We start from the raw sequence: 69,335 nt of genomic DNA, 5'->3' as shown, positions 1-69,335 counted from the left end.
TTATGGAAGAGTGGCAAGAAGAAAGCCATTTCTTAAAGATATCCATAAAAAGTGTTGTTTAAAGTTTGCCACAAGCCACCTGGGAGACACACCAAACATGTGGAAGAAGGTGCTCTGGTCAGATGAAACCAAAATTGAACTTTTTGGCAACAATGCAAAACGTTATGTTTGGCGTAAAAGCAACACAGCTCATCACCCTGGACACACCATCCCCACTGTCAAACATGGTGGTGGCAGCATCATGGTTTGGGCCTACTTTTCTTCAGCAGGGACAGGGAAGATGGTTAAAATTGATGGGAAGATGGATGGAGCCAAATACAGGACCATTCTGGAAGAAAACCTGATGGAGTCTGCAAAAGACCTGAGACTGGGACCTAGATTTGTCTTCCAACAAGACAATGATCCAAAACATAAAGCAAAATCTACAATGGAATGGTTCAAAAATAAACATATCCAGGTGTTAGAATGGCCAAGTCAAAGTCCAGACCTGAATCCAATCGAGAATCTGTGGAAAGAACTGAAAACTGCTGTTCACAAATGCTCTCCATCCAACCTCACTGAGCTCGAGCTGTTTTTCAAGGAGGAATGGGAAAAAATGTCAGTCTCTCGATGTGCAAAACTGATAGAGACATACCCCAAGCGACTTACAGCTGTAATCGCAGCAAAAGGTGGCGCTACAAAGTATTAACTTAAGGGGGCTGAATAATTTTGCACGCCCAACTTTTCAGTTTTTGATTTGTTAAAAAGGTTTGAAATATCCAATAAATGTCGTTCCACTTCATGATTGTGTCCCACTTGTTGTTGATTCTTCACACAAAAATACAGTTTTATATCTTTATGTTTGAAGCCTGAAATGTGGCAAAAGGTCGCAAAGTTCAAGGGGGCCGAATACTTTCGCAAGGCACTGTATAGACTGCGTAGTAATTATATGCCCAGTATATACAGCTAGCAAACTTTATTAGTAGATAATGACAACATGACAATAACAGTAGCTTTAGATGATGTAATGAGATGGAGGAGGGGATGGGATTAGTGGGCGGATTGCTGGGCAATCAGACGTCACTAGATGCAGAATTTCGTCTGGAGGGAGAGGAAAGAAAGTTATCCTCGACAGGCAGCCAGTCTCATTCAGGGGTTCAATAACATGGGCTTGGTTTAGTTGAAAGCCCTCTCACCACGTCAAGGTACAGGTCGAGAGGAGAATTTTGTTTTTTCAATTAAGGCCTTTAACCCCCTACTCTATCTTTGTAGTGCTTGACCTGATGGGACTTGGATAGGTGTAGCAATATGGCAATATGACTCAACCCTGCTGTGTAATGGACTCCGGGACACTTCTGCCATATTACATACACAAATCTAGAACCTCTAGATATGCAAACACTAACTAGAAACCAATGTCTAATGCCATACCAACCCTGGCATAAAATTTGATTTGGAATTGGACACAAAATATTCATGGCTACAGATAAGGGGTTAAGGACCAGTAAGTCTAACTGGTCAACTGAACAGTCAATTGAAAATTTTACCTGCAATGAATACATTTAATATGCAAATGTATACATTTACAGCCAATTCAAGCAAGTTTCAAATATTTACCAGCAAACAAATGGAAAATATACAAATATTTACATGCTTGTAAATGTTACTTGGAATACAAGACATATAACTATGCTATATACTTACCAAACAACTTACCAACTTCACAGCCAATGTCTGCAAAAAAAACCACATTTATACAAGTTATTTACAATAACATACAATATACAACAAGACGCAACGTAGTAAAATACCTACCGTCTTGAGGTGGGAAGCTGGCCAAGCAGTGAAAACAAGGACGGGGATAACATCAGACAAAACAGATGACGGACAGACAAATTCACGCACATTGGCAACATGAGACAAACAAGACACATGAAAATGCTTGCCGCATCTCCTGCACCAGGCCACCTCCTTACCTTTTCTCACGTATTTCCAACAGAGGCAGTGGACGATGACCTCTGTTGTGTGGAGCTTGGCAGGCCTGGACCCAGGACGGGGACTGGAATCGGGACTGGGAAATGGTGCCTGAAAACAAGAGAAATATGTTTTCTCATGGATTTCTGATGGTATCGTGCCAAGAGGGTTCCTCATCTCTGCAGAGAGTAAGACAATAGCAAGAAAATCGAACATCAGTAAATAAACTTTTATATCGTTGGTGACGGAATATAGCCTGTAATGTTATTACCTTATTCCAGAGTTCACGACCTCGGTCACTAAAGATGACCTCAGGGAACAACACCGTCTTTGAAGAAGTAGGAAGTAATGATCTCCCGACGAGGGATTGCCTCTCTTGCTGCATTGTTGGACCCCATCCTTGAAACATCCTGCAGAGCAGCAGACTTCTCCTCTGGCACACAGCGGCGATCTACAGATCCCCTCCTGGTCCTCATGTCCATCCTCATGAAGTTATGCAGGACACAGATGGCCCTGGTCACCCAACCTTGCAGTGCCCTACACGGTAACTGTAGGCAGGAATCTCCAGTTAGAAGATAATGTAATTATTAGACTTTTATATCACCAGGTCATTGTGGATTACTAAAGTATTCTATCCCTTATATCAAATCATGATAACATTGGATTGATAGATGCATGTGCACATGCAGGATAATATCAAGGATAGCATCACAAATTAATACATAAATACCACTTGAAGCTTGATGAGTTGAACATTTGAATCAGCTGTGCAGTGCTAATGTAAAAACAAAAATGTGCCCCCTTTGAGTCCCCAGGACCAGGACTGAGAACCACTGCTCTTTATTGTGACCTCTTCCTCTGCAGACAGGCTCTCTGTATATGAGGACAGAAAACCTCATAAGAAACAGACTTCCTTATACACAAATTAGACCACACTGAATAGTATGTTATTATTATCTCTGTCCTCACTGCTAGGGACTGGAAGTACACAAAAGTACCTGCCCTATCCAGAATAGCCTAACGTTACTCTTGTTGGATTCTGTATTTTACATTATAGCCATTAGCATATATATTAAATATGATCTGATGTTGGTTGTGTGAGGTGTCTGCATTTGTGCACTGGAGCATCATTATGAGATTAAACAACTGCTTGCTACTTGCCTGTTTGTGTGTGACAAGAACTGAGTAACATGGTGTGACCTGCATGTTGCAAAACTGTAGATAACAGCCCAGCAGATGCTTTGTCCTTGTGTTTGTATGTAACAATATTGAGCACATGGTGTGACTTGCTGTATCTTACAAAGTTGTGATAGGGAGTGGTGGTCATCACGAGGTTTAACTGAAATGGAAAAATACTGAACAACACAATAGCAGGAACTGAGCAACTGTTATAACTAGGCTGCGATACCAGAACAGTAAGGATCTATACATCGACGGAGGGAGGACTCCAAGAAGCGCCAAGAGGCGGGGACCTGCCTGAGCGCCTGTGATAGGCTGGGCAAGTTTAAACCACGGCCAGCCTCTACTGTGATAGGCCAACAGAAGGGTTGGGACAATGTCTATCACAGTATAAGAACACTGTTTACGTACATCTTGTCAGTTATCTGTTCTGCCCTGCGTGGTATTACAGTGAGCCGTATATACGAAAGTTGCATTTGCCATTTATTACTTAGCTAATAAAAAATACATAGTATACAATCGGTGACTCATTGTTATATTTATCCTGATATCAGATTCAAATTTATGCAATTCTAACACTCTCACTTTGACAGTTGGGGCTGCTATCCTTTCACACTCCTCCATGGCTGTTAGCTAGCTACCTACAAATGCAGGTAGCTAGCGGTGATAAAAACATCAAGATAGCTAACGCTAGCTAATATGAAGTTGGGTTGCTGGTGATATTTAATTCACTTAGCTAGCTATCTATCTATATAGTATGCAAAGTTGGCTAGATAGCTAACTACTGTTAGCAGCTCATTTGAGTTAGTCTGCACTGTGACGTTAGCTAATAAAACAAAGTTTTTTTTATTTTTTATTTTAGAAATGTATTTACTTAAAAAACCTCTTGTAGCTACCCATCCCGGATCCGGGAGAATTGTCATCAACTGACACTAAGTAGCATAAGGCAACGGGAAAAAATCTTACTAGAAAATATTAATATTCATGAAATCACAAGTGAAATATATTCAAACACAGCTTAGCCTTTTGTTAATCACCCTGTCATCTCAGATTTAGAAAATATGCTTTACAGCCAAAGCAAGACAAGCATTTGTGTAAATTTATTGATAGCCTAGCATAGCATTATGCCTTGCTAGCAGCAGGCATTCTGGTCACGAAAATCAGAAAAGCAATCAAATTTCATCAAGTTTGATGAGCTTCGGATGTTTTCACTCACGAGACTCCCAGTTAGATAGCAAACGTTCCTTTTTTCCAGAAAAATTATTTTTGTAGCCAAAAATAGCTGTTAGTTCTTCACGTTTGGCTGAGAAAACTACCGGAAATTGCGGTCACGACAACTCTGAAAAATATTCCAAATTAGCTCCATAATATGGACAGAAACATGGCAAACGTTGTTAATAATCAATCCTCAAGGTGTTTTTCAAATATCTATTCGATAATATATCAACCGGGACATAGCTTTTTTTCAGTAAGACCGGGTTGAAAAATGGCTACCTCTTGTCTTTTGCGCAAGAAATACACAAAGAGCCATCAGCTGGACACTGACTCAATGTTGTCGCTCAGGCTCATTTTTCAAAATAAAAGCCTGCAACTATGTCTTGTGATACTAGACACATTAAGGAAGCCATAGAAAAAGGAATATCGTTGATATCCCATTCACTGCTCAATAGGCAAGCATAGAAACCGCTCCGTTCATGATTGGATTTTTCTCATTCTTTTGCCAGCAAAATCAGTTCTGTTATACTCGCAGACAATATCTTTACAGTTTTGGAAACTTTAGAGTGTTTTCTATCCTAAGCTGTCAATTATATGCATATTCTATTTTCTGGTCCTGAAAATAGCCTGTTTACTTTGGGAACGTTATTTTAAAAAATTTAAAAAAGAATGACCCGTAGATTCAACAGTTACTTGAATAGGTTCTCCCAGCCATGTGGACGATTGGAAACAGGGCAGCAAAAAAATGTGTTAGTCACCAGAGCGTTTTAGAGCATTTTACTGTGTAAATATTTACCCATTTAATAACTAGACCTTCATACAAACTTGCTATGCTGAATTCTTGACGCACAAGTTGCTGCCATATGATGCCAGAAAGCCCAGAAGCGAGTCACTCTGTGTGGTCTAAACGGCACCCGGCTTACTTGTGAGCGAGCGCTTCTGAGGTGAAATAGAACTAGAACTGCCTGTGTCCTCCTTCCTTCCCGACCGCTTCGAGGTAACCAAGCTACCAGCATAGCAACGGACACGTTGGTTCGTGGCCTTGAAAATCCAGTCAGAATGTTGCAAATTCGAGCAACAGCCCTAGCAACAAAAATTAGAACTCATAGAATCCCATTGTGTCTTAGGGGGGGGAATTATTTGGCACGACATCAAAGCTCCACCACCATATTTTACAGTGAGTATGGGGTTATTTTCTGTTTATGCATTTTCATTTCGAAGCCAAACCCACCACTGGTGTGCATGGCCAAAGAGCTTAATTTTCATTTTAATCCAAGAAAGCCTGGAGTTTGCTCAATGGCATTGGCACTTTGAATGGAACTGGTGCTTTGGTCAGATTACATGAAAACCAGTGGCCATGCACACCCAATGTGTTCTCCAACTCATAAAACATCTTAGTAGGTGAGATATTGAAAGGTATTGAAAGCCCCTCCCTTTTTGAGAATTTGTTTTATAACTTGTTTAACAAAAGCTATTGCTCAGAGAAAGATCATTAGTATAAAATAATATGATTTACCAATTATGTAGCATACAATATACAGTGCATTCAGAAAGTATTCAGACCCCTTGACGTTTTCCACATTTTGTTACTTTACAGCCTTATTCTAAAATTGATTAAATACACATTTTCCTCATCAATCTACACACAATACCCCATAATGACTAAGCAAAAACAGGTTTTTAGACATTTTTGCAAATGTATAAAAAATGTGCTATTAGACATGGAATTGAGCTCAGGTGCATCCTGTTTCCATTGATCATCCTTGAGATGTTTCTACAACTTGATTGCAGTCCACCTGTGGTAAATTCAATTGATTGGACATGATTTGGAAAGGCACACACCTGTCTGTATATTGTCCCACATTTGGCAGTGCATGCCAAAGCAAAAACTAAGCCTTGAGGTCGAAGGAATTGTCCTAGAGCTCCAAGACAGGACTGTGTCGAGGCAAAAATCTGGGCAAGGGTACCAAAACAGCTTTGAAATTCCCCAAGAACACAGTGGCCTCCATCATTCTTAAATGGAAGAAGTTTGGAACCACCAAAACTCTTCCTAGAGCTGGCCGCCCGGTCAAACTGAGTAATCGGAGGAGAAGGGCCTTCATCAGGGAGGTCACTCTGACAGAGCTCCAGAGTTCCTCTGTGGAGATGGGACAAACTTCCAGAAAGACAATCATTTCTGCAGCACTCCACCAATCAGGCCTTTACGGTAGAGTGGCCAGACAGAAGCCTCTCCTCAGTAAAAGGCACATGACAGCCTGCTTGGAGGTTGCCAAAAGGCACCTAAAGGACTCCTAGACTATGACAAACAAGATTATCTGGTCTGTACAGAGAGATCCTTGATGAAAACCTGCTCCAGAGTGCTCAGGACCTCAGACTGGGGCGAAGGTTCACCTAAGGGTAAGTTGAGCCAATAGCCATGGGCCACCATACCCCATACAAATTATGTCCATAGTTTTTTTGCAGTGTGTCATGCATATGAACTCAACTGCATTTTTTATGTTACAGAGCAGACATTATCATTCCCTCTGCATACAAAAGTAAAGCAAGCAGGGGTCTAGCCCCCTTGAGGTTTTTGAAAGAGCAGGTAAGGAAGTGAGAAAAGGGAAGAAGTCCATTTGAGGTGCAGCAAGGAATTTAACAATAGACAAAGATAACACTGAAGAGGTGCATTGACAAAAAAAAGAAAACTAACATGTAACTGCGAAAGAGAGGCTATGATGGAGTAGCAGAGGCTCACAACCCAGCTAACCATTCTAGGGAGAGAAAACATTTTTGTAATGTTATCCGGAATGTTCCCCTAATGTTTGAGTGTCCAGTTTTCCCATAGTCAGGGGAACATTCTATCTATGTTAGTAAAAACCTTCTGATAGCCTTTTTTTTAGCATGTTTTGGTGTTGAAGTTACATTCCCTTAATGTCAAACAGAACTTATCTAGAACGTGGTTATAATGTGCAAGTTTAACGTTCTAGACACGTTTCATGGGAACGCTGCAAGAACATTCCTGTCACGAATCCCGTTTCCTGAGTCTGTTTTTGCCTGTGTTCTGTCCTGGAGTGTTTTTTCCGGCGTCCTGGAACGCACCCTGTCTGGTTGCCGGGCAATGTAGCCAGTTGGGAGTTCTGATTACCCGCACCTGTATCCCATCAGCTATCTGCACACCTGGTCCTGATCATCATCTCTCCTCTTCATAAGCCCGGACCTGACATCCATTCCCTGCCGGATCGTTAGCCATGAACAGTATGTTGTGCCATAGTATCAGCCTCAAGTTGGATAGAATTTTTATTTTATTTATTTTTTTACGTATTGCTTGCCTTAAACTTACCTCCGTTTGTTCTGTCTTCAGTTACTCACCCGGATCATTTACCCCATTCCCACCTGGTCGTCGGAAGATTCCGCTTCCCATTGGATCCACCTTTTTACTCCCATCAACTCACCCCCGCTGCCCGCTACGCCACCTGGATATATCTACCCATTCACTTTCACTTGTAAATAAATACTCACCTTCTTCCTACTCTCCTTGTCCTGGTCTGCTTCTGGGTTCGATTTTGAAGAAATGTGACAATTCCTGTGTCCTTTTCTCTGAGGTTTAGGAGAATATTCCATCAACCATCCCAGCAAACATACACAGAACAAAGTTACCATGATCTCAGAATATAAGTTATTCGTGTTCCAGACATGTTTCAAGAACATTTCTGTGTACCAGTTGTCACCTGATGGTTCCAAAGAAAAGTGTTTTTATTACACCCTGTTACTGTTACTCGTCAAGATCCTGATTAGCAAACTTCTAATCCATTTGCAGTGCTTTTTGTCTGTTGGCAAGGTTAGCGATACCCACACATAATGCTTTTAATATAGTGTTTCCAACATACATATTTGACATGCATGATTACATATTCATTTATACAGTAATTATTATTCAATGTCCCCACCTGGGATTTGAACTCATAACATCTTGGTTCACAGAATTCAGAGCTTCCTGCTATGCCATTATGTCAGTATCAGTTACTTTGGCTATTCTCTCATCATTGATTTACTTTACTTATTTCAATCATTTTAGGGCTTTCTGTATAGTCTAATGTTGGTCAGGCATATTAACCTGTTTTACTGATACTCCTGAATCACTATCATCAACAAAAGTTTTTCTTGAGTGTATTTTAAACAGAGCTGAGTGCCTAGGGAGGAGGTGTTAGGGTTTCTTCTGGACAGGGCCTAACTATTCTAGCCTAATAAACGCATGCTCCAGAGATATCCCTTATTGGGCCGGTGGTTAGGCTGTTTGTCATTGATGCTGGTGTCTTTGAGTTCAAGACCTTCTAGGGCAGTTACCCTACACTCACATGTTTGGTAATATACGTTAATGTGTTTATTTGGTAGAATCCTAAATAGCTGTGCATCCTTAAAGAGAACTCTATTATCTTTTTGAAATCTGCACCACATACTGTATACCTTGTGGAACAAACATGTCTCTGATTAGGAATCACATCAGCTCTCTATCTGGAACATTCCTAATGTGTTGCAACACATGGCCAAGATGGTAGTGAAAAGATGCTCGACTATGCATATAATTGACAGCTTTGGAAAGAAAACACTCTGACGTTTCCAAAACTGCAAAGATATTGTCTGTGAGTGCCACAGAACTGATGTTACAGGCGAAACCCAGATAAAAATCCAATCAGGAAGTGCCGCATTTTTTGAAACCGCCTCATGAACAATGACTCCTTATATGGCTGTGAAGGAGCTAGGAGTCAGCTTACGTTTTCCCCAAGGTGTCTACAGCATTGTGACGTATTTGTAGGCATATCATTGGAAGATTGACCATAAGAGACTACATCCAGCAGGTGGTCGCTTGGTGTCCTCCGTTGCAATTATTGCATAATCTCCAGCTGCAGTATTTTCCGTTTGCTTCTGATGAGAAGCCAACTGCCACCACTGATAGATTATCGAATAGATATGTGAAAAACACCTTGAGGATTGATTCTAAACAACGTTTGCCATGTTTCTGTCGATATTATGGAGCTAATTTGGAAAAAAGTTCGGCGTTGTAAGTGACTGCATTTTCCGGTCTTTTTCTTAGCCAAACGTGATGAACAAAACGGAGCTATTTCGTCTACATAAATAATATTTTGGGGAAAAAATAAACATTTGCTATCTAACTAAGAGTCTCGGCATTGAAAACATCCGAAGTTCTTCAAAGGTAAATTATTTTATTTGAATGCTTTTCTTGTTTTTGTGAAAATGTTGCCTGCTGAATGCTAGGCTTAATGCTATGCTAGGCTATTAGTACTCTTACACAAATGCTTGTGTAGCTTTGGTTGAAAAGCATATTTTGAACATCTGAGATGACAATGTTGTTAACAAAAGGCTAAGCTTGTGTTTGAATATATTTATTTCATTTCATTTGCGATTTTCATGAATAGGAAACGTTGCATTATGGTAATGAGCTTGAGGCTATGATTACGCTCCCGGATACGGGATTGCTCGACGCTAGAGGTTAAAGGTAATCCTACAGATTCCCATCTTTCAAACTCATTTGAATTAGAACAGATAAGTGTGTTGTAACTGTCATTAACATATAGTGCTGAGAACGTGATGACTCCCTTAGCAGGTCTCAAGCCCAGGCCAGCAGCATCAATGACAAACACCCTAACCACTGTCCCAATAAGGGTTATCTCTAGGGCATGTACCCTGTCTATAGTCTAGTCGATAGTCTAGTATAGTTAGGTCCTGTCCAGAAGAAACCCTAACCTCTCTTCCCTACGCACTTGTGTAGATCTGAAACAACTTGATAGGTGTAAGTAGTAGGGTGAATGCACTTTCAAACTAAATTCCAGCTCTGTTAAAAGTATTTTATTGATAATAGTGATTCAGGAGTATCAGTAAAACAGGTTTATATGCCCCACCAACATTAGACACCTATACACAAAGCCCTTAAATTGCTGTGAAATAAGTCAATCAAATAAATGATGACACAATCTTCAGATTAATGGCTATCTGACACGGACATGGCCACCATGTCCCTGCCTGATATCCATTAATCTGACTATTGAGAGCAGGAAGATTGGAGTACCGTAGACCAAGAGGTTGTGAGTTCAAATCCCAGGTGAGGACATGTTGAATAAGAGTTAGTGCTTATAACTTACATATTTGACACACATGATTACACTTTGCAAGTTCAATTATTCACTGTGTGTGAGAGTATACCCAACTCTGCCAACAGACAAAGAGCTATCAGTGGTTCACTGATCAGGGCCTTGATTGGCTCAGCAACAGGATGTGTAATGGATTTTTTTTTGACACACTGTTTTTGCAATGTTCCCATGAAACATTACTAGAACATTAATATCTTATGTTCTGAGAACATATCAACCATCTCCTGTATACAGCATGTTTGGACGGGCGGAACATTCTCCTAACCCTTAGGAACCTGTACACATGAATGTTCTTGCAACATTCCCATGAAATGTGTCTAGAACATTAATGTCTCACGCTCTGAGAACATGCACCAGCCCCCACTGTCACAGGACACCATCACCCACTTACCCCAAGGTGGCTCAACTTACCCTGTCCCTATGCTCTTTTTACCCTGTCCCTATGCTCTCCTTACCCTGTCCCTATGCTCTCTTTACCCTGTCCCTATGCTCTCCTTACCCTGTCCCTATGCTCTCCTTACCCTGTCCCTATGCTCTCCTTACCCTGTCCCTATGCTCTCTTTACCCTGTCCCTATGCTCTCCTTACCCTGTCCCTATGCTCTCCTTACCCTGTCCCTATGCTCAATTTACCCTGTCCCTATAATCAACTTACCCTGTCCCTATGCTCTCCTTAACCTGTCCCTATGCTCAACTTACCCTGTCCCTATGCTCTCCTTACCCTGTCCCTATGCTCAACTCACCCTGTCCCTATGCTCAACTTACCCTGTCCCTATGCTCAACTTACCCTGTCCCTATGCTCAACTTACCCTGTCCCTATGCTCTACTTACCCTGTCCCTATGCTCAATGTACCCTGTCCCTATGCTCTCCTTACCCTGTCCCTATGCTCAACTTACCCTGTCCCTATGCTCAACTTACCCTGTCCCTATGCTCAACTTACCCTGTCCCTATGCTCTACTTACCCTGTCCCTGTGCTCAATTTACCCTGTCCCTATGCTCTACTTACCCTGTCCCTATGCTCTACTTACCCTGTCCCTATGCTCTACTTACCCTGTCCCTATGCTCTACTTACCCTGTCTCTATGCTCAACTTATCCCATTCCTGGCGTAAGTTGTGCCAAGATACAGTACCACTAATGTTATGTTTTCAAAACTATTATGTTTACATTAATTCTGATTATGTCCAGGGATAAACAACAACAAATAAATATATGTAGATATCTTTGTTAGAAATAATACTACAGTATATTTCCCTTGATACTGCATGTAAAAAATGCCTCAACATACTCCACTCTCCCCTATATATACTGTATATACGGTATGTATACATTCTTTATGTACGGGTGGTCCTGGGAATCAAACCCACTACCCTGATGTTGCAAGTACCATGCTCTACTAACTGAGCTACAAAGGTCCAAATTGTAAACTGTTCACAATATTAACAAAAGTACGATATGTAATAACATCAAAGCATAAAAGACAATTAAATCTCTTCATTGCCAAGCAGCAAGTACAAATATGCAATTATCGCTCAAGAGAATGTATTTACAGAATAGTAATTGTAGAGTTCATTTCTCAGTATTTTGTCTGTTTTGTCCTTTGCTGTTCCCTTTCCTCATTGGATAAAAAAAAGCAAAGCAGGCCAAATTCCGATCTTCAAGCCGCAAGTTTTAATTTCTACATGACTGACAGTCTCTGAACTGGTTTCACTCTAGTTTCAATAAAGCAAAATGGTTATGCAGGTGTTCAATAGAAATATTTCCATATAGAGCACTAACAAAGATGTCTTGAATGACTCACTATCAAGGTCCTGGTTTTCTTTTTGCTCGTCTGAGAAGTAAGTCTTGCATCTGTTTCTCGGCTAGGAGTTCTTGTATCCTCTTGTTTCGTGTCGTTTCTCGGAATGGAGGCCGTATTCTAGGAACAAAGTGGTTTTGAAAGACCTCGTTGTCTACACCAACGATCCTATACGGCACGTCCACCGAGTTGTTTTCTTGCTTGTCCTCTGTCTGGTGGGGGGCTATGGTGGAGGGCATGAGTGTCACAATGACCCTACGCTGTGTTGGAATGGTTTTCCGTCTCTTGTCTCCTTTAGGTCTGGAAGTGGATGGAGCCAGGGTTGTCCAGGACTCCCTCTCAATAACATCAACCCAAGCTGTGGTGGACTTGGGGACATTTGTAGTTCTGAGAGTTGATGGGTCCTGACTGGTGGGGATTGTGGTGGGTTCAGCGGTAGTGACGGTGATGACGGAGGTTCTGGGAACCGTAGTCTCCTCAGTGGTGGTGGTTGGAGGTTTAGTACTTATGGCAGTAAGCAGGGAGGTGGTTATTCTTCTGGGCTGTCTAGTGGTTAATCCAGGGGTGGTGGTAGGCCTATATGTTTTAGTTGTGCTGCGTTCGTCGGTTTTGGTTGTATACTCCCCATAATCATCACGCTCGACATAAGCAAAGTCAGTGCTATATATCCCAGCGGTGGGTTTGGGTCTGAGGGTTGTTGTCGGGGTCGTTGAATAGGTGCCATTGGTGGGGGTGGGTAGTGTGGTGTACCTCCAGGGCCCAGTGGTGAGGTTCTGGCCCATAGTGGTGAAGTTCCCCTCGGTGCAGGACTTGCAGCACATCTGTCTGTACCCCGTGTTGGTGCAGTACCTGCTCAGCACCTCCATACGACAGAACGCAGACCTATCCCCCTTACACTGCCCTGAAACACAAAGCAACACACATCTCAGAAACAAAACACAACCTCTATAGGCCCAGATGTTATGGTAAACATAATAAACCATAAAACTACCCCAAAGAAAGGAAAAGTGAGAAAGTAACAGAAAAGGCTACTGTGATTAAGCAAGCATAAAGAAAGGGGATGCTTTGTTTGTCAGACTGAATGGATGTAAACGGTAAGATACAATTGCTCTTCATCATATTATTCATCACTCGCGGTGTATAATCTGTGAGACAAAAAGTTGAATCATTTGATGAGTTTATTTGTTGGGTTTGGGCTGTACTGCTAAAACAAACTAGAAACCAAAGTCATATAATACACTCTCCCTGTCAAATATATGAAGCTGTCTATGCAGTTCAGTATGGAGCTGTTTGTCTTGATTGAGTACTGTACATTAAATCAGAAGGTATTGTACACAGTTAATAATTTGGTGAACACGGGTTAAGAACTGCATAACACCAGCAAGCCAAAACAGATGAACAATAACTGATATAAACACTGGGCGTCAAGGGAAACAAGAAATGTGTCCTCCTTTGTGTAAAGGGAACCCATTTAATGTCTCGTGATAAGCATAAAAACTCTTAATCCAGTATCTCTGATAAAAATCATTTTGGACCAATATATAGTAGGGAACACATGCTTTCAGGCCTCACAAGTTGGCTGGTGAAAGCACACAATTCATTGTTGTCACCAAGTTCAGAAACTTGGTCCTTAATACAGGCAACACAATTTGATATACTGTAGATACTCCCAAGTCACAGTTCAAGTCTTGTTGACACAGGGTTTTCACCACGGCGGCCAGAATATAGCTTTCCACAATAATGATACAATGATAGTAAATGACGATATTTGTGTTGTCCATGACGGTGCTGTGAATAGAATCCATTTGGTTGTAAACATCAAGTTCAAGTCATTTTTTCACCCTCAGGAAGCTTCTGCTGTGTCACACAAGAAAAAGCCATGTTTTCATTTCTCTCAACAGCCTAATAAGGCAAAGGTATCCTCGGAGATGTTTATGACAAAATCATTGCACGAGGTCTCTGAGTATCTTTTTTTTGTTGACTAATTCCTTACAATTATACACTAACAAACAAGCATTTAGCGATATAAGGACACATTTTTAGTGTCCTTGGTCTGACGCACAAAATGTGTTTTGAGTCAAATTCACAGTACTTTCTGAAAGTGAGAATGAAACTCTCACCTCCCCATAAACATTCTGGCCTCCTAACTAAATTCCCATACTGTTTAATGCTCATTTAAAGGTTTCACTTAAATATTTTGCTAGAATTGATACAAAAATACATATACGGTATGGTAACAGTCAGTGATGGAGAGGCAAAGTAATCCACACCTTATTTCTGTGGTACTATTTCTGTTGATAATTGTGTATGCATACTGTATAACTATAATGAGCATGAGTCTGCTGCACCTTTTGTGTTGAATAAAATGTCTCTTCTTGTTATCAAATCAAATCCACTGCAAATTCACTTCCATATTCACTTCCATGGAGTGTCCCAGGTTGAAACCCAACAACTCGCAACCAGTGAGCGACTCCATATACAGAGGCCACGACCATAGTCCTGCATCCCGGCGTTGATAGAGCCTTATCAGGATGGGATGGGAACTTCCATTTCTCTCGTCAGTGAGTGTTCCAAGGCCAGCTCTGCAGCCTACAGTACAGTAAGACCCCTGAAGGATAGAGTGTGTGAGAGAAAGAGCCAAAGAGACCACAGTACAGGAAGCCTCCACCCCCCTCAGCCAGACCGAGAAGCCAAAGTCGGGCAGGAGCTTTTCGGAGCCAACCTCCAGTGTAGAGGAGAACAGAAGAACAGAGAGCCACTATCAATGCAGTCTGCCTTGCAGAGAGAGGCAGAGAGAGAAGGGTAGAGCCCAGGTGAGCAGAGGCATGCAGCGGACCCCACACTCCGCGCTATAGAGGGGACGTTTACTTGAGGAGATCTTGGGTACAGGAAATTCTGGGTTGGACCGTGACAGCCACTGGATCAAAACGTTTTTTCCGTCACCTGAGAACAAAACAAACGGGATTGTGCACGGTGTGAAAATCAAACAATATTGTATCAGTAATACATTTTTATGTACTTTTTATGCGTGGACAGTCACCTGTGCAGGGGACTAGCTGGCAGGTCCTTAGTGTAATGGGTTTGGTCTCCATGCAGAGTCCAACTGAGTTATCAGGAGTGCTACACAGAACCTGGCGCTCCTGGCTCCCGTTGCCACACGTCACCGAACACTAAAACACACGCACACACTCCTCTGAGTTAAAGATTTAATGGAAGCAAGTGTTTTCCTGTCTATCTTATATTTCCTGTCGGTAATGGTGGAGAATTATTCACATTTGCCTTTCAACGCCTACGTACCTGGGACCAGGGTCCTACTCTCCACTGGGCAGGGCAGAGCTGGCGGTTGCAGGGTCGTCGTCCCTCTGGCCTGTCATCATTACAGTACTTGCTGTGGATGGAACGTTGGCCACCTCCAGAGAGGGGCTGCTGACAGCGTACAGAGCGGCTCTGGTAGCCAGTCTTCCCACAGGATGAACTGCACTCCTCCCAGTCCCCAGTGATCCAACTGGAGAATAGAGTACACACACACACACACACACACACACACACACACACACACACACACACACACACACACACACACACACACACACACACACACACACACACACACACACACACATGGAGAGAGAGCGAGAGAGATCACACTCTCACTCACTGCACTGTCACCATACAGGTAGAGTGAGAACAGAAATGACTTACTGAGACAACAGGAATAAGCTTATGTACAGACATAGTAATACAATTGTTGCATAGAACATTCACAGCACACATATCAAACAAACACATACATAAATGCATTCACATACACTGGCTGGGAGCACTCTTTCTGGTTACAATCCCTGCTGATAGCTCTGAGATTGTCGATGTTCACACAGTAGGTGCGGTGGACCATCTTCCCATCGGACTTTCTCCTGCAGCCAAACCGTGTGTACTGCTTACCTATCGAGGGTACAGTGTACACAATACCACTCACATCAACAATGTGGGTCAACATCCAAGGTTATTTGACAGGTAAGCCCTTTCCTGCAGTCAATGACCAAAAACGCCCTCTTTGGTTTCATGGGTATGTCATTAATATTTTTTATACTTTATTTTTTAATAATGATTCGAAATACGAAAATACGGTGTTTCTATGTCAGTTTTTTGGGGGTATATTTCAGTCTTCTGTGATGTACAGTATATAAAGTGTAATATTGGGATGCAAACTCAAAATGTACATGGTGCAGGTGTCTTCTTTTTTTAATAAGCCCATAACCATGTGTGTGAGGTCTACACTTTTGTTTCAAAGTAGATTTGTTTAAGACTACCCAGAATGTGTGACCCTGATTCAGCCCACCGCAGTAAAAGGTTTGAATAGCATATTTATTGACCCTTCCAAAGACACGCTTGTTTTACCTACCTCCTCCACAGGGTTTAGAGCACTGAGACCACTTTTTCAGAGCCCATTCAAAATAGGCTGTGTCCTCCTGCACCAGGTTGCTCTCTATGGATGACTGCAGCTTCTCGTGCAGAATGTATTTGTAGGAGAGGGTCACTTTGGAGTCACCGTGGGAACGGACCTGTGGGAGGAAAAGATACAGTACATGCCATAAATGACAAATAGTAAGTTATGGAGCAGCTTGAGACGTGGCAAACACGACAGCGACAATGATACGGTACATTTTCTTTAACTACTGTGCATTTGTTTTAAAGGCCCACACTGTTAGGTTGGAACAATATTGTGAACATGATCCATTTCAGACTGTTTTGGTGGGGTGTAGTTTTGGCCTTCCAGAGACATCACCATGCAGTAAATTAGTTCATTAACCAGTAAGAAACATCTTTGCCAAAACCAGAATGTTTTTCGTTTTCTCCTCCCCACTCAGACCACTCCCAGACAGTCCTAGCAAAATTATTGCCTGAGAAATTGCCCTTTACTAAGAAGCTGCTTTGATTTATTTTGACCATTTTAATTGAAAACAATCACAGTATATAATTGTTACCCAAAAATGATTTGATATTGAGATAAAAACAGCTGCATTGGACCTTTAACTAACTCCACATGAGGCAAACAGATGCAGAGGCTTTTGCCAATGATATGGCTGGATAGTGGATACTCACTGCACAGAGAACATTTCAGGTTCAATTATTTCCTGAAGCTACTACTACTATATCCGTTGGTGAGGTGGTTTTAACTAAAAGTGGATACGGACTAAACAATGATATTAAAAACATTGCTCTGTGGCATGTAGGCTACACATTAACCCAGGTCATCGCAGTCATTTTGATTTTTGTCAGGGACCTGAGTATATTGACTCACCATGACCAGAACAGCATATCCCAGAGGTCCTGTGGTCTGGACGGTCTCCGTGTCGTCATCGTTGTGGTACTCCCACTCCACCCCCTTCTCTATCACCATACGGGACTCCGGGAACTCATCCTCGTTATTCAGAAACAGATGACCCGTAGCCTGGTTCTTCACCGCTGACACCGGGAGAACAATGAGAAAAGGAAATCCTAATGGTTGGTTTCATTTCCGTCTCAGAATGACACTTTTGGTTAAACTTGAATTTTCCTAAACTTGGTTATTCATATGAGGAACAATCCAGAGACATTTGGCAGGATTGTGATGATGAGCATTAGAGCAGTATAAATCAGTATCCTCAGGTGATCTCTTCCCAGTAGTCCAGATCCATTATTGGCAGCCGACTAGAGTTGTCTGTACTCTCAAACCCAACGCAGCCAAGACCTGACTGAAGCAGCAATTAATAACAACCTTCCTTACCCAAGCTAGTCACAGATTACTGATTTATTGAGGCCAATGTCCAGGGATATTAACGACCCACTCTGTTCTTCACAGAACCGCCCATAAATAAACCTACCTAGGATGTGAGGGGTCCCCTTGAACTCCTGGATCAACAGATGCCTGGCCCCTCGGGGGATTTCAAGTATCTTGAGGAAACCTGAAACAAACCGCAAACAAAATAGATGTGTGATGACGAAGAGTCTCGTCTTGGCATAAAATCAGCTTAAGATACCGAGAAGAGCATCCCTAGACTCCCATTAAAAAATAACAAATTGTGAAGTGAGGGTAGAGGAAGTTGAGGAGGGGCTCACCTTGTTTTTTAACGCTTCTAGTGAAGTTTCCCTTGATGATCTTACAGCTGGAGTTGTCTCCACCGCATATCCCACATTTGTCCTCCTGCGTGTCGGAGGCTATCTGGTTATCACAGCCAACGTGCTGTAGAGAGATTAGCTGAGTCAGTGTTTGGGAGTATGGGATCCGGCTGAGGAGTGGGACTGGATGGGTCAATCAGGACAAAGACATTCTTTCCGACAAAATTATTTCTGACAAACCTCCTCCCATTGCACAGTCAACATTTGAGAGTTGTACAGTGCCGTCCAACTCATGACTCATACTACAGTAATAAGGTGGACAGACAGTATAATACATTATATACGGAAAGGGAAAATAAGGGGTAAAGGATTCCATACGAGAGAGAGAGAGAGAGAGAGAGAGAGAGAGAGAGAGAGAGAGAGAGAGAGAGAGAGAGAGAGAGAGAGAGAGAGAGAGAGAGAGAGAGAGAGAGAGAGAGAGAGAGAGAGAGAGAGAGAGAGAGAGAGAGAGAGAGAGAGAGAGAGAGAGAGAGAGAGAGAGAGAGAGAGAGAGAGAGAGAGAGAGAGAGAGAGAGATCTGGAAAGCCCATATGGAAAACGGTCATAACTTCAGTTGCACCAGACCAGCGAAAAATACCCAGTAGCAGGAGGAGATTTATGGGATTGTGTAAGGCGTCGTAATGTTTATGGCCATATTTAATAATGTGCCTTCATGCATGACTTCTGTAGGCCAGAAGACCTGGGCGATGCCTACCTCACAGTCCCCCCGCACACATATACTGTAAGGGTCTTTGTAGGAGCAGCGTGTGCCATCGTGCACCATCCTGTTCATGGCCACCACGTCTCCTGTCTCCTTAGACTTGCAGTAGAGTTGGCATCTCTCATCAGCTACAGTACAGATGAGAGGGGGGGGGAGAACATGATATAGGGTTTAATAAAGAAATTATAGTCATACAGTATTCAGCTTTCTTTGACTGTGCCCATTTTCCTGTCCATATTCCACTGGCACAAATGAAACAATCTGAACAAACAATATTTTGAATTCTATATCATACTATGTCTGCATTATTTTGTTTTAGTCATGAGGATACACATGTATGGCAATAACAACAGGATAATGCAAAAGGACACTGTAAGGGTGTGTAATGAGACCCTTCATTTATAAAGCTAATCAAATAACACAATAACAATCTTTCCACCCCGGTGGAAAGCAGGAGGGAGATTCCTGAGTAATGACATTTCCATGTGTCCTTATTTAAACACTGGCCTGACCGACGTTCCCCTGACATGTGGAGAGGCATGGCCTGTCTGTCTGAGGGCTTCTCGGATTCCCCGGGTAAACCAATCATTCCCCATTGACCCCACTCAGAACAATCATTATAGTCGCCAAGAGACTTGAGCTGCTGGGTCATTAACTGAGCTGATGCTCCTTTTTCTCCTCCTCCTACTTCTCCTGCTCTTCCTACTCCCTTTCCTCCTCCCCCTGCTCTCCACCTAGAGCTCAGCTGTCTGTTTTAGCTATGGGCCACCTTATGTAACTTCAGATTTGTATGATGGTTTGCCATGGAAATTGTCCCTGGCCTCACAACGGAAGAATGAGAGCAGTGATGTAGACATTTTTCCTTTCTCTGTCTCAACAAAGCCTGCAGGTCAACTTCTGATAAAAACATTTTTTTTAAAAGCCATCTGGCCTCTGGACAGTCCATGGTTGGAGAAGGCATGCACAACACAGGAGGTTGGTGGCACCTTAATTGGGGAGGACAGGCTTGTGGTAATGGCTGGAGAGGAATAAGTGGTATGGCATCAAACACACGGCTCCGTTCCAGCCATTATTATGAGCCATCCTCCCCTCAGCAGCCTCCACTGATGCGCAAAATGGAGAAAGTCCAACTTATTATACTCTGCTTCTATTCTAGGTGTAACAAGATGGCAAATAGTTGCATCTTATTCTTAGTGTCCAAAAAGTGGTAGTTATGCTATAACACAGTCCACCTGTTTAAGAATATTGCTAAAGCATGTTAACGTCAGCCCTTCTCTGGCCCTCTCTGTCTTTTTCAAAGCCAGGACTTTTGACTCCCAGGCAGCACTATGGACTTACGGTCAGGATGCTCATAGGGCAGCCAGTGGTGCTTGGTGTTGTCATACTCAAAGTAGGGGTCCCACATCTTGCACTGCTCCTCCCTGAAGTCAGCGAAAGGCTCGGAGCACTCCTCTAGGCTGCACAGCTGGAATTCATAGCTGTTGCCATAGCAGGTGCGTCCTCCATTGGCAGGGCTGAGTTATGGCAAGGGAGAAAGGCAGCGGGAGTCCCTTACATTTTAGACATCTTCCTATTATGAAGAGGGAGTGAATGCACATCTATCTGCGTGTCGTCTTGGGTTGTACTCACGTTGGGTTGTCACACTGACGGGTCCGGAAGCGCACACCACCCCCACAGGTGCGAGAGCAGGAGCCAAAGTTACTCCACGTGCCCCAACCACCATCCTGCCTTAGAATGTCTGGAGTCAACTTGATGCAGTAACCTTTGAAGCAGTGCTGAAAGAGAGGGAGAGGGATGGGACGGGTGATAGAGAGAGAGAGAGAGAGAGAAGCAGGGTGAGAGGAAGAGAGTTGCCACTGCTTATGTTTACACAAACATTGTAGCAAAGCGTTCACGTGTAAAGAGGAATCGTTCTCACCATCCCCGGTGAACACTTAGTGCCGTCGATGGGCGGACCCTTCTTGGTTTTGCAGAAGAAGGGGTTGTCTGGGTGACTGCACCAGAGCTGCTTGCAGGGGTCATAGGTGCTGTACTAAAAGAAACAGATTCATGCTCTCTCTCACACATGCAGCTGAAGAAAGCTTCCCACAGCCTAACACTGTCATTAAGGACGTCTATGTTAATACTTACATTTTGTGAAGTACATATGTTACCAAGGCCCTTAAACAAGACATTGAACTTGGTCAAATCTGATTCACCAAGACAAAAACAATGATTGAATTACATACAGTACATAGAACCACACATACTATGAATCTATTGCGGTCCCTCACAGCACAGCACCCTCAGATACATTTGCAGGAGGATGTTTCATGCCTTAACTCAAGTAGTTTAGACTGTAGGTTAAAAATCACCCCATCTTTGCTTACTCCATCACCATCAAACAAACGAACAGGCTGCATGCGAACGTACAGTACATGTAACCTGGCCTGAACTACATGGAACAAATCATGGAGTCAGGTGTGCGTGTGTCTGTGTGTGTGTGTGTGTGTGTGTGTGTGTGTGTGTGTGTGTGTGTGTGTGTGTGTGTGTGTACACGAGGTCTGTAAAACCACAGTCCACCAAGCTCATAAAATACCAACCCCGATCGACACAAATGTACATGAATGTCACGAAGGGTAGACAGTGACATGGTTGACCACCCTAACAGGCACCGTAACAGCTACACGGTTTGTGGACAACATTAGTTATGGACACCCTACTTCTCGGGACCTAGGCTTATCTCTTACCTGCTTTGCTGAACGGGCCACCCTTCCCAGCTAAGGAAATAGTTTGACAAGAAAGCGAAGCAAAGTGTCCAATTGGCACTCCCCCCAATTTACTCCAGAATGTGATCCAAAAACCTGCTGTCCCAGCTGTCTTTATTCTCTTCTTTCCACATCAAACAAAAACCATCTCTCCAAATAGTTCAGCCTTCTTGAAACGAAACAATGAAAAACATTTCAATATAACTGACTCTGAAGTGTCGACTCCCTCTTTAGAGGGGCAATTAAATGTACCCGTTATTGTTTTGTAGTTCTTTTCATCCAAAGACTAATGAGGTCATACTGCAGCGACAGATCAAGTCAGCGTGCTTTGAACTCATGAGTTCATAAAAATCTGATTTGTTCCCCTGGATGCTTTAAAAGCTAAGATGGCTCCGGTTTTATGGTCACACCCTGACCTAGACCCAGACAAGGAGGTCATGGAGGAAGTCAAGGACGATGGTCATTAGAGAGACCCTGGAGTGAAGCTTAAGCTCTATTGGATGTTTCCAGCCCCAGATGGCAGCCTTTCTAAGGGATGGAAATTCAATTAAATTGGTAACTCCACTAGATGCTGCTGGTGTGGCGACTAGTCAGCTTGTTGGGCATACGGGTGCATACGGGTGAGGAGTTGATGAAGGACTCACCGCCGTGCACATGATGTAGCCGGCGCCAAAGTCAAATCGACACTGCTCGTCCATGGAGTAGTGGATCCCTGGTAACTGTGGCAACGCCGGCCAGTCATGGTCAAAGGGGTCGTCACGGAGACAGTCATAGGAGCTGAGGGAGAAAAACGTTCATTGGAATTGAAGACGTTGGTCTCGATCTAACAGTTGAATAACTATTTCAAAATCTCACCCTAACCCTTCACTGTAATCACATAAGGAATGAGCCACATGACTGCAAGACAGAAGAGAGCAAGACAGAGAAACCTCCATAACTGACCTGATCTAATGTGTATAAGACCATTAGACAACATACAGTGCATTCGGAAAGTATTCAGACCCTTTGACTTTTTCCACATTTTGTTACGATAAAGCAAAAACAGGTTTTTAGAAATTTTAACAAATGTATAAAAAAAGAATAATAATTAAATATCACATTTACATAAGTATTCAGACCCTTTACTCAGTACTTTGTTGAAGCACCTTCGGCAGTGAATACAGCCTCGAGTCTTCTTGGGTTTGACGCTACAAGCTTGGCACACCTGTATTTGGGGAGTTTCTCCCATTCTTCTCTACAGATCCTCTCAAGCTCTGTCAGGGTGGTTGGGGAGCGTCGCTGCACAGCTATTTTCAGGTTTCTCCAGAGATGTTCGACCGGATTCAAGTCCTGGCTCTGGCTGGGCCACTCAAGGACATTGAGAGACTTGTTCCGAAGTCACTCCTGCATTGTCTTGGCTGTTGGCTTAGGGTTGTTATCCTGTTGGAAGGTGAACCTTTGCCCCAGTCTGAGGTCCTGAGCGCACTGGAGCAGGTTATCATCAAAGATCTCTCTGTACTTTGCTCTGTTTATCTTTCCCTCGATCCTGACGAGACTCCCAGTCCCGCCATTCAAAAACATATCTACAGCATGATGCTACCACCACGTTGCTTCAACGTAGGGATGGTGCCAGGTTTCCTCCAGACGTGATGCTTGGCATTCAGGCCAGAGAGTTCAATCTTGTTTTTTATCAGACCAGAACAAGACCGAGAGTATTTAGGTGCCTTCTGGCAAACTCCAAGCGGGCTGTCATGTGCCTTTTACTGAGTAGTGGCTTCCGTCTGGTCACTTTACCATAAAGGCCTGATTGGTGGAGTGCTGCAGAGATGGATGTCCTTCTGGAAGGTTCTCCCATCTCCACAGAGGAACACAAGCTAGTGACCATCGGGTTCTTGGTTACCTCCCTGACCAAGGCCCTTCTCCCCCGATTGCTCAGTTTGGCTGGGTGGCCAGCTCTATTTAAGAATGATGGAGGCCACTGTGTTCTTGGGAACCTTCAATGCTGCAGACATTTTTTGGTACCCTTCCCAAGATATGTGCCTTGACACAATCTTGTCTCTGAGCTCCACGGACAATTCCTTCAACCTCATGGCTTGGTTTTTGCTCTGACATGCACTGTCAACTGTGGGACCTTATAGACAGGTGTATGCCTTTCCAAGTCATGTCCAATCAAATGAATTTACCACAGGTAGACGCCAATGAAGTTGTAGAAACATCTCAAGGATGATCAGAAAGTCATGCTGTCTGAATGCACTGAAAGCCATGTTCTATGGGGGATTGAGATGTGTCGGTCCTGACTGTGGGAACAGAGAGAGGTCAGAGGTCAGTGTTGCCCTGGACTCACTTCAGGTACTTGCTGAGCTCCGCCTGGCTGCATCGGGACCAGTGGAAGCGATGGAAGGCAGCCTGCACCAGAGGGGCCATGATGCTGCCCATGGGCACCTCGTCGCCACATTCATTACCAGGGGGGCCATCATGCTCCATACCCAGCCTGCCAGGGGAAGACAGGATGGCGTCAAATATACAGCAGGTACTAATACATCTGTGAGTATGCATGCATGTGTCCTGTGTATTCATTATTTTTATAGAGTTTCTTGTTATCCTACGAAATGTAAATGCATAGTAGTAACTGTTGTCATGCATACAATATTACTGTTGTAATACATACAATAGTACAATATTTGTGCATACTGTGTGTTGAACGGTGTGTATAAGTGTGTCTCACACATGTCCAGTCTCATGTGCCACGACGAAGGCAGAGGAGAAGCCATCCTCGTGGTTGAGAGTGCAGCTCCGCACTGGGTGGCACATACCCGTTACAGGAGCGTAACCTAAGCAACGAGAAAGAGAACAAAAGAGAGAGAAAAGAAGGAATATGTATACTGTGTGAACACACATTATGTGTATATTGTATGAGAGCACATTAAGTATCTCCAGTACCTTGCATGCCGGAGGGACCAAACTCCTGTCGGGTGAGGAAGATGGCATGGTCATGGTACTCTGGATCACTCCTGTCTTCCTTCTGCTGCAGGAAGGCCCAGCGACAGATGTTCTCTAGACTCTGAGACGGGTTGCCCAGCTCTATCAGACTCATAGACTGGAGACAATACAGGAAAGGACAAACTATGACTACATTACCTCAGTCCATTCTTACAACATAGTTATGCTAAAAAACTTGATCGGTTATTGATGAGGGTGACTCATCAAGAAGATGTCGACAACTTATTTTCATATATTTCCCTGTTTGTCTGCAATGCATTGAAAAGGCTTTTTTTCAAAGTATTTCTGGCATATCATTCTAGCCAGTAGGTGGTACTCTTGAAGTGACAAATTCATACCGGTGCCATGACAGCAAATGAGGAATTATCTCATACAAACTGACAGTCACATCCAATCCATAATACAATTGATGTAACTCCGCACACAACAAAATGCTTTTGCAGACTAGAGATAATAGGGTTTTACTATTACATTTACTTAACCAAAGTAAATGCAGTAAAGGACTATTCTTTTTTGATCAAGGTTTTTTTATTTGGCATTTTAAAGATTATACAGACTAACGGGTAGAGGGCAAAACAAACAGATCCCTTATCGCATCAACCCCACATGCTCCAACAGAGCCCCACAGCAGTACCAGAGTATAGGAGTATTCTGACATGGGGATCAGTCTATCTCCTACAGGTTACATCTGCTGACCATGTGAGTGAATGACTGAGGCCTATTGTGTCTTACCTTGGCAGGACACAGCATGATGATACGGACCAGAACCACGTTGATGTGAGCACCCAGGGTACGATCCTGGTAAATCTCATTCACCTGCAGAGATAGACAGACAGACAAACTGACAGAAGCACGTGGCTTGCGACTACAGTACAGGATCATAATGCATATCACTTGGCTGAAGTATCTGAGAGAGGTTGGATATTGTGCAGGAGGGAGAGAGCAGTTAACAGGACCTGGTGTGTTTCCATCTGACATTGATATATTGGAATTTTATTAATGCATCATGTGCACCTCTTCCCTAGAAATGCACCTCTTGCTAGGAACGCTCTTCTCTCTCTAAGGGGAGCTCTAATTAAAAAGTATCCACACGTATTTTATGTCCTCCGTCACTATTCCAGTCCCAACTGTCAAAGATTAGTAGGAGAGGCAGGGGTGTCCTCAGCCTGAGTGTGCATCTCCCAGAGAGGGATGGCCTCCTCTGGCCTCGTCTGTCTGTCACACTTTACTCATTTACACACCTCACCTTTCCTGGCATAGGGGAGGAGGCCCACGACAGTGCAGTGAGTGAGAGTGTGATCTCTCTCGCTCTCTCTCCATGTGTGTGTGTGTGTGTGTGTGTATGTGTGTGTGTGTGTGTATGTGTGTGTATGTGTGTGTGTGTGTGTGTGTGTGTGTGTGTGTGTGTGTGTGTGTGTGTGTGTGTGTGTGTGTGTGTGTGTGTGTGTGTGTGTGTGCGAACGCAGAGGAATAGAAGGAGGACAGTCCCCTGTAAGATAAACTGAGCTAATGAGGCCAGGGGAGGAGAATAGAGACCTGACAAGAGAGCAGAACAGACACGCACACTGACAGACTGACTGACATGGGATAATGTAAAAGGTAACTCTGATTGAAAATCTTTAGCTGTATTATCATATCAGATTTAATCTAATACGCATGGCAGCCATTTCACTACAATGGACCATTACAGGGATTCTTGAAAAAGGCTAAAAGTAAAAAATTATTGAATGTGCGTTGGAGTCTAGATACCTGATACACCGAATCCTTTATGTATTATGCAATTGAATGCAGTTTAATTGGCACCAATGCACAAGAATCCAAACGAGCCTATTAGAGCTAAACAGGCCCTTTAAGGACAAGTCCCCAGTACCTAGTCCCCAGTCAGGAGAACACTGCCTGTCTCCCTCGTGCTCTCTCTCTCTCTCTCTCTCTCTCCTCTTCTTCTGCATAAGAGTTGCTAAGCAACCTTCAGAAGATGTCCTTGGTAGAAACCCCCTGGGGCCTGTGTCTGTCTGGGCCCCTTCCTCTTGATAGGCTGGGCCAGCTGCACCTGAGCCCTGAGAACGCCTGGCCATGTCTGTCTGTCTGTCTGTCTGCCTTCCTTCCTTCCTTCCTGCCTGACTTTCTGCCCGCCTGTCTCATCATCTTTCTGTAGACCTGTCTGTCTGCCCGCCTGGCCTATGTTTGTCTAGATGTCTGTCTTTCTACCTGTCTGCCTGTCTGCCCGCCTGTCTCATCATCTTTCTGTAGACCTGTCTGTCTGTCCGCCTGGCCTATGTTTGTCTAGATGTGTGTCTTTCTGCCTGTCTGCCACTCTGGCCACCTGTCTCATCTTTCTGTTAACCTGTCTGTCTTTCTGTCTACCCACCTGGCCTCTGTATGTCTGGCATTCGGCCGGTCTGTCTGCCTGCCTGGCCTCTGTCTATCTGCTTGCCTGCCTGACTACCTGCCAGTCTCATCTTTCTGTTGACCTGTCTGTCTGTCTGTCTGTCTGCCTGTGAGAATTGATTTACTTGGATTCATCCTCTTGCTCTGCTTCAGTGGATCAAATGTAAAATGGCTAAATGACTCCCCTTACTGAGGAATAACAGGACTGTGCCACAGTGTATTTCTGGGTAGTGCATTCGATCTTGTTTTTCTTATATTTCTAGAAAATGAGCCGTCATGAAGCTTTCAAATTCATGCAAAATGAACAGTACTGGATCATTCTAACAAATGAAATAGTGAAGGAAGGCCCGCTGGTACAGTGAACAGTACTCTACTGGATCATTCTAACAAATGAAATAGTGAAGGAAGGCCCGCTAGTACAGTGAACAGTACACTACTGGATCATGCTAACAAGTGAAATAGCGACTCCCAACGCAACGCACCCTTCTCTAGCCATTCCTCACACACACACTCTTTTGCCCTCATCCTTATATGTATCTACCGTCCCCTGTTTAATTCCTCCCCTCTCTCTCTCTCTCTATATATATATATATATATATATATATATATATATATATCTCTTCCTGGTCCTACCCCATGCCCCTGCCCCCCCCCCCCCCATCCCTAACCCTGTGTTAATAACCCTGGCAGCAGGACCCTCATTAGCACTGGCCCCTGTCCTGACCCACCGGAGGGCATGAGCTGGATTCTATTTCACTGGCCAGGTAGCTGACTAATTGTAGCCAGAGTGCCAGAAAATCATTAGAATCAAATTAATAATTCTGCAAGGTCTCAAACAGGGGAGATGGGTGGGCGGAAGAGGCAGATATGAAAAAGGGGAAAACAAACACATTGAAAGCACATAGAACACATAGAACAGGTTACAGAGTTTTGTTGTAGAAAATCACCTCAGAGGTGGAAATTGCATATGTGTAAAAGGTTTAGTCTAGTGTCGTGTAGCGCTGCGTAAAAAAAAATATATATCTAAAAAAGAAGAAAAAAAGAGTGTAGCGTAGCGTAGCGTAGTATATGGCACTAACTATGTTCATGAGGGTGAGGAGGTACTTCTGGATGTGCTCTCTGCCATGGAAGTGGACCACCGAGGAGTCCACCCCGAGTAGGACCTCGATGTTGAACAGCTCGTGTTCCTCGTTGGCCTGGCGACGGGCTCGAGCCTGCCTGGTCCTGTTCCAGATCCGGTTGTGATGCTGATGCTGCACTCCTCTGGACAGGGCCTGCAGGTCCATCAGATCGCCTATAACTGACCCTGAACCACACAGACAGACGGATACAGTATGTGTGGATGAAGGCCTTAGAGAGGAGTCACAGTAGCTAACGGCATTGTACAGAAATATTATTTAAGCTGGATGATATTAGCCAACAAAAAAAAACATTAAACAAAGTGTTGACTCAAGTAGTATTCTTCTCCAAAAATGTTTTTGTGTGTCACGTGTACTCCCTCTCTGGCATATAGGTCATCAGGCTGCTGATTATCCTGCACACCTGCCACCATCGTCTCGCGCACCAGCGCCTCATGACCCTCAACTGGACTCCATCACCTCCTTCATTATCTTCCCTTGGTTCTCACCTCAGGTGTTATTGACTCTGTTTTCATGTCGGTGCGTTGTTTGTGTTTCGTGGTCATTGTATTTATTAAAACACTCACTCCCTGAACTTGCTTCCCGACTCTCAGTGTACTCGTTACATGGTGCTGTATCCTTGGAAGTAATCCAGCACGGTCATGGTGATAAAAATGTGTTTTTACCATTTAATGTTCTATATTAGTCAATAGCCATTTTTGGAACGTACAGACAAATCAAATGTGTCTAGTTCACAGCAGGGTTGGACTAAATTCAGAATTTAATTGAGAATTCAATGAAACTGAAATGCCTCTTCTATATTACATGAAGGTGTGTTTTATGCAAATATACATGTTGTACGTGAAACATCAAACATGTCGTTGTATAAACTCAGCAACAACGACAAAAAAACGTCCCATTTTCCAGGACCCTGCCTTTCAAAGATAATTCCTAAATATCCAAATAACTTCACAGAGCTTCATTGTGTAAACACGGTTTCCCATGCTTGTTCACTGAACCATAAACAATTCATGAACATGCACCTGTGGAACGGTCGTTAAGACACTAACAGCTTACAGATCATAGTCAATTAGGGTCACAGTTACGAAAACTTAGGACACTACAGAGGACTTTCTACTGACTCTGAAAAACACCAAAAGAAAGATGCCCAGAGTCCCTGCTCATCTGCGTGAACGTGCCTAAGGCATGCTGCAAGGAGGCATGAGGACTGCAGATGTGGCCAGGGCAATAAATTGCAATGTCCGTACTGTGAGACGCCTAAGACAGCGCTACAGGGAGACAGGATGGACAGCTGATCATCCTCGCAGTGGCAGACCACGTGTAACAGCACCTGCACAGGATTGGTACATACAAACATCACACCTGCGGGACAGGTACAGGATGGAAACAACAACTGCCCGAGTTACACCAGGAAAGGACAATCCCTCCATCAGTGCTCAGACTGTCCGCAATAGGCTGAGAGAGGCTGGACTGAGGGCTTGTAGGCCTGTTGTAAGGCAGGTCCTCACCAGACATCATCGGCAACATCGTCGCCTATGGTCACAAACCCACCGTCGCTGGACCAGGCAGGACTGGCAAAAAGTGCTCTTCACTGACGAGTCACGTTTTTTTCTCACCAGGGTGATGGTTGGATTCGTGTTTATCGTCGAAGGAATGTGCATTATACCGAGGCCTGTACTCGATTTGGAGGTGGAGGGTCCGTCATGGTCCGTGTGGTCTGGGGGCAGTGTGTCACAGCATCAACAGACTGAGCTTGTTGTCATTGTAGGAAATCTCAACGCAGTGCGTTACAGGGAAGACATCCTCCTCCCTCATGTGGTACCCTTGCTGCAGGCTCATCCTGACATGACCCTCCAGCATGACAATGCCACCAGCCATACTGCTCGTTCTGTGCGTGATTTCCTGCAATACAGGAATGTCAGTGTTCTACCATGGTCAGCGAAGAGCTCGGATCTCAATCCCATTGAGCACGTCTGGGACCTGTTGGATCGGAGGGTGAGGGCTAGGGCCATTCCCCCCAGAAATGTTCGGGATCTTGCAGGTGCCTTGGTGGAAGAGTGGGGTAACATCTCACAGCAAGAACTGGCAAATCTGGTGCAGTCCATGAGGAGGAGATGCACTGCAGTACTTAATGCAGCTGGTGACCACACCAGATACTGACTGTTACTTTGATTTGGACCCCCTTTTTGTTCAGGAACATATTATTCAATTTATAGTAGTCACATGTCTGTGAAACTTGTTCAGTTTTTGTCTCAGTTGTTGAATCTTGTTATGTTCATACAAATATTCACACATTAAGTTTGCTGAAAAGAAACGCAGTCGACAGTGAGAGGACGTTTCTTTTTTTTTACCAAATTTACATATACCTGTATAGGACATATTGTTGAAACAATTGATTTGAAAATGAATGATCGTGGAAAACAAAACCTATATGCAAAAATGCTAAGTTATTATATTTCATTAATCACAAAAATGTTCTTCAGTGTGGGAAAATGCTAAATTGCCCAGAATGCATTAGTTTAACCCTCACTTTGACCCTGAGGCCTTCAAAAAGAAGCCAAACAAATTCAACGGTTGGTGGAAATATAATAGGCTATTCTAAGCACTATGGTTAAAAGAGTACAGTATATGAACATTGTTTCCTGAGAAAAGTGATGTATTCTTTCATATCTGAAAGTGTGACCTGTCAGATCCAATGAAACTCTCATGTTCTATTGCTGGCTTCATATGCTCGTGGGAAATGGAAAACTGGAAAGAGGGAAGTCATAAATCCAACATGATTGTGTTCAAGTGCTTTTGAAGTCAGAAACTATTCTTCATCCAATAAGATTTTAGCTAGCTCAATAAAGTTAGCTAATTTGCCTATATTGTCAAACTAGCTACATTCTCCATATTGATAAGGTTGTAGTTGTCCAAAACAGATTTGTTGTCATCTTTTGTTTGAAAAGGTACAAGGTCAAGGGTGAAATGTCACAACTTTGCAACTCGTTCAAGTGAAACATCCCAGTCGTAACTAGGAATGTCAGATAATTACAATAGCATGTGAATGCATGCAGCATATGACTGAGTGGAATTTCTTTGAATTGTACTGAATTGTACTTCCTGTCAGTCAAACTCAAATTCTACATCCTGTGGGGTGTGGCCAATTCAATTTGAATTTAAACTCATGAGCTGATTCACAGTGCATAACCTTTTCTATGCCATTTCAAAGTCTTGTGGTAAGATAGATTGATCTGACAGCTTGTTAAAAAGTATAATCCTCTCGACTGTTTACACACACATCTCCGTCCTGCCAGAGAACAGGTTTGAAAGAGAGAGATTCGTTAAGACAATTGTAAAATCTTGGGTTTGCTCCTTAGAATAACTTCTCTCTATCCATTGGTGAAATGAAAAGCAAAGGTTGACCTTCCAACAGGACAAAGACCCTAAGCACACAGCCAAGACAACACAGGAGTGGCTTCGAGACAAGTCTCTGAATGTCCTTGAGTGGCCAAGCCAGAGCCCGGACTTGAACACAATACAACATCTCTCTAGAGACTTGAAAATAGCTGTGCAGCATCCAACCATCCAAGAGCTTGGGAGGATCTGCAGAGAGGAATTCAATCTTGGTTAAATCAGACCAGAGACTTTTGTTTCTCATGGTCTGAGAGCCTTTAGATGCCTTTTGGCAAACTCCAAGCGGGCTGTCATGTGCCTTTTACTGCGGAGTTTTCACTTTGTCATTATGGGCTATTGTGTGTAGAATGATGAGGAAACATTTTTATTTAATCAATTTTATAACAAGGCTGTAACGTAAAAAAATGTGGAAATGGTAAAAGAGTCTGAATACTTTCCGAATGCACTGTATATCTTCATAATAGTGTTAGCACAATGACATGCTAGCTGTTCTCATAGACTTTCATCAACTGCTATCCATTTAAAAGCACATCCCAGCGTTGTACGAGATCTTCAGTTTCCAGGTAATTGCTAGCATGGAATAGCCTTCATTTCTCAGAACAAGAATAGACTGACGAGTTTCAAAAAAAAGTTATTTGTTTCTGGCCATTTGGAGACTGTAATCGAACCCACAAATGCTGATGCTCCAGATACTCAACTAGTCTAAAGAAGGCCAGTTTTATTGCTTATTTAATCACCACAACAGTTTTCAGCTGTGCTAACATAATTGCAAAATGGTTTTCCAATGATCAATTAGCCTTTTAAATGATAAACTTGGATTAGCTAACACAACGTGTCAATTGGAACACAGGAGGTGATGGTTGCTGATAACGGGCCTCTGTACGTCTATGTAGATATTCCATAAAAAATCTGCTATTTCCAGCTACAATAGTCATTTACAACATTAACAATGTCTACACTGTATTTCTTATCAATTGCATATTGTTATTTTAATGGACAAAAAATTTGATTTTCTTTCAAAACAAGGACATTTCTAAGTGACCCCAAACCTTTGAACAGTAGTGCATAGGAAACCTCACAGGAGAGGCATTTGAACGTAAACATTCTGGAACATATGAATTTTCATGTGCCTTAATAACAAACTTGTATGCCATCTGTAAAAATTAATACAGTTGTTAAATTATGAACCTAATTGGTTTAGCCACAGAAAAAGCCAGGAATCTTCCCGCCATCGCTAGCCATGATTGGCTGAGATAATGGATGGGACATGCCGATAATGGACATGCTGAGAGATGAGTTCGGATTGGTCTGTCATTTATTACGCTTCTGTCTATAACATAAAGTATGTTTGGGTAATTCTTTGTATCGCAGTTTTTTTTTAAAGATATCACGAAGAGGACCGAGTTTTGAAATCAGTGGAATGCCCGGTGTAAGCAGAGAATGATGGCTAAGGAGATGGAGAAAATTGAGGCGTTTGATTGCAAATGTGGACGGAGTCGAAAAGAGAACAACAGAAGGCTGTTGTATAAAACACCCGTCTTCAGAATACGTCTTCAAACTAAGGGCAACCATGGCATCCGTGGCAGAGAGGGAGAAGCGTTCATCCATGTATACGAGCAAGAGAGTCTAGCTAGCTACATTTTCACTTATTATACGTTTCTAATTCTGTCAGAAAGTTGTTTTCATTAAAAGTTAAAGGCTGGTTCGCTAGCTAATGTTACGAATATGATCTTTGTATTAATACTGTTGTTTTCATTGATAGTTATAGCCTAATGTTAGCTAGTTAGCTAACATTAAACCTAGTTGGTGGTTAGCTTTAGCTACCTGTAGATTTATGCAGGGTAGTAACGTTAGGAGTTGGATTTATAGTTCATTGTGTAGCTAGCTAGCTTCATGTCTAAACAAAAGACTACACTATGCAAGTAACCATTTCACTGTACTGTTTACACCTTCTGTATCCTGTTCATGTGACAAACTTAGATTTTATTTGATATAGCTTTTGTTTACTAGAGACGGTAATTGTGAAGAACAACATGACCTGCACCAAAGTCAAATTAGGATGTAACATTAGGCCAACAAGACAGTTTCCCCTGTTCTAAAATTATCTGGTAGAATGCCCTGCTTTTATTTTGTCACACTCACAACCGTAAGATATTTTCTGTAATTAGCTCGCCATTAACTCGATCTTGTTGTGAGTTTATTTTCCTATAATAATAAATACAAATTAGCTTAAGTTAAGACATTGTCAGCTATATGATTTGGTCATTATTTGAACTGGCTAGTCAGCTAACTTAACTTGAACTAGTTAGCTAACAAGCTAGAAACAAACCAAAACATTATTTAGAAAGTTGCTTTTAGTTGCCTGGTTCGCTAGATTGACATATACTAAATATATTTTTTAACAGATTAGTTTATTCTTTTTTTAAATACACCAGTTATGCTATTGTGGACCACCAGGCTGCTGATGTCATGGAGCCTGTCGTTTTTGTGTTTATAGCTACTTTTTCATTACGACAAGTTTGATGGTGAACGACTATAGAATGTTCATGATGTCACTGCGACAGCTGTATACAGTCGTGTCGATAGACGCAGTATAAACCAGCCTTTAGTCTTGAAATATTTGGTTGTTTAGTACAACATTTGTTTGTTTAGTACACTCACTACCATACTCACTGTTTAGCACGTGGCCTCACATTTGAATCCTGGGTCTAGGCTTAATAGGGTGATGACATCATCGTTTTTTACAGCGGTGGCAACAATAGGGGAGACAATGATGCTCTACTGCACTGCAGTTGCCAATACAATTTCAATTGAGAAAAAAGCATGTCTAAATCCATCAGATTTAAATAGAGCCTGGATGATGACAGGGGTGCTCTTGAATTATGACAAATTGGCTCAGAAAAGACATAGAAAGCTCAGACTAATAACAAGCTAAAAGTGTTCACATAAGGCCAGTCATATTTTTTTTAGAAAGCTCCCCTTTCAAGTTTTAAACATATTTATTTGATCATTAATGATGTGTTCTTCTCAATAAACAATCTCCTCAGGTTCATTACAGGAGCAGATTTATGGCTGATTCATAGAAAGACAGGGTGGTTAGAGGACAGAGAGCTGGAACAGCCGTACTGCTGCCTGGCCACCAACAAGACCTCATATGCTATAGGCAGGGAATCTCGTGAAAAAATGGGAGAACTTCTAATAGGGAAACTGGAGGAGACACATTAGATCACTGTAATCATTTTTAAATCATTTTTAAATCTCTGGCCAAACATATGTAGAAAATGTATCTAGATTTATAAAATATGAAAGATAATATTAAGGGTGAAGAAAAAGGTAATACATTCCACGCTAAAAATTCATTTCGTATTTCTCTTTAAAATGATATCATTGCTCCTCGATATTACAATAGTGCACCTTAAAGCATTGTGTCTTTGTGTACGCACTTCCAGGGCTTTCCTACCGTAAAACAATGGCATGAGTTCTGTCTTCATGGACTCTTTTGCAGGTGAACTCTTGATCGAAGCATTGGAATAGATGGAGCAAACCTGGCAATCCAAGCAGCTTGGGAAGTGAAGCATGGGAACAGGGGACGAAACCACCCGTTGCTCAGGTTACCTTCAGCTCACACCCGGGCCCCGTTTCCATTCCAGCCCATCAAAACATAACTCAGCACGTTCCAACACAGGCACCCTGAGCTAAAAAACAAAGTCATCATATTTCAAGGGTAAAGCCTTCGAAGAACAAAAATGTTCTCTGCCAATGACTATAAATAGATTGATACAGAGGCGGGTGGGTCACGTGCTTTGGGTTTCTATACTGACTGTGGACATTGATTCCTCATTAGTGTTGATAGATACTGTGTGTCGATGCTGGTGAGCTTTAATACTGGGCTTCCCAGTAGCAATCCTCAAGGACCCCTCATATTACACACTGATGAGAAAGTGTGAATTGAGACATGACAGCGCTTTCAAATTATAAAATGGTTGAATAGAAAGGAATCAACCACAGGTGTTTTTTATTGGAGTCTAGGCTACTTCATTTTAAGTCATTTAGCAGATGCTCTTATCACTCGCGATTATTAAGTGCAGTGCATATATTTGTAGATTTGTTCATACTGGTCCCTTGTGGGAATTGTACCCACAACCCTAGCATTGCAAGTGCCATGCTCTACCAACTGAGTCATACGGGACAAGAGTCTATACTTCAAGTATAAATAGCATGGTGGCTGGTGCAGTTCTAATGCTGTTAGCTGTAACCCCAGGTGGGACTGTGAGGTTGTGCACTTGAGGCAGGTACTTAGCCTTAGGGGCCTCTGGGAACATTTCAGTGACAATGCAAAATCTAAATAGTAAACCCACCACAAAAGTCACCCTGGATGAGGGTGGTCTCATGAGGTATGCTGGCTCAGCTGCTTTCAATCCGAATGTGAAGAGAAAGGATTCGGGTGCAAGGGAAAAGCGTATCGAGATCACATGTCTTCGCAAGATGAAGTGATTCTTGATGTTGTTCTACCTGAGCGGATCTTAAAACACAGCATCCGTCTGAGGTCACACTTTCCTTCCCCTTTCCATTGCTGCCTGCAGCCAAATCCCATCCAGATGTGTTTAGAATCCTAAACCTTCCCTGGGTTACCCAAGGTCCCCGCTCTGTCACTCAACTGATCCGCCGCATCACACCCAGCCTAGCTCCACATTCAGGGGATAACGGCTCCACTCAGATGAGATTGGAACACTGACATCAAAGCCAAATAACAAAAAATGTATGCTGCAGTGAAATAAAGGAAATCTGTTATGTGACGCAGTATACAACACCCAAACGAATAAACAAGATGTAGTCAGAACATTTAAGACAGCACAGCACTTTGTACAGACAGAGAGAACCAGGGACGTCTGTAGCGTCTACGAAATCGCCTGTAAAAAAAAAAAAAACATGTTCACCGTCCAACATTTGTCAAAAAACAAACGGAATGTTTTTATTTTAGGGGATGACTTTCAATGAAAAACATGTGCGGTGGTGAAACACACACACACACACACACACACACACACACACACACACACACACACACACACACACACACACACACACACACACACACACACACACACACACACACACAGACACACACACACACACACACACACACAGACACACACAGACACACAGACACACACACAGACACACACACACACACACACACACAGACACACACATACGTACACGTGCAGGCCAAACCAGGCAAGCATGCACATACACATTGACACACGTGCAAACACAAGTACACATGTGCACTCATAGCTATACACAGAAGTAATGCAAGGTTTCAGCCACCTCTGGTATTAGGCATGACTATGTGTTTATAGGGTAACAGGGTATTAAGGGTGACCAGGATATACAGCAGCACTTCTTTGACCCATTCAAAATCACTCACTGCTGCATGGCTATTACAGGATAACATGACCAAATCCTCAGAAATAGTTCACCTACTCTTGCCATGAATGAGCTAACTCAAGTCATTGTCTTGTATCAGATACAGTTCAAGTCGGAAGTTTACATATACCTTAGCCAAATACGTTCAAACTCAGTTTTTCACAATTCTTGACATTTAAACCGAGTAAAAATTCCCTGTTTTAGGTCAGTTAGGATCATCACATTATTTTAAAGAATGTGAAATGTCAGAATAATAGTAGAGAGAATGATTTATTTACTTTATTTACTTTCATCACATTCCCAGTGGGTCAGAAGTTTACATACACTCAATTAGTATTCGGTAGCATTGCCTTGAATTTGGATAACTTGGGTCACACGTTTCAGGTAGCCTTCCACAAGCTTCCCACAATAAGTCGGGTGAATTTTGGCTTATTCCTCCTTACAGAGCTGGTGTAACTGAGTCAGGTTTGTAGGCCTCCTTGCTCGCACATGCTTTTTCAGTTCTGGCCACACATTTTATATGGGATTGAGGTCAGGGCTTTGTGATGGCCACTCCTATTCTTTGACTTTGTAAGCATGCTTGGGGTCATTGTCCATTTGGAAGACCCATTTGTGACCAAGCTTTAACTTCCTGACGGATGTCTTGAGATGTTGCTTCAATATATCCACATAATTTTCCCTCCTCATGAAGCCATCTATTTTGTGAAGTGCACCAGTCCCTCTTGCAGCAAAGCACCCCCACAACATGATGCTGCCACCCCCGTGCTTCACAGTTGGGATGGTATTCTTTGGCTTGCAAGCCTCCCCCTTTTTCCTCCAAACACAACATTATGTCTGGCTTTTTTATGGCGGGTGTGGAGCAATGGCTTCTTCCTTGCTGAGCGGCCTTTCAGGCTATGTTACTCTGGCTATAGATACTTTTGTACCTGTTTCCTCCAGCATTTTCACAAGGTCCTTTGCTGTTGTTCTGGGATTGATTTGCACTTTTCGCACCAAAGTACGTTCATCTCTAGGAAACAGAACTCGTCTCCTTCCTGAGCGGTATGACGGCTGTGTGGTACCATGGTGATTTTTTATTTATTTATTTATTTTACCCCTTTTTCTCCCCAATTTCGTGGTCTCCAATTGTTTAGTAGCTACTATCTTGTCTCATCGCTACAACTCCCATACGGGCTCGGGAGAGACGAAGGTTGAAAGTCATGCGTCCTCCGATACACAACCCAACCAAGCCGCACTGCTTCTTAACACAGCGTACATCCAACCCGGAAGCCAGCCGCACCAATGTGTCAGAGGAAACACCGTGCACCTGTACAGATAAATGTGGTACCTTCAGGCATTTGGAAATTGCTCCCAAGGATGAAGCAGACTTGTGGAGGTCTTGGCTGATTTCTTTAGAATTTCCCATGATGTCAAGCAAAGAGGCACTGAGTGTGAAGGTAGGCCTTGAAATGCACCTTCAATTGACTCAAATGATGTCAATTAGCCTATAAGAAGCTTCTAAAAACATGGAATTTTCCAAGCTGTTTAAAGGCACAGTCAACTTAGTGTATGTAAACTTCTGACCCACTGGAATTGTGATACAGTGAATTCTAAGTTAAATAATCTGTCTATAAACAATTGTTAAAAATTACTTGTGTCATGCGCAAAGTAGATGTCCTAACCAACTTGCCAAAACTATAGTTTGTTAACAAGAAATTTGTGGAGTGGTTGAAAAATGAGTTTTAATGACTCCAACCTAAGTGTATGTAAACTTCCGACTTCAACTGTAGGAGTGGCGCCACCTGATGTCAGACAATGCACTCAAGTTAGATGGCTTGGATCACCTCAGCAGTCTACAGAGCAATGGTATGCAGAGATATGCAATGATAACCAATTCAGAGATAGTCTATGGAAGGACCACTGCTATATGGAAAGTCAAAGGTGAATTCCTCTGCCGTAAACAGGACCTCTTCCTCAGATCTGATTGAATACTGAGAAATGTTGTCATTGTTTTTGTGAGTGATTATGAAATGATGTTTACAAATGTTTCAGTCTGCCTGAAAATAGATTACATTCATTTGAGGTGATGGAAAAGAATAATTGATTAGTTAGTGAAATCCATGCACATGATGTAAAAGGGAAGGCTTCCCACAAAATGAGAAACACAATCTAATTGTAAAAATCCTTGGACAATGGCTCCTCAAGATAGTTATGTCGCAAAATGTAACACTTCAAATAAAATTTGCCTGTTTCCTTTCATTTATTTTTTATTAGGAACAAACTTTTAGGCCTAAATTCAATAAGCATTAACCTGCGATAGCAGACACCCTTATAGCGGATGCTTGGTGGTGTCGGAGGTGGAACTGCTTTGAAGCTGTCAAATTGGTGAGCATCTGTTCTTGCGATCATTGTCACGAAGCCCGCCTCTCTTGTGTTGGAAGTTCTGAATGAGGAAGTGCAGGCTATATAGAAATAATTATGCTCAAATTGAAAAATCATTCAACTAAATAATGAGGGTTTCTATCATCCTAATGGAGGCGCAGATTCAATCTCATATTCCACTGTTCCAACTTGTAAACAAGGCTGCATGGGATTTCTGTTAATGTGACCCCGTGCAGCCAATGGCAATGTCCACTTTAGGTATAATCATTTGACAGTTCAAACGCAGTTCCACTTCGGACACTGCCAAAATAACCGATATGCAGATGTCGGCTAAAGCTGATCTGATTGAATAGTGCCCTTAATGTTTATTTTTACTCAATGTCCTTATCATTCTCTTGAGCTACAAGGTCCATCTAGAGTCTGCTCTAGGTCAACCATGCTCTCCTGCACTGGAGGACTTAAGTTTACTGTAGGCTAATATCCCATCAGCAATCAGCCCTGCCACATAGGAGTTGGCTGCGACCGAAACGCCTCTGATGGATTTGTGAGACTACATCTGAGCTTTAAATCCGATCCACACATTCCATGACGTCACCAAAGTCCATCGTGAGGGTGTTCTCCTGTATCTCCACCAGTTCCCCCTTTAGAAGTTCATACAATTTTGTTTGTACTGTACGTGTGTGTATTAGTGTTCTTTACGTTTCTATACATTGTGAGAGGATGTGTGCATTTGTGTTATGAGAATTTGTGTATAACAATTCAACCGGAATACCTTTTGTATCGTCTTATAGAGTAGACAGTAGAACTACTCAGACAAAGAAACTACACATTTGAAGTGACTGAGAAGCAAGTCTAGCCTCCCAATATCTCCAGGCTGAGCTCCGTTGTTGGAACTGAAGTGACATGTGAATCCCTTTTAGAACTTTATTACTGTACATTTCCCATCCAGTGAGAATGCTTTGTCACAATTTTGGTAAGTCGAATGGCTGTACACGATAGGGAGAAAATAAAAAAAAGTTGCACATTTGGTTCAATCGAGTTTAGTCGCCTTTGCTTTGACAAACAAGGGCGTTGAACTATCCTCCAGTAAGATTTGCTTAGTAGAGGCATCCCAGAGACTGCACGCGTTTGCATATTTACATGTGGAGTCGTGACAGGTTATGTACACAGTGAACTAAATATTAGATTTATAGAAATCAGGAAACACCAACAAAAAATCGGAATAAACAAATGTGGAATAAGATGCTTTCTCTGCATAGCATCCATAATGTTCATCAGGCTGGACCAGGAGAACTTGGAGGACATGGAGAGGGATACATTTGTTTTCTCTCTGCACAATAAAAGCAAAGTTTACTGCCATTTCAACATCTCCTAAAAGGGATACAAATGGAATGTCTAGGAGACAAGTCTTTCATAACTGTTTCACATTTCAAAATGAAGGACAATAATCTGACAGAGTAGCTTATCTGCATTCAGCACTCTAAAGTCACAAATGACGATGACCTCATGAAGGAATTTTTATCATGTCTCCTGACAGTCAGGAAAATCATATGGAGTCTGTAAAGGTGTATCTGAAGATCCTTTTACCTCGGGGGTGAGAGTCTGCTGTTTGATTGACAGGGGGCCTCTTAATGGCAGAGGAGCGATAAACAATGTGATGTCGTCCGTCTCCTCTCTCCTCCTCCTCTACCATCAGGCCCCCTCCACGCACCAGGGGCTCGATGAAGAACTCCTCCTTCCCCGTACGGATCATTCCTGCCTAAGGGAGAGAGAGATGAGAAGGGGGGGGGGTTGAATTCTACAATCACAATCTTCTAACATGAAAAACTAACTTTTAAAGGTGACCTATGGAGAAAAATCACCATTTCCTGGTTGCAAAAATTCTAATAGTTTGCTTAATTTCAGTTGATGTGATAAAACAAGTAAACATAGTGTAGAGAATCATTGTACCATCTAAACCGCTGTGAAATATATTTTCCATAATCTAAAATATTGTATTATCAGCTGTTTGAAGCTGGTGTACCAATCCAAAAGTAAAATACGCAAAAAAACTAAGCTTAAGAATGGGAAACATAGAAATAGCACACATAGAACATATCTACCACTTTATAGACTTGCTTTCAATGAGAATGACAGATCTATAACTCACATTTCTATGTGAATTTGGTTGGGTCGCCCAAAAAGTTACCTATTGCAGCTTTAAATAACACTTTGAGAATAACTTTGAGAATGGGAAATACACAATAATCAATATCTCAACCACTTTGAAGATCAGCCAGAAGAGAGGACAGCATTGACCACTTTGAAGTAGAACTGACATGAGACTGAAAGGGAAATTAGTTGATCAATATGGGGCCATTAACAGCAAAAAAAAACACAAAAATAGTACTAATGTTTCCATAAATGCAGACAGCCTAAATGTGGCGTGACAACCCAAGCCAAGTGCCCCCCCCAAGCCAAGTCTTCGTGAACGTGAAGACAAGGGGTGTGAACGTGAACTGCTCCTCTCTCTCCCCCCTGACCGCAGAGTTAGAGCGTGGCCGCTGATGCGGACGTTTAGCCACAGCCTCCTGGGAAATTTTACATAAGGAGCTGTCACATCCTCCCGAGGTTTAATTACCAAAGAAAGGTCTGGACGCAGCATAAATCGACACCAGCGGATACACCTCGATTGCCAACTCTCTGAGCCACTGTGAAGTCAAACGTAATCTGCCTTAGGATGCTGCAGGGCTAAACACACAACATCCTCACCTCAGAAAGGCAGTTGCTCACCTTATCTCAGGAAATCTAGAACTCTAACAGCTAATTAAAGTCATGCTAGGGATTAGAGCTAATAGCAAAGATTCTACACTGGGCCGAGGGAAAGAAGCGCACACCTCAATGTTAAGAAGACAGAAGTCTTAAAAGCAATAATTCCCATTCTTCCACGTGTCTCAGGGATGGCTATCTGTTATTGCAGCCACTTGTAAAACGAATAAACTAAGTCTAGTTATTTTTTATTAAACAATGATGCAAGACTGGGGTTTTGCAGACTAATTATTTCTGGCTTCGCTGTGAAAGACATCCAAACTCCCAAATCTGAAATCAAACTCTGTCTTCAACAACAAAGCACATGGCCATTTGGGCTAGAAAATCTCAAACTAACATTTGAAGGATCAACTTCACCTAACAATCACAATGATATCACTCTGTCACCAGCTTTACAGTCTGAAAAAAGTTATACGGTGTCAAGACATTTGGATCAGTGGTCCACAACTCTGTTATTTTCACCACCTGAGTCCAGGGCACAATAGATATGTAGCTGTAAATTGGCATACAAATTGTAAACCTCGACAGGTGCAATGATTGATAAGTCAGCATAAACTATGCTGAAGTGCAGCAGCTTATTGAAGATGTGATGGGATCCAGCTCCAATGTAATTGTGAGACTCTGGCTTTTCTGAGCCTGAGAGACTCCAGAGCACATATGTCAGAGTCAAGGCCCGCGGGCCACATCCGGCCCGCAAGAAGGTTTTTTACGGCCCCTGGGATGATCTTGATTTATTATTAGAACCGGCCCGCAGCAAGCCGGCAGCCCGCAGATCTTTTACACGCACCAATACTACATTTCCCACAATGCAAAGGTGACGCACCGAGCAGTAGGCTGCTTCATTTCAATATTTATTGGCACAGCAGTCGTCAGCATCACAGTAAAATTAACTTTCAGATACCCATCAAAAATGGCAAAACGGAAGGTGGATACTGAGAACCGGGGGTTTCAAACAAGGTGGGAGTCGGAGTATATGTTCACGAAGGTAGCTGGAAAACCTGTGTGTCTTCTGTGTGGAGAAAGTGTGGCGGTACTGAAAGAGTATAATCTGAGACGACATTATGAAACGAAACACGCGGACACACACGCGGACGCAACTGTCAAGGCCAGTTTTATTTTGGCAGAAGAGATCGCTAAATCAGCCCGGCCATTTACGGAGGGGGATTTCATCAAAAACTGCATGATTAAAGTTTGTGACGAAGTTTGCCCAGAAAAAAGGCAACTCTTTTTAAATGTGAGTCTGAGCAGAAACACCATTGCCGAGAGAGTAGACCAGTTGTCCATCAATCTAAAAGAGCAGCTTGTGAAAAAGGGAAAAGATTTTATTGCATATTCCTTGGCTGTGGATGAGAGCACCGACATTTCTGACATTGCCCAGTTGTCAATTTTCATCCGCGGAGTGGACTCCAACCTAAGCGTGACAGAGGAGTTTTTGGCTTTACGTCCTATGCATGGCACAACTACGGGGCATGATTTGTATGAAGAGGTGTCAAGATGTGTAAATGAGATGGAGCTGCCTTGGGAAAAACTCGTGGGTTTGACAACCGACGGAGCACCTGCGATGTGTGGACACAGGAGCGGACTGGTGGCGAAGATACGGGAAAAGATGCAAGAGGAAAACGCGACAGGTGAGCTGACAGCTTATCATTGTATCATACACCAGGAAGCGTTGTGCGGTAAAGCCTTGAAAATGGAGCATGTAATGAGCATCATCACGCGCACAGTTAACTTTATCAGAGCCAAAGGTTTGAATCACCGCCAGTTCAAGGCATTTCTGACGGAGTTAGAAACGGAGCATGGTGATTTGCCTTATCACACAGAGGTGCGATGGCTAAGCCAGGGAAAGGTGCTTCAAAGATGTTTCGAGCTTCGTGAGGAGATTTGTCTGTTCTTGGACAGCAAAGGGAAAGACACAACACAACTCCGAGACGAAATGTTTCTGTGTGAAATGGCTTTTCTGTGTGACATTACGAGTCATCTGAATGCAATAAACTTGCAGCTGCAGGGTCGGGATCATGTCATCTCTGATATGTACAGTACAGTGAAGGCATTTAAAACCAAACTGACTCTGTGGGAGACGCAGATGCGGAAAGAAAATTTGAGCCACTTTCCCAGCTGCCAGACCATGAAAGAGAAGCTCTCTACCAGTGCGTTCCCGAGCACACAGTTGGCTGATAAAATAGGTATGCTTGCCGCTGACTTTCGACGCCGATTTGCTGACTTTGAAGCACAAAAAAGCAGGTTGGAACTGCTCGGTAACCCATTTGCTGTTGACGTGGAAAGCTCACCACCAAACCTCCAAATGGAGTTGATTGACCTCCAATGCAATGATGCACTGAGGGCAAAATATGCGGCAGTGGGTGCTGCGGAGTTCGCCCGTTTCCTCCCCGGCACAATGCCCCAGCTGCGCATCCAGGCTGCTCAAACGTTGTCTATGTTTGGCAGCACATACCTGTGTGAACAACTGTTTTCTTTGATGAACCTGAACAAAACATCACACAGAAGTCGACTTACTGCTGAACACCTCCACTCAATTCTGAGGATTTCTTCAGCTCAGAGCCTTACCCCGAACATTGATGAACTTGTGGAAAAGATGGGACACCACCAAGTATCACCCTCAACCTCAAACAAGTGAACATTACTGTGCAATCACATATTTAGAGTTTTTACTCAGTTCAAGTTTAAAAGTTAAAATGTAATATTTGTTTTCACTGCATGTTACTTCTCCTTAAACAAAGTGTTGTTTTTGATTAATAGATTTTTGCACTTTATTTTTTTGTATTTCAATCCAATTATATTTTAAAAATATTTCAGTTGAGTGGATGATAGAAAATTGCTATTATTGTTTTTTCTTTGAAGTAAATTTAGCCCACTTTTGCTAAAATAGAAAATATAGTCTACTGATGGTGCCTTGAATACCGGTTTCTTTCATTTAATGTTCATGTTATGGGGATATTTATATAAAGGAAATTTGTCTTTTGTGTCTGTTGAAAATTAAAGATTACTGACAGAGCCATAAGAAAATATTGCTTTATTTATCTGATCATATTGTAATATATTTGTTAGGTTTTCAGTAGGTTCAATTAGGTTCACTAGACTATATGCGTCATTTAAAATTTTTTCAATGAACATTCGAACAGTCCGGCCCTCGTCTTGTAGCTGATTTTTTTATTTGGCCCTCCGTCCATTTGACTTTGACACCCCTGCTCCAGAGCATGCCTGGCCTGCCAAGACTGAAATGGGAGAGCAGAGCCTGAGAGAGCCTGAGAAGCCCTGTCACGTCTGGGTTTCCTGCTCAGAGTCAGGCCTGCTGCCTTGTTAAAGTAAAAATCCCAAAACCACTAATTCCTATAATTTACCGTGTTATAGCTGCAATATACATTATAACTTTTTGGGCGACCCAATAAAATTCACAAAGAAATGTGAGTTATAAATCTGTCATTCTCATTGATATCAAGTCTAAGAAGAGGTAGATTTGTTCTGTGTGCACTATTTCAATGCATCCCATTTTAAAGTTTAATTTTTGCATCTTTTACTTTTGGTTTTGTACACCAGCTTCAAAAACAACTGAAAATAAAATATTTTTGGTTATGGAAAATATATTTCACAGACGTTTAGAGGATACAATGATTCTCTACACTATATTTGCTTGTTTTGTCACATAAACTGAAATTAGACGACCTATCAGAATTTTAGCAATCTTGAAATATTAATACCAAAGTCAATATCAGCATGTGAAGTAGCTAGTTAGCTGTAAAATCGACTAAACAAACTACACTATCAATTTAAGAAGTCTACAATCTCACCATGTTGAACCTGTAGATCGATGTGCCTCGCAGAGTGGAGTCTGACATTCGCAACGGCCATGCAACAGCACACTGCAATGCACTCTGGACTGAAGACGCAGACAAATAGGGAAAATTTGGTGGACCCTTTGCTAAATTACACATTTCAGGATGAAACAGTCAGAGGTCACCAAGAGCAACATAGCTTCAGTGTGTAAATCAGCTAGAAAGATGTGTCAGCATCGAGTAATTGTCTCTGGCCCCCTCCCAGTTGGGGGGAGTGATGAGCTCTACAGCACTCACAACTCAATCGCTGGTTGAAAACTGTTTTCTGCCCCTCCCAAAAGATAGAATTTGTAGATAATTGGCCCTCTTTCTGGGACTCACCCACAAACAGGACTAAGCCTGGCCTGCTGTGGAGTGACAGACTCCATCCTAGCTGGAGGGGTGCTTTCATCTTATCTACAAACATAGACAGGGCTCTAACTCCCCTAGCTCCACAATGAGATAGGGTGCAGGCCAGGCAGCATGCTGTTAGCCAACCAGCTTAGTGGTCTGCCACTAACGCAGTCAGTGTAGTCAGCTCAGCTATCCCCATTGAGACCATGTCTGTGCATCAATCTAGGTTGGGCAAAACTAAACATGGCGGTGTTCACCTTAGCAATCTCACTGGAATAAAGACCTCCTCCATTCCTGTCATTATTGAAAGAGATTGTGATATCTCACATCTCAAAATAGGGCTACTTAATGTTAGATCCCTCACTTCCAAGGCAGTTACAGTCAATTAACTAATCACTGATCATAATCTTGATGTGATTGGCCTGACTGAAACTTCCGCAAAGGCGGAAGTGTTGCAAACATTTACGATAGCAAATTTCAATTTCCCCCCAAAAGATGATTGCATTTTCATCTTTTGAGCCTCGATAGTAATGAAATCTCTGCAGCCTACTCAATCACTTTTTATAGCTACTGTTTACAGGCCTCCTGGGCCATATACAGCGTTCCTCACTGAGTTCCTTGAATCCCTATCGGACCTTGTAGTCGTGGCAGATAATATTCACATTTTTGGTGACTTTAATATTCACATGGAAGGGTCCACAGACCCACTCCAAAAGACTTTCGGAATCATCATCGACTCAGTGGGATTTGTCCAACATGTCTCCGGACCTACTGACTGCCACAGTCATACTCTGGACCTAGTTTTGTCCTGTGGAATAAATATTATGGATCTTAATGTTTTTTCACATAATCCTGGACTATCGGACCACCAATTTATTACGTTTGCAATCACAACAAATAATCTGCTTAGACCCCAACCAAGGATCATAAAAATCTGTGCTATAAATTCCCGGACAACTCAAAGATTCCTAGATGCCCTTCCAGACTCCCTCCACCTACCCAAGGACGTCGGAGTACAAAAATTGGTTAACCACCTAACTGAGGAAGTAGATTTAACCTTGCGTAATACCCTAGATGCAGTCTGACCCCTAAAAACAAAAAAACATTTGTCATAAGAAATTAGCTTCCTGGTATACAGAAAATACCTGAGACCTGAAGCAAGCTTCCAGAAAAATTGGAACGGAAATGGCGCTCCACCAAACTGTAAGTCTTCCAACTAGCTTGCAAAGACAGTACCGTACAACATCGATGAGCCCTTACTGCAGCTCAATCCTCCTATTTTTCCAGAACAATCCAAAATGTATTTTTGATATTGTCGCAAAGCTAACTAAAAAGCATTCCCCAAGAGAGGATGGCTTTCACTTCGGCAGTGATAAATTCATGAACTTCTTTGACGAAAAGATCATGATCATTAGAAAGCAAATTACAGACTCCCCTTTTAAATCTGCATATTTTTCCAAAGCTCAGCTGTCCTGAGTCTGCACAACACTGCCAGGACCTAGTATCAAGGGAGACATTCAAGTGTTTTAACCCTATATCTCTTGACACATTCATGAAAAGAGTAATGGCCTCTAAACCTTCAAGCTGCATACTGGACCCTATTCCAACTAAACTACTGAAAGAGCTGCTTCCTGTGCTTGGCCCTCCTATGTTGAACATAATAAATGGCTCCCTATCCACCGGATGTGTACCAAACTTACTAAAAGTGGCAGCAATAAAGCCTCTCTTGAGAAAGCCAAACCTTGACCCAGAGAATATAAAAACTATCGGCCTATATCGAATCGAGATTGGTCGCCCGGGAGACCCGTTGTTCAAAAGGCTCTAATAAGGAAGCCACGGCAACAGCAGCAGTCAGAGGTTAACTCCTGTCTCTGAGGCAGTCCCTCTGCGCATACCATAACTGCAGTGTTCACGGATCACTGTTCAGTGTGTATGTGTGTGTGTTTGACTCTGAGTGCCTGCATGCGTATTTTCAGGGACAGCAATATACCAGGCCATAGAACAGGCCTAAAACAACAAAACATTTCCAATAAGACAACAAACTTATCTTGGGTACAGGGGACTTCACTTTTTGATTCAGTCAATAAATAAAAAATAAATAAACAATTCCAAGTGAAGATGAGAGCTAATTCCATTTAACTGAGAAGGGCAGGTTTGAACTATTTTCAAACTAGAGACAAAAGCTGAGAAGTCAGGAGAGAAGAGGTAGGGAGAGAGAGGGCAGGAAAATGAATTAATACCGAGGTAGTCATGTCTTTAGGGAGAAGGGAGAGGAGAACATAGCCTGCCTGACATGTTCCAAATAAGAGGCAGGCAGAGCAGAGCTCTCACTCAGGCTGACTTTGCCTGCTGCCTTGCCATTCAGAGCCAGCCAGCCAGCCAGCCAGCCAGCCAGCCAGCCAGCCTGTCTGTCTGTCTGAACAGGGGTGGAAGCACCTGAGCACTACCTTAGCTCTCAAAATGGACAGCTTTGTGTGCAATTACAGATACTGTATACTGCAGCTAAGCACATCTCTAAGAGGTAATGGAAGGTTTTATAGGGTTGACAATAGTACTATTATCCAATTGATATGAATGGACGAGCCCTTGTAATAACTACAGCCCTGTAGCCCTTTGCACTCACATCCCTGTCATCCCGTATATGTCTTGAAAATGGCAGATTTGGTCACTGATAAGTGCCTCAATTGGAATGCAGTGGCTGTATAGTAACATACTGTATATGACTCCAGAGGTCATATAAAGTGCTTTCGAAAAGTATTCAAACCCCTTGACTTTTTCCACATTTTGTTACGTTACAGCCTTATTCCAAAATGTATTAAATTGTTATTTTCCCTCATCAATCTACATACAATACCCTATAATGACAAACCAAAAACAGTTTTTTAGAAATGTTTGCAAATTTATAAAACAACAACTTATAAAACAACAACAATTAAAAACTGAAATATTACATTTAAAAAAGTATTCAGTAGTTTTACTCAGTACTTTGTTGAAGCACCGTTGGCAGCGATTACAGCCTCAAGTCTTCTTAGGTATGATGCTACAAGCTTGGCACACCTATATTCGGGGAGTTTCTCCCATTCTTTTCTGCAGATCCATTCAAGCTCTGTCGGGTTAAAGGGGAGAGTCGCAGCACAGCTATTTTCAGGGCTCTCCAGAAATGTTCGATTGGGTTCAAGTCTGGGCTCTGGCTGGGCCACTCAAGGACATTGAGAGAATGTCTTGGCTGAGTGCTTATGGTCGTTGTCCTGTTGGAAGGTAAACCTTCACCACAGTCTGAGGTCCTGAACGCTCCGGAGCAGGTTTTCATTAAGGATCTCTCTGTACTTTGCTCCGTTCATATTTCCCTTGAACCTGACTAGTCTCCCAGTCTCTGCCACTGAAAAACAGCCCCACAGCATTCTGTCACCACCACTCTTCACCGTTGGAATAGTGCCTGGTTTCCTCAAGATGTGACGCTTGGCATTCAGGCTAAAGAGTTCAATCTTGGTTTCATCAGACCAAATAATCTTGTTTCTCATTGTCTGAGAGTCCTTTAGGTGGCTTTAGGCAAACTCCAAGCGGGATGTCATGTGCCTTTTACTGAGGAGTGGCTTCCATCAGCCTGATTGGTGGAGTGCTGCAGAGATGGTTGTCCTTCTGGAAGGTTCTGCCATCTTCACAGAGGAACTCTGGAGCTCTGTCAGAGTGACCATCATGTTTTTGGTCACCTCCCTGACCAAGGCCCCTCTCCCCCACAATTGCTCAGTTTGGCAGGGCGGCCAGCTCTAGGAAAAGTCGTGGTGGTTCAAATCATCTCCCATTTAAAATGGTGGACGCCTCTGCATTCTTGGGGACCTTAAATGCTGCAGTAATGTTTTGGTACACTTCCTCAGATCTGTGCCTCGACACAATCCTGTCTCAGAGCTCTGCGGTCAATTCCTTCGACCTCATGGCTTGGTTTTTGCTCTGACATGCACTGTCAACTGTGGGATCTTATATAGACAGGTGTGTGCCTTTCCAAATCATGTCCAATCAATTGAATTTACCACAGCTGGACTCCAATCAAGTTGTAGAAACATCTCAAGGATGACCAATGGAAACAGGATGCACCCGAGCTCAATTTTGAGTCTCATAGCAAAGGGTCTGAATACGTATGTAAATAAGGTATTTCTGTTTCAATTTTGAATACATTTGCAAAAATAATAAAACACCTGTTTTCACTTATTATGGGGTATTGTGTGTAGATTGATAGGGGGATTTAAAAACATTTTTTTTTTAGAATAAGGCTGTAACGTAACAAAATATGGAAAAAGTACACCTTTTTTGAACGACTGCCTCATCTGTGTACCTCACACATACAATTATCTGTAAGGTCCCTCAGTCGAGAAGTGAATTTCAAACACAGATTCAACCACAAAGACCTGGGAGGTTTTCCATTGCCTCGCAAAGAAGGGCAACTATTGGAAGATGGGTAAAAAAAAAAGAAGCTAACACTGAATTTCCCTTAGAGCATGGTAAAGTTATTAATTACACTTTGGATGATGTATCAGAGACAGAAAAACAGCTTCATTCTCAAGACCATCAGACTGTTAAATAGTCATCACTAGCTGGCCTCCGCCAAGTACCCTGCCCTGAACTGTCACTAGCCGGCTACCACCTGGTTACTCAACCCTGCACCTTAGATGCTGCTGCCTATGTACATAGACATGGAACACTGGTCACTGGAACACTGGTCATTTTAATAACGTTTACATACTGTTTTACCCACTTCATATGCATATACTGTATTCTAGTCAAGTCATAGCCCATTCAACTACTGCTATACATATACTATTCTATCCTACGTATTCTTCAGATATACTACATATTCTATCCATATACTGTCCATAATGTCTATCCATAATGTCTATACATCCCATCATATATAACAGTGGAGAACAGCGTCAAACACATGGACACCATGTCTGTGGTGTATTTGATATCATTCCACTTATTACGCTCCAGCCATTACCACAAACCTGTCCTCCGTATTTAAGGTGTCACCAACCTCCTGTGATGTTGTACAGCTGTACAGTCGAAGTCAGAAGTTTACATACACTTAGGTTGGAGTCATTAAAACTAGTTTTTCAACCACTCCACAAATTTTTTGTTAACAAACTATAGTTTTGGCAAGTCGGTTAGGATATCTACTTTGTGCATGACACAAGTAATTTTTCCAACAATTGTTTACAGACAGATTATTTCATTTAGAATTCACTGTATCACAATTCCAGTGGGTCAGAGGTTTACTTGCATTAAGTTGACTGTGCCTTTAAACAGCTTGGAAAACTCCATAAAATAATGTCATGGCTTTAGAAATTTCTGATAGGCTAATTGACATCATTTGAGTCAATTGGAGGTGTAGCTGTGGATGTATTTCAAGGCCTACCTTCAAACTCACTGCTTCTTTGCTTGACATCATGGTTCATTCAGAAGAAATCAGCCAATACCTTAAAAAACTATTTGTAGACCTCCACAAGTCTGGTTCATCCTTGGGAGCAATTTCCAAATGCCTGAAGGTACCACGTTCATCTGCACAAACAATCGTATGCAAGAATAAACACCATGGGACCACGCAGCCGTTATACCGCTCAGGAAAGAGATGAGTTCTGTCTCCTAGAGATGAATGTACTTGGGTGTGAAAAGTGTAAATCAATCCCAGAACAACAGCAAAGGACCTTGTGAAGATGCTGGAGGAAACAGGTACAAAAGTATCTATATCCACAGTAAAACGAGTCCTGCATCAACATAACCTGAAAGGCCACTCAGCAAGGAAGAAGTCACTGCTCCAAAACAGCCATTAAAAAAGGCAGACTACGGTTTGCAACTGCACATGGGGACAAAGGTCGTACCTTTTGGAGAAATGTACTCTGGTCTGATGAAACAAAAATATAACTGTTTGGTCATAATGACCATTGTTATGTTTGGAGGAAAAAGGAGGAGGCTTGCAAGCCGAAGAACACCATCTCATCCGTGAAACACGGAGGTGGCAGCATCATGTTGTGGGGGTTCTTTGCTGCAGGAGGGACTGGTGCACTTCACAAAATAGATGGCTTCATGAGGAGTGAAAATTATATGGATATATTGAACAACATCTCAAGACATCAGTCAGGAAGTTAACGCTTGATTGCAAATGGGTCCTCCAAATGGAGAATGACCCCAAGCATACCTTTGAAGTTGTGGCAAAATGGTATTGGTATTGGAGTGGCCATCACAACGCCCTGACCTCAATCCTATAGAAAATTTGTGGGCAGAACTGAAAAAGTGTGCTCGAGCAAGGAGGCCTACAAACCTCACTAAGTTACACCAGGTCTGTAGGGAGGAATGGGACAAAATTCAAGCTTGTGGGAGACTACCCGAAACGTTTGACCCAAGGTAAACATTTTAAAGGCAATGCTATCAAATACAAATTGAGTGCATGTAAACTTCTGACCCACTGGGAATGTGATAAAAGAAATAAATGCTGAAATATATTATTCTCTCTAATATTATTCTGACATTTCACATTCTTAAAATAAAGTGGTGATCCTAACTGACCTAAGACGGGGACTTCTGGGGGCCCAGAAGCTTCTGGCATCTGGGGGCCCCAAACAGGGCCAAGTTATCTCTGCCTCATTGCAAAAGATGTAGAATAATAGTTATAAAACTGGACATTTTCCTCAACCATTATAATGTGTTGAATTGCAGGAAATTAACGTTAAAACATTTTCTCTTTGCCCCATGGAAAAATGTGTTGAATAATAAGAAAAGCTCAGATGCCGGGGGAACCGCAAAACTGCTGTACGCCACTGACGCATGCACACACATTAAACTGTCCTGAATCATCGGGTCAAATCTCACATGTATTGCCTCCACTCTGAACTCTCTTGACTAACATCCACTCCACACTGCGGTTTTCCATTTGGAGACCGCAACTCCTGCAGGGACTGGCCAAGCCAGGTGGCTGAGATCACAATGCACACTGTAACTACAGACGGGACCGGAGGGAACTATCAAGACCCAACTCCTCTTTTTCATTCCCGCCCGTCACTTTAACATTGCATTTGGATAGAGTCACACTCAACACTTTGTCTGTGTGTGCCCTGACACGCTTTCCTTTTGAAATGTTTTCCCTCAGAAAAATCTACTGTACGTATCCAGGTCATGCTCCTTTACACCATGACATACATAGACAACTCTAAATGCTAAGGTGTCAGTCATGGATTTCTTCAAGACACTCCATGTTTTTCATCTGCATAATTGGACCAAGTATCATGGCCCTGAAAGAAAGCTGACACAGAATCAAACAAAAACAAAACATGGCAAGACATCTCTAAGGAGGTCAGCTGTATTCACGTGTATAGACCTGTTCTCCACAGCAGAGGCATTGTGTCTTCCGGTTCAAAGATCCTCTTTACGCTCAAGCTGGGCTTGTTATCTCAACTGTAAATCCTGACAAGAGCGCCAATATGTCACTTTGAAACGGTAATGTAGCACACAGCCTGCTGGACTGGGCACTCAGCCAGACGGATGAGAGATGGAGAGAGGGAAGGCGGACACTAGACAGACAGACAGTGCGAGACAACGTGATAGACAGACAGTGTGGTAGACAGACAGGCAGGCCACATTAGCGCTTAGTGGTGGAGGAAGAAGAATGCTTTCTTTCGTCCTACAATTAAAACTGAGGTTTTCATCCACACTTATATAGAACGAGATCTAAACTCTGGTGAGAGGAAAGGAAATGTGCCTGTGCAGTGGGCTCCTCACTTCTATCATTCAATGCTGTTTCCTCCAGCTTGTAGCAATGGTAAGTGTGGTTTGTGGAATGTTAATGGAATCAACAAAGGCCACAGATACTCCATAGAGACCAGATCCAGGGGATTCTGGAATGGCCCTAGCTGACAAGTGTGTTCCTCCTTAACCCCTCTCCACTGCCCACTCAGCTCCACAAAAGAGAGTGTCTCCTATTGGCCCAACCCAGAGAGGGGGGCAACAGATGGCTGCATCCTCTGCCAAGTCCCCAACAACTGGATGTTGGAGGTTATACACAACTGGCATACGCTGAGTATACCAAACATTATGAACACCTTGAGTTGCACCCCTACTTTTGTCCTCAGAACAGCCTCAATTCGAAAGTGTTACACATGGTTGCTGGTCCATGTTGACTCCAATGCTTCCCACAGTTGTGTCAAGTTGGCTGGATGTCCTTTGGGTGGTGGACCATTCTTGATACACACATGAAAAACCCAGCAGCATTGCAGTTCTTGACACAAACCGGTGCATCTGGCACCTACTACCATACCCCGTTCAAAGGCACTTAAATGCCTTTGGGTAAGGATGATAAGGATGATTCCTTACCCATTCACCCTTTGAATGGCACACATACACAATCCATGTCTCACTTGTCTCAAGTATTAAAAATTATTCTTTAACCTGTCTCCTACCCTTCATCTACACAGATTGAAGTGGATTTAACAAGTGACATCATTAAGAGATCATAGTTTCACATGTATTTATCTGGTCAGTCTATGTAATGGAGCGGGTGTTCTAAATGTTTTGTATACTCAGTTTATATAATGAAAATGACGGAGGATTTTCAACCAAGAAACCATCAACACGCAAAATTGCAAAACAGATAGATATCACGTACGCACGTACGCACGCACACACACACACACACACACACACACACACACACACACACACACACACACACACACACACACACACACACACACACACACACACACACACACACACACACACTACACTGACCCCTTGGGACAAATTGCATAAGAGGACGGTTTCCATGACAACTGTCTGTAGCATAGGCCACAACAGATTTTCTCAGGCATCCCCCCCAATAATCATTTGGTGGATGTCACTTTCTCCAATTTCAGTTTCCTATAGATACTGCGGCAATGGCAACAGCTTGTGCCTCTGCTGGATGTCTGAAGCGGACACTTGTAGTGCACCTCCTACTCAGTTCTCACTTAGCAGGGGTAGCGGCCTGCTCTGCTCTGGCATGGTGCAGTCTGCTAATGATGATACTCATGCCTGGCCTGCAATACCATGCCATGCAGAGTGATGTGTGGAGACCATAGAGCTGATGATGAGAAGACCTGGGGCCTTAAAACCCGACTCAGTAAGTCCCAAATGAAATGTCACTTTTTTTCTGGGTTATTATATCTTGAAGTGTATGTGAAAGATGAATTTGCCATTTGGATCACTTCAAAGGGATAGACATGAAGGTTTTATGAATTATTGTTTACAAGCTGCAGGTAAGATTTCTCCAGGAAAATATGATGCATAGGCCTATTGATCATTTCTCTTATGCACCTTCTATCTGTCCCTCTGATCCATCCAGGACTACTGATCCATCCAGGACTACTGATCCATCCAGGATTGCCCCCCATCCAGGATTGCCCCCCATCCAGGATTGCCCCCCATCCCTGATTGCCCCCCATCTATCATCAGAGTTCGTATTGTTAGGTAACCTAAACTGGGACATGCTTAACACCCCGGCCGTCCTACAATCTAAGCTAGATGCCCTCAATCTCACACAAATTATCAAGGAACCTACCAGGTACAACCCTAAATCCGTAACCATGGCGACCCTCTTAGATATCATCCTGACCATCTTGCCCTCTAAATACACCTCTGCTGTCTTCAACCAGGATCTCAGCAATCACTGCCTCATTGGCTGCGTGCATAATGGGTCCGCGGTCAAACGACCACCCCTCATAACTGTCAAACGCTCCCTAAAACACTTCAGCGAGCAGGCCTTTCTAATCGACCTGGCCCGGGTATCCTGGAAGGATATTGGCCTCATCCCGTCAATAGAGGATGCCTGGTTGCTCTTTAAAAGTGCTTTCCTCACCATCTTAAATAAGCATGCCCCATTCAAAAAAAATTAGAACTAAGAACAGACATAGCCCTTGGTTCACCCCATACTTGCCTGCCCTTGACCAGCACAAAAACATCCTGTGGCGTTCTGCAATAGCATCGAATAGTCCCCGCGATATGCAACTTTTCAGGGAAGTCAGGAACCAATATACTCAGTCAGTCAGGAAAGCTAAGGCTAGCTTTCTCAAACATACATTTGCATCCTGTAGCACTAATTCAAAAATGTTTTGGGACACTGTAAAGTCCATGGAAAATAAGAGCACATCCTCCCAGCTTCCCACTGCACTGAGGCTAGAAAACACTGTCACCACAGATAAATCTACGATAATCAATCATTTCAAAAAGCATTTTTCTACGGCTGGCCATGCTTTCCACCTGACTACCCCTACCCCGGCCAACAGCTCAGCACCCCTCACAGCAACTTGCCCAAGCCTCCCCATTTCTCCTTCACCTAAATCCAGATAGCCAATGTTCTGAAAGAGCTGGAAAATCTGGATCCCTGCAAATCAGCTGAGCTAGACAATCTGGACCCTCTCTTTCTAAAATGATCTGCCAAAAGTGTTGCAACCTCTATTACTAGCCTGTTAAACCTCTCTTTTGTATCATCTGAGGTCCCCAAATATTGGAAAGCTGCCGCGGTCATCCCCCTCTTTAATGGGGGAGACACTCTTGACCCAAACTGTTTATAGACCTATATCCATCCTGCCCCGCCTTTCTAAAATCTTCGAAAGCCAAGTTAACAAACAGATCATCAACCATTTTGAATCCTACTGTACCTTCTCCACTATGCAATCTGTCTTCCGAGCTGGTCATGGGTTCACCTCAACCACACTCAAGGTCCTAAACGATATCATAACCGCTATCATAAAAAGACAGTATTGTGCAGCCGTCTTCATTGACCTGGCCAAGGCTATCGACTCTGTCAATCACCGCATTCTTATCGGCAGACTAAACAGCCTTCGTTTCTCAAATGACTGCCTCGCCTGGTTCACCAACTTCTTCTTAGACAGAGTTCAGTGTGTCAAATTGGACGGCCTGTTGTCCAGACCTCTGGCAGTCTCTATGGGGGTGCCACAGGGTTCAATTCTCGGGCCTACTCTTTTCTCTGTATATATCAATGATGTCGCTCTTGCTGCTGGTGATTCTCTGATCCACCTCTATGCAGATAACACCATTCTGTATACATCTGGCCCTTCTTTGGACACTGTGTTAACAAACCTCCAGATGAGCTTCAATGCCATACAACACTCCTTCCTTGGCCTCCAACTACTTTTAAATGCTAGTAAAACCAAATGCATGCTCTTCAATCGATTGCTGCCTGCAATCGCCCACCTGACTAGCATCACTACTCTGGACGGTTCTGACTTAGAATATGTGGACAACTACAAATACACTAGGTGTCTGGTTAGACTGTAAACTCTCCTTCCAGACTCACATTAAACATCTCCAATCCAAAGTTAAATCTAGAATTGGCTTCCTATTTCGCAACAAAGCATCCTTCAGTCATGCTGCCAAACATACCCTTGTAAAACTGACTATCCTACCAATCCTTGACTTTGGCGATGTCATTTACAAAATAGCCTCCAACACTCTACTCAGCAAATTGGATGCAGTCTATCACAGTGCCATGCGTTTTGTCACCAAAGCCCCATATACTACCCACCACTGCGACCTGTATACTCTCGTTGGCTGGCCCTCACTACATATTTGTCGCCAAACCCACCGGCTCCAGGTCATCTATAAGTCTTGGCTAGGTAAAGCCCCGCCTTATCTCAGCTCACTGGTCACCATAGCAACTCCCACCAGTAGCACGCACTTCAGCAGGAAAATTTCACTGGTCATTCCCAAAGCCAACACTTCCTTTGGCCGCCTTTCCTTCCAGTTCTCTGCCAATGACTGGAACGAATTGCAAAAATCACTGAAGTTGGAGTCCTTTATCTCCCTCTCTAACTTCAGCTGTGAGAGCAGCTGTACATGTACACAGCCAATCTGTAAATAGAACACCCAACTACCTCATTCCCATATTGTTATTTATCCTCTTGCTCTTTTGCACCCCAGTATCTCTACTTGTACATCATCATCTGCACATCTGTCACTCCAGTGTTAATGCAAAAGTGTAATTATTTCGCCTGTATTGGCCTATTTATTGCCTTATCTCCCTACTCTTCTACATTTGCACACATTGTACATACATCTTTCTATTGTGTTACTGACTGTACTTTTGTTTATGTGTAACTCTGTGTTGTTGTTTTTGTCGCACTGCTTTGCTTCATCTTGGCCAGGTCGCAGTTATAAATGAGAACTTGTTCTCAACTGGCCTACCTGGTTAAATCAAGGTGGAAAAAAAACACACAAAAAAACATAAATAAAACAGCAACACATCAACGATATATACCTAGCTATATCCTCTCAATACAAACGAGACACATAAATGAGAGTTGAGTGATACAGAAATAAACATGTCATTTAGCTGACAAATAAATGTGGTAACAGTTAATAATATTGGCTCCTGGCTGTCAGTCCGTCTGTACGTCTGCCTGACTGTGCGACAGCTGGCGATAGGCCGGGGGACAGATTTGAAAACACTGGTGGGTTTGTCGTTACAAAATTGCTTTGATGTTGCTAGCTTGAGCTTCTGAATGAAAACTGGAATTGTGGACGATTTTCATTCAGCAAGGGATTGAGAATATTTTCCTAGTGCAACACTTGCTAGTTGGACCATATTTCAGACTTCTCAGCATGACCAAGCCCGCTCGGTCTACTGGTAAGCTAATTTAGCTGGCTCACAAACAGATAGATCCACACACGCATTGCTTGCAAATCTGCATAGCCTACCAGTGGGTGATTAAACTATAGCCAAACAAACCTTCATGCACTTGCAAACTTTGCTGGAGTTGCTAGCTGGTGTTTTCATTTAGGACGTGGAGTTTACTATTCCAACTTTTTGATGGCAAATTTATTCAACCCTATAGTTGCTGAGGATCAACTTTTCCAGGCAAGTGTTTGCACTGCAAGAGATCAAGCAGATAACGATGCTACTGTTGCACCACAGTAGGTGGTCTATATTGTTCAACTTGTCTATGTAATTTAGAATTACATCTTAGTTCTGTAATGTTCATAGCTGAATCCACTTGTAAATTGTAATTCTTATGCAGTAGAGTAACCTACACTGAACAAAAATATCAATGCAACATGTAAAGTGTTAGTCCCATGTTTCAATAATAAATCCCTGAAATGTTCCATATGTACAAAAAGCATATTTCTCTCAAATGTTGTGCACAAATGTGTTTACATCCCTGTTAGAGAGCATTTCTTCTTCGCCGAGATAATCCAGGTGTGGCATATCAAGAAGTTGATTAAACAGCATGATCATTACACAGGTGCACCTTGTGCTGGGGACAGTAAAAGGCCACTGTAAAATGGACAGTTTTGTCACACAACACAGTGCTACAGATGTCTCAAGTTTTGAAGGAGTGTCCAATTGGCATGCTCTGCAGAAATGTCCACCAGAGCTGTTGCCAGAGAATTGAATGTTCATTTCTCTACCATAAGCCACCTCCAACGTCGTTTTAGAGAATTTGGCAGTACATCTAACCAGCCTCACAACTGCAGACCACGTGTAATGTGTTGTGTTTCTAAAAAACTGTTTTTGCTTTGTCATTATGGGGTATTGTGCTGTGATGAGGGAAAAAACGATTTAATCAATTTTATAATAAGGCTGTAACATATAACAAAATGCGGTAAAAGTCAAGGGGTCTGAATACTTTTCGAGAGACTGTTTGTGGACCGAGGGATTAAATAGAGGACCTACACTAGTCTGTCACAACACAGACAGTACTCTGTATGGACATGCTCTGGTGCTATGTGCTCCAAGCAGAGAAATGTAACACTCCTCACAGCGAGGAAAGAGTAATAAAAGTCACTCACAGTCACAGACAGAAACTCACCAATGAGACTGTCCATGTTTGAATACTGGTCTTTCTCTTGACAGTTGTTTTCTGACACTATAATCTGGACTTGTTTATTGGACAGTTCTGATCATAACACTGCAAGTGTGATTTGTCCAGATGACATGGGGGGTAAAAGAGAGAAAAACACAGTGGTGTGTTTTTAACAAATGGTTTACTTTATTGCTAATTCTAAATTCAGACTTGTCTGAAACCCACCTCGAGAGAGTAATATTCTGCAATGAGTGCTCTGTGTATCTTTAAAATGGGGTGGGGGAATTGGCTAAGCTATTTCATGTCATCATTAAGAGATGTGGTTTTATTCCAGCTGGGTGGGAGGGAAAGAGGAGTGGATAAAGTAGCTGTCTGGGATATGAAGCGTAAGCCTCCAGGGACTTACAGCTCCACCGGGCCTCGCTCCCTCCCTCAGCACAGAGACCTGCATACTGAATACTGCCACCCTGCCTGCTGGAGGCCAACCAGCAATGCCAAGCAAGGAAAGAGAAGTTTCAAATGAGATTACGTGTGCTGCTTTTGTTTTTTACAGTCCTATATTTCATGCAGACAATTATGAATAACATCTGCCTACATATAAAAAAAAACTTCAGTCCTTCTGTGCAGAGATACACAACCACAACAATGTGCCAGAGGTTCAACTCTCCAACCTCTCCTGTCTTTTTGGATGACATAAGTCTAGCCACCTTTAATGCTATGGGATTGCTCCTTTGTCTATCACCTGTACCTAATAACGTTCTACAGGTGCAATATCAGTGTACCACATATACATGAGGGATACATTTATCAACAGTGCAGCACTTACCAGGCCATCACAGTTGCTGATAGCGACGGATGTGTCCCTGACGTTGGTGACCTCTCCTACATAAAAGCAGTCGCTGTCCCGTAGAGGCTCATAGGTGGTCTCGCTGCCCTCCTCGTGCCACTCCACCTTAGCTCCGGGGACCACCAGCCTGGAGTTGAGGTGCAGGCGCAGGTGGAGCTCCTGGCCGAACACAGTGACATTGTAGAAGAGTGTCTCCCTGTGCCTGGCTGTACCCTCTCCCTCATCCAGGTCTCCATGGCTGGGGTCTGAGGCAGCTACAGCCTCTCTTTTCCAGCGTCTGTGGGCCTGCTGGTGCTGGCTGTCCAGTTGAGGTGCAGAGACAGCGCCTGAGAGGAACCGGCCCACTGAATCAGTGTTCACAGGCTTAACAACGCCATACTCCCTCAGGACATGCTGCAGAGACTCTGTATACACAGGGAGAGACAGAATCACACATTGATCAATACACACATAATCATGCACAGGAGCACAGATGCACACAAACAGAGCCCCCCCCCCCCCCCCCCCCCCATACACACACATGCGCAGGCACATGCATGTGTGTGTGTCTATGGTATCAACAGTGGAGGCTGGTGAGAGAAGCTATAGGAGGACAGGCTCGTTGTAATGGCTGAAGTGGAATAGTGTCAAACATGTGGTTTCAATATGTTTGATGTGTTTGATACCGTTCCATAAGTTCCATTCCAGCCATTAAGATGAGCCTATCCTCCTATAGCTCCTCCCACCAGCATCCACTGCTATAACATAGGTCAAAATTTATGCTGGGTCTAACTTTATAAACACATTATATCATAAAATGTGACTCTATCGCTGACACATTTTACAACCACAACTGACTTTGGTATATTTCCTACCTTATCAATAAACCACAGGCAATAATGAGCATTGACTAATAGGCCTATCAACAACAACAACAAAAACGTCGGTGTGCTCCTGTGTTCACGCCCGTTCGCGCGCAGATGAGCAAGCTCGACTCGTCCAAGTTCAGAGCAAACACATCAATTTATATGCATGACTGCATCTATTGTCTACTTGCGAGTTGCGACAGTTTTGGTTGGAAGCTGTGACCCAGCACGCATACAAGCACATGTCAAGACCGGGTGATGATTAAAGCTGTCGACTAGGAAGAATAACTGAGGTCGATATTCATGAAATCAGGTAATTACAAATATCAAATCAAATTGAAGCGTAAAGTTGAATTTCATTCCAACCATTTATTTTACTAGTCAAATGCAATGGCTTATTTGGAGACAGACGGTCGTTGTTAGGTTAACTAAAGCTATAACTGCTATTAAAACTTAAACAATAAATTTGCTAATTCATACGACTATATATATAACGAATTTGAATCAATAGTGCTTGATCTATGTACCATTGGAATGTTCTTCAGATGCTGAAATTGAGCGCACGTAAACTGTGTTTGAATGAAAAAGAAATGTGGAAAAAGTTGGTCTTGTGCAAAACAATGGGAAACGTACTGAGACACTGCAAAAAAAACTACCATGGGTACTCAACGATATTTCTGTTTATGTAAAAGGTTATTGAACTTGTATAGGCTACGACATAACCTGTGTGAATTTGACATGCTCCAATATCGAATCGTGATCAGATCATTTTCGCAAGGGTGGTAGCCTACCTAGGTTATAGCCTAAGCTTTACACAATTGTATAAAACGTATAAAACAATCAGTCACACATACCTATGCCATTGGAGATATAAAGTCCATTCGCGTGAATTAAATGCTGTAAAATAATAAAGAATGCAAATCCAGGCGTAACATCCATTGCAGGTATGAAGAAAAAGACCGCACATCAGAGAGGCGGACTTTGAGATTCTAGATAATGCGATCTACCAGTCCCTCTCCCCCTCTCTCTCTCTCTCTCTCTCTCTCTCTCTCTCTCTCTCTCTCTCTCTCTCTCTCTCTTTCTCTCTCCCTCTCTCTCTCCCTCTCTCTCTCTCTCTCCCTATCTCTCTCCCTCTCTCCCCCTCTCTCTCTCTCTCTCTCTCTCTCACACACGTAATAAAGTAATGTTTGGAAATTAAGCCAACTTGGTCTTTGACAGTGTTCACACCGTGACAGCTGAATATCATCTACTCTCTCAATTGCTATTATATCATGTAACATTATCACTTACAGGGAACAGTGATAACGACATAGGGTACATATTTGGCCAGTTTAAATCGATAACGAACTTTACAAGTGGTTATAAGACATATCGGTGTGAGAATCAAGACAGTCCATCACCCTCTGACCTTGAATTTCCCATGGTCTATGGAGCCTTACATAATAATAATAATAATAATAATAATAATAATAATGAATGGCATTTAGCAGACACTTTTTTTGTAAAGCTACTTAGTCATGCTGTGCCTACATGAACACCAATCAAAACAAGATCTTGGTTTTGCAAGTGCCATGCTCTACCCCCCCCCCCCCCCCCCCCCCCGCCCCCCCCGCCCCCCATATACAGTGGGGCAAAAAAGTATTTAGTCAGCCACCAATTGTGCAAGTTCTCCCACTTAAAAAGATGAGAGAGGCCTGTAATTTTCATCATAGGTACACTTCAACTATGACAGACAAAATTAGATTTTTTTTCCAGAAAATCACATTGTAGGATTTTTTATGAATTTATTTGCAAATTATGGTGGCAAATAAGTATTTGGTCACCTACAAACAAGCAAGTTACAGACCTGTAACTTCTTCTTTAAGAGGCTCCTCTGTCCTCCACTCGTTACCTGTATTATACACAGTGACAGCAATCAACATACTGTAGAATTGCTAAAATCCCACAAAAATATGTGCCATCCTATAGTAGAAAAAAAGCTACTATAATCTTGTGCCTCTTCTGCTGCCCTCACCTCCTGCAGGTACTTTAGCTATGGCTTCTATAATTTACTGAGCATTTGAGTCCGGCAGCTGTCGAAACATGTATTCAAGACATTACCCAGATCCCTCAACCACTCTTCAAATATGCGACGTCTCACCAAAGCACATAACCCATCTCTTTTTATTACCTGCCAGGTCTGCATGTGAAGATGTGGCCACTTCAGCCTTTAAAATATGTATTCCATAACCTTAACAATCTCCATCGTGTTATGTGCATGATAGAATAGGACTGTGTGGTTCGTTCACCCCTGTTAGTAAGCAAATTATTTAATTGCATATTACGCAGTGTATTACACAGACAAGTTGATTGATGGTATTTGTAGCCATGTTAAGCAGGGACATACAGGAACTGCCAAAATAAAGGAAATGCTTGAGTAAATGATGGATACAAAGTATATTGAAAGCAGGTGCTTGAGTTAATAGGGTTTTGAGCCACCAGAGGGGGTCGTGACTAATTGTAGACCTCGGCTGCAGCGCGTGGTCATCCTAGTCTGGTATGTTAATTCTTAACTCAAATGCTTTATACCTTCCGTCTTGCTGGCCCGCTCTCTGGGATCCCTGGGGCGTAGCTAGTTACGAGGCAAGGTATCACAATTTACTATGATCTTGTTAGACATCGTCACAAAAACATTCTCTTTAATCTGGATGTTTTTGAAACAACGTAAAGTATGTAACCATCATATACACATTATGAGAACTCTTCAAGTTACAATGTTTTCATCATAACGTCTTCATTTAACTTTTCATGACATCACAAAATAGACATTCATCTTCCACATTCCATCTCTTGTCATCACCAGCATTCGGAGGATGAAATATAGTGTCCCCGTGTCCATTGTTTGATGTTCTAGTTTGGGGCTGTTAGCTTTTCATAGAGCACAAAGACATTCCAGTCACCCATGCTAGAGCAGAAATCGTCTGCTGCCTTACAATTTACGATGGGCGTAAGGTGTCATAAAACCCCCACTGGACAAGCAAGAAGCTTCAAAGATTTTAAGGCAGTGTGACAAACCTCTAAAGTTGATTTCCAAACTGTATCAAGGGATGTAGTGGCTTTTCCCGATGACACAAAACATGTAAAACAAAAATGTGAGGAAGACCTGGGCGAAGCTATTGATGCTGATGAATTAATACAGCTACAGTTGAAGTCGGAAGTTTACATACACCTTAGCCAGATACATGTAAACTCAGTTTTTCACAATTCCTGACATTTAATCCTAGTAAGAATTCCCTGTCTTTGGTCAGTTAGGATCACCACTTTATTTTAAGAATGTGAAATGTCAGAATAATAGTAGAGAGAATTATATATTTCAGCTTTTATTTCTTTTATCACATTCCCAGTGGGTCAGAAGTTTACATACACTCAATTAGTATTTTGTAGCATTGCCTTTAAATTGTTTAACTTGGGTCAAACGTTTCGGTAGCCTTCCACAAACTTCCCACAATAAGTTGGGTGAATGAAGGGCCCACTCTTCCTGACAGAGCTGGTGTAACTGAATCAGGTTTGTAGGCCTCCTTGCTCGCACATGCTTTTTCAGTTCTGCCCACAAATGTTATATAGTTTTGAGGTCAGGCCTTTGTGATGGCCATTCCAATACCTTGACTTTGTTGTCCTTAAGCCATTTTGCCACAACTTTGTAAGTATGCTTGGGGTCATTGTCCAAATGGAAGACCCATTTGTTAGTAAGTTTCAACTTCCTGACTGATGTCTTGAGATGTTGCTGTAATATATCCACATAATTTTCACTCCTCATGATGCCATCTATTTTGTGAAGTGCACAAGTCCCTCTTGCAGGAAAACACCCACACAACATGATGCTGCCACCCCCTTCACGGTTGGGATGGTGTTCTTCAGCTTGCAAGCCTCCCCTTTTTTCCTCAAAACATAACGATGGTCATTATGGCCAAACAGTTCTATTTTTGTTTCATCAGACCAGAGGACATTTCCACAAAAAGTATGATCTTTGTCCCCATGTGCAGTTGCAAACCGTATTCTGGCTTTTTTATGGCGGTTTTGGAGCAGTGGCTTCTTCCTTGCTGAGCGGCCTTTCAGGTTATGTCGATATAGGACTCGTTTTACTGTGGATATAGATAATTTTGTACCTGTTTCCTCCAGCATCTTTACAAGGTCCTTTGCTGTTGTTCTGGGATTGGTTTGCACTTTTCGCACGAAAGTACATTCATCTCTAGAAGACAGAACACGTCTCCTTCCTGAGCGGTATGACGACTGCGTGGTCCCATGGTGTTTATACTTGCGTACTATCATTTGTACAGATGAACGTGGTATCTTCAGGCATTTGGAAATTGCTCCCAAGGATGAGCCAGAAGTGTGGAGGTCTACAATTTTTTTTTCTGAGCTCTTAGCTGATTTCTTTTGATTTTCCCATGATGTCAAGCAAAGAGGCACTGAGTTTGAAGGTAGGCCTTGAAATACATCCACAGCTACACCTCCAATTGACTCAAATGATGTCAATTAGCCTAACAGAAGCTTCTAAAGCCATGACATAATTTTCTGGGATTTTCCAAGCTGTTTAAAGGCACAGTCAACTTAGTGTATGTAAACTTTTGACCCACTAGAATTGTGATACAGTGAATTATAAGTGAAATAATCTTTCTGTAAACAATTGCAAAATTACTTGTGTCATGCAAAAACTATAGTTTGGTAACAAGAAATGTGTCAAGTGGTTGAGAAACTAGTCTTAATGACTCCAACCTAAGTGTATGTAAACTTCCGACTTCAACTGTATGTTAGAATGCCCAGTCATGTTCATATAATCTCAGACATGAATTACTGCAGTTTAAAACCATCCATAGAACTAACTATATACCAGTTAAACTGATACCATCTACTGCATCTTGCCTATGCCGTTCTGTAACATCACTCATTCACATATCTTTATGTACATATTCTTTATTCCTTTACACATGTGTGTATAAGGTAGTAGTTTTGGAATTGTTAGTTAGATTACTCATTGGTTATTACTGCATTGTCGGAACTAGAAGCACAAGCATTTTGCTACACTCGCATTAACATCTGCTAACCATGTGTATGTGACAAATACAATTTTATTTGATTTGATTTGAATATCATACACTCAGAAAAGTAAATCTTCTTCTGGAGTTGTAAAACAAGAAAGGGGACATGTTTGCAAATGTTATGGTTTTGTGAAGGCTGGCTTAACTCTGGCAAATAGTATGTTCTTTAATTTCAGCATGTCTACAGATTCTCCCTGTTTTTGTTTGCTTGGAAATGTTGATAATGGAGACTGTTATCAGAAGATACTGTGTAATCTAGCATTCATAGCGGGTAAGAAATGCATTGCCATTAATTGGAAGTTGGTTATCCTCCCACAATGTCAAAACGGGTGGCAGAAATGTCAAGTTATGTATCACTATATTTGATTTATTACCAGACTAAGGGTATGCTGTGCAACTTTCATAAGGTCTGGATTCCTTATAAGGAATACTGTATGACAAAAGGAGTCTATATTGAAAACATGCCCACGTCAGGAGAGATACCTATTTACTGTAGGCAATCCCTAGTTGTTGGGCTGCTCAGTCCTGGCCCTGGGGTTCTGACATACTGTTGGTTGTAACTCTGGCCTAACACACCTGAAACCAATAATGAATATTTCACTAAGATCTTAAAGCTGAATGGGGTTTGTTGGGTTGGGGTGCTGCAGGGCTGTGGACCCCTAGGAGCAGGATGGGGTGACACAGCTATATTGTGTGTAAAAATAGCTCTACGGTAGTATTAGGCCCTTGATATGAATTATATGGAGGATGAACTGTTTCTGTGTGTTAATGTGTAGGAGGTGCAAGTGTGTTTTTATAAACCTTTTGATTTCCAAACCTTTCCATTGAGACATAAAACAAAAGATTGGAAGGAAGTTGTGTTGGGAAGAGACAATCAAAGAATCAAAAGTTACTTTGTTGTACTTTATTTGTAAGTGTTGTTCGTTTGTTAGGCTATTGGTTAATATTGATTATTGAATTATCATTAATATAGTTAAGTCTTATCAATCATTTAAATATATTTAATAGTGGTCTCTTTCCTAGCTTGATGACCGAGGGCATTTTTGCTCACTTTTTGTTGTTCTGAATAGAGACGGCTAAAAGGGCCGTAGGTCATATTAGATTGTGTAGACATTCGGGAAATTAGCTTTAGATGCCCCCAAAAAAGGGAGGACCCTCTGACCCCCCACTTCTAAAACCAAAGTTGCGCCCCTGTTAATTAGAAACATGTAGCTTCTCTTTTCTCATTATACATAGAGCACCAGTCAAAAGTTTGGAAACACCTACTCATTCAAGGGTATTTCTTTATTTTGACTATTTCCTACGTTGTAGAATAATAGTGAAGACATCAACACTATGAAATGACACATATGAAATCATGTAGTAATGAAAAAAGTGTTAAACAAATCAAAATAGATTTGAGACTTTAGATTCTTCAAAGTAGCCACCCTTTGCCTTGATGACAGCATTACACACTCTTGGCATTCTCTTAACCACATTAATGAGGTAGCCACCTGGAATGCATTTCTATTAACAAGTGTGCCTTGATAAAAGTTCATTTGTGGCATTTATTTTCTTCTTAATGTGTTTGAGCAAATCAGTTGTGTTGTGACAAGGTAGGGACGGTATACAGAAGATAGCCCTATTTGGTAAAAGACCAAGTCCATAATATGGCAAGAACAGCTCAAAGCAAAGAGAAACAACAGTCCATCATTACTTTAAGACATGAAGGTCAGTCAATCTGGAAAATGTCAAGAACTTTTAAAGTTTCTTCAAGTGCATTCGCAAAAACCATCAAGCACTATGATGAAACTGGCTCTCATGAGGACCACCACAGGAAAGGAAGAAATTGCAGAAATTGCAGCCCAAATAAACACATCACAGAGTTCAAGTAACAGACACATCTCAACATCAACTGTTTAGAGGAGACTGCGTGAATCAGGACTTCATGGTCAAATTGTTGCGAAGAAACCACTACTAAAGGACACCAATAAGAAGAAGGCTGTGTAAGGCTGTGTACGGGTTATTTGACCAAGAAGGAGAGTGATGGGGTGCTGCATCAGATGACCTGGCCTCCACAATTGCCCGACCTCAACCCCATTTGAGATGGTTTGGGATGAATTGGACCGCAGAGTTAAGGTAAAGCAGCCAACAAGT

At 42.5% G+C, this 69,335-nt stretch overlaps 1 protein-coding gene across 1 annotated transcript; it reads right to left on the bottom strand.

The window, feature by feature from the left end:
- Window positions 1-11,972: 11,972 nt before the first annotated feature.
- On the bottom strand, window positions 11,973-63,083 carry LOC139419621 (A disintegrin and metalloproteinase with thrombospondin motifs 2-like). The gene is made up of 22 exons (XM_071169600.1): window positions 62,976-63,083; window positions 61,256-61,680; window positions 41,178-41,349; window positions 28,344-28,570; window positions 25,609-25,692; window positions 24,817-24,973; window positions 24,602-24,707; window positions 24,221-24,367; window positions 22,542-22,674; window positions 21,069-21,182; window positions 20,780-20,925; window positions 20,489-20,664; window positions 19,145-19,278; window positions 18,391-18,514; window positions 18,156-18,236; window positions 17,594-17,757; window positions 16,694-16,853; window positions 16,101-16,233; window positions 15,589-15,796; window positions 15,332-15,461; window positions 15,160-15,234; window positions 11,973-13,192 (listed from the first exon to the last, which is right to left on the bottom strand). The coding sequence occupies exons 1-22, from the start codon at window positions 63,058-63,060 to the stop codon at window positions 12,297-12,299; spliced, it is 4,077 nt and encodes a 1,358-aa protein (XP_071025701.1). The 5' UTR covers window positions 63,061-63,083; the 3' UTR covers window positions 11,973-12,296.
- Between the last annotated feature and the right edge of the window lie 6,252 nt (window positions 63,084-69,335).

This window comes from Oncorhynchus clarkii, chromosome 10 (genome assembly GCF_045791955.1).
Source record: "Oncorhynchus clarkii lewisi isolate Uvic-CL-2024 chromosome 10, UVic_Ocla_1.0, whole genome shotgun sequence".
NCBI classification, from domain to species: Eukaryota; Metazoa; Chordata; class Actinopteri; order Salmoniformes; family Salmonidae; genus Oncorhynchus; species Oncorhynchus clarkii.
Note: the sequence above shows the minus strand (reverse complement) of the source record. Positions and strands in the feature narration are given on the sequence as shown.

Excerpts from the sequence above, each read along its gene's own strand:
- LOC139419621 (XM_071169600.1), bottom strand. The coding sequence starts at position 63,060 with ATGGATGTTACGCCTGGATTTGCATTCTTTATTATTTTACAGCATTTA. Across the intron at positions 28,571-41,177 it reads AGCAGACTCTCACCCCCGAG|GGTCAGTTATAGGCGATCTG; the intron begins GTAAAAGGATCT and ends TGTGTGGTTCAG. Across the intron at positions 20,926-21,068 it reads CTAAGTGTTCACCGGGGATG|CACTGCTTCAAAGGTTACTG; the intron begins GTGAGAACGATT and ends CCTCTCTTTCAG.